Source organism: Xenopus laevis, chromosome 4L, assembly GCF_017654675.1.
Source record: "Xenopus laevis strain J_2021 chromosome 4L, Xenopus_laevis_v10.1, whole genome shotgun sequence".
Lineage (NCBI taxonomy): Eukaryota > Metazoa > Chordata > Amphibia > Anura > Pipidae > Xenopus > Xenopus laevis.
Genome location: NC_054377.1, coordinates 85,025,669 through 85,097,757, shown reverse-complemented (window position 1 = coordinate 85,097,757; position 72,089 = coordinate 85,025,669). Strand labels below are relative to the sequence as shown.

Genomic DNA, 72,089 nt, shown 5'->3' with positions numbered 1-72,089 from the left:
ATTAAAAGCAGAGCGAGCGCAGGAGCTTCAAAGATAGTTTCTTAGCAACGAAGAAGCTGCACGGGCTATTGGTGCTTGTAATTAATGAGGCGGGGCAGAGGGTTAGCTTGTAATTTATGAGGCAGGGGGAGCATAGTCATCGTAACAAGAGATTCTTGTGCGCATGAGCACGGCACGGCTGGAAACTATTGCGCATGCGTGTGCCCTATCCAGACGGTTTTCTGGACAGAAACAAGGGTATGCTTTTTAATACATGTTTTAACTTTTTAAAAAATAAATTGCAGCAAAAAGATTAAGGGCAAAACTAATGAGGGAATGCTTGCTGGTAAACATATATACTATTTATTGGCAACACTTAGAGCTTAAGTATTTTTTTGGCTTTCCTTCTCCTTTAAAGCAATACCAAAGGAAATATAGCCATACCTTACATTTTCTATATATGCCTGGCAGGTTGTATTAAAAGCAAGACATTCTAATATAATCAGAGTTGGATTGGCAACTTCTTGTTATTAGAAAACTTGAACAAATGCTTTGAATGGTATGCTGCTCTTCATAAAGTTTTGATCAGTGCTGTTATACTAGTCCTGCCTGCATCTAGGGTTGCCACCCTAGATTCCATACTCACAAGGGTCTAGCTGTGTCCTGCTAAAGGTGACTCCTTTCTTCCAATTCTAGGAAACTTTTCAGTTGGTCTTTTATTAATTATTTTTTTTATAGTTTTTTAATTATTTGCTGACCATTTCCAGCTTTCAAATTGGGGTCACTGACTCCACCAAAAAAACCAAAAACAAATGCTATGTAAGGCTACAAATTGTTATTTCTACTTTTAATTATTTTCTATTCATAGCATCCTCTATTAATATTCCAGTCTCTTATACAATTCAATGCATAGTTGCTTGGGTAATTTGGTCCCTATCTACCATATTGCAGAAATTGCAAACCAATTCCAAATTCTCTCAGAATATCACTCTCTACATTATACTTTAAGTTAACTCAAAGGTGAACAGCCCATTTAGAGTCAGAAAGCCCAGTGTTGCACTTCTTTCTAAAGGATATCTTAAAGGAACAGTAACACCAAAAAGATGAAAGTGTTTTAAAGTTTACTGTTGCCCAGCACTGGTAAAACTGATCTGTTTGCTTCAGAAACACTACTATAGTTCATATGAACAAGCTGCTGTGTAGCAATGATGGGAATTGAAAAATAGGCTATGTGGCACAGGTTAAATAGTGGATAACAGATAACATTATGTTCTACAGAGCTTATCTGCTATCTGCTGTGTAACCTAAGCTTTTTTCTCTTTTGAATGGCTGCTCCCATTGCTACACTGCAGTTTATAAACCATAGATTATTCAAGTCACACATCTATAAATCTTTAGAGGTAAATAATGAGATTTAGTCCTTTGGGAACATCATTTGCAATCAGAAAAGGTGCAAGGAAAACTTCTAATAATAAAAAATGAAAGATGATTTCAAATCTGTGGTTTAAACATGTTATTATCATCAACCCAAAGGATTTTCTGTGACATGGAAAGATAATTTTGATTATTACTTTCTGTCTGGATATTCGCCTGTTATGTTCCCTAACTGACTAAATCTGGCAAATTGCTGTCAATCAAGAATACATATCTGCTCCCAGTAGACTGTAAACTGACAGTATAATTTGTGGCTGCACATTTGTGTGTGTTACTGTAGTAGTGTTCCTGTTCTGTTCATCAGTACCCAGTGTTTGATGGTAACAGCAGAAAACTAAATGGCTAGGCTACTTTCCCTTAATTCCGAATCTGCAATTCACTTTTTTGTTTTTATTCACTAAATAGGTTATTTAATGACCCTAGATCTGAAGGTTCAGACTAAACAAAAAAGATTTAGCCAAATAACGAACAAAATCATATCACCCATGATTCAATGAATACAGATCCTGCAAATATTTCTGGAATTCCATCAAATCGCAAACGGAAATATTGATTGGGTGTATCCTTGCTTTATGATTGATTAAGTGTCAGACAAATATGAAACACATAAGGCTTGAGATGATTGTTTAATAAAGATTTTTCTATTTTTAAAAAATTGGTCTGATCTGTGTGTGGTTTTCAGTGTGCCCTAAACCTTCTTTTTGTTTCTGCATGTTTAGGCATGTTAATGTAGCATAGCCAGCTTGTATGATTGTCATAAGGATTAAGGAAACCCAATGTTAATGTGTTTTTATCCAATATCTAGCCACTATCACTTTAGTAACCATTCCATTTGAAGCAGTAGCAACACGTTGAACTAGGGCTTATTTAATAAAGACCAGGATCCAAGTGTAAGATTACTAATATACACAAAACCACCACCAGAATCTGTGGAATTTAAATGTGGAGCACCCTGCTCTATTTTAATTGTTATAAATGGTTCAGTCTTTATGTACCAAGCCTGCTTGTTATGTTTTTCATACTATACATTATGTTAATCTCTGTATGATTTTTGTATTTGCATAATTCTATATTACTTTGAATCGTCATCTTTCTCAAGTACATTTCTGAAATCTAATAAAAAATAAATAAAAGATTATACAATAAAAAGGGTGGGTAGAATTGAGCCCCCAACCTAACACTTGTATCTCTGTTAAAATCCTTTTAAGAGTCTTCCAGAGAGATGATCTTTTTTTTAAATATATATAGTCTTATTGATGTGCATATGGAGAAACAATATAAATGTAGGAGGAAAGAAAAGAAGAAAGAAAAACAAAGACACAGTATACAAAGTGTAATGTAATGTAATTAAATTGTGAATGAGATCTGAACTGGAAGATTAAAGATACTATACATACATAGTAACATAGTAGTAGTAGTAGTACATAGTTGTTAATTGTATTGTTGTGAACAATAAAGGATAAAAAAAAACTGAAATAACAAACTGCCTAACTGTTGTTGGAGGACATAATCAACAGAACATGCTGGGATCCATGGTGGCCAACCCTTTGAAATAAAGTTTTTTGGCACAAAGAATACCAACTTAGAAACAAAACAGTTAAGCATATTGCCCAAAATATATTAAAATTGGATGGTTAAATTCATATTCTAGTGGATTTAACACAGCTCATAAGATACACTGTCAATGCTTACAGTCATATAGTGTGAAAATCTTTTTCATATTCATAGGTGAGAGCCACCACAATAAATTGACTGAAATTGGACCTGAAACATTTTTGCAGAAACTCCTGCACATCTAAAGAATCAGGTTTATGGTGGAAGAATCTTAGATATTCTTGCAGAGGGAAATGTGGAACAATCGGCTTGACATGGGCAGAGACAAATACCTGCCGCTTTCCCCCAAACTGGCCTAGGAATAACCAACTCACTCACCATACATTTATTTTGTTGGAGTCTTTTTGGCCACAGCTTTATTGCACAAAACATAATTTAACAATATACAACACATATATCAATAACACTTATATTAACAATATTGTAAACATACAAATCTGAACAGTGATGTAACATTAACTTGTAATCCTCTGCAAGGCCCCTGGCAATGGACCCAATTAGGTGCATGCAATCGTATCAGCCACCAACCGCTTGTGCCTTCTAGCATGATGGGTACGCTGGATTGCATGCTACCACCAATACAACATACCCTCCCAGAGACCACCGCTCTTACAGAGGAACACCACCAACCAAGTTCCATTAACCAACTTGGGACTTGGTAAAAAAATCCAGCTTCTCAATTAACTCTCCCCATTGCCAGGGACCCACCACCGGCTGTGACAATGGGCTATTCTCTCTTATTACCTCTTGGTTAGTCAGCCCAATACTCACCATTCCACATCAATTTAACATGTGCCCCACTAACCCAGGCCACAAAGGGTTAATACAAGGGAGGGAGGGACTCATTTTCTTCTTCCAAAATCGATGCCCTCCTTAGCAGTTATTGCTATACATACCCTTAAAACTCCATCCCCCAGCTACGTCACAAAACCCATTACTAATCCCCTGCCAGGCACCTTTGTCCCGCCCCTGTCATGTACCCTTTTGCCAGTATGCTCTGTCCCGGGTTTCACTTTCTGGATGGTGGATCAAATATGACTAGCTCAGTGCACAGTAAACTTGAATGAACAGTGTGCAGATCCTCTTCTTGTATGTAGAAGAATTGTAGAAGAAATATCCACACATTATATTATTCATAACAATAAATAAGCTATTAATCAAAAGAGATTCAGCTAGGATAGGTTCTACTTATATTTCGATTTTTTTTAAATAGGACAATATTATTCACTACATCAATACATTCATTGACATTTGACACTCTGCTCTATACCATCATTTCTTAACTTCTGTCCTACTCCTTACCACTTCTTTATTGCAGATAATGCATTTTTCCTTCAAACAGCAGAAGCAGCTTTTACATCTCATCTCAGATGTTCTTTTAAAATAATACTTGAGCTTTAACTTGCACCATTTCATAAGAAAATTACAAATGTTTCATACTCAATTGATAAGGGTCTGATATTATAATATTTGTAATTACAATACCAAAGAGAAATAGCACGGCATCCTTCACATGCCAAGAAGAACATCTTTTTGATAATTACAGATGTAAATTGGCTAAGAGCCCTTTATTATCAAAAGTTCTTTCAAAGCCCACTTGCTCTCTTTTTCATAGTGCTTTAATGGCACTGGCAAGATGGGGCTAGTATAATCAAACTCGTACATAAGCAAAATAAAGTCTTTAGCTTACTAGGACCTCCATCCTGGTGATACATATCAGATTATAAATACAGAAGGACTAGTCTTCAAGTACACACACATACAGAGTTTGGGGAACACAGGGACAATCAAAGGCATATATGCATGCAAAGTTAGCAAAACTATCATGGCATTTGCGTGTTAAGCCTGAGTAAAGGTGGCCATACACGGATAGATCCGCTCGTTTGGCGATGTCGCCAAACGAGCGGATCTCCCTCCGATATGCCCACCTTGAGGTGGGCAATATCGGGCTGATCCGATCGTGGGCCCTAGGGCCCAACGATCGGATCCTATCGTTCGCCAAACGGGCGGTCGGATCGCGGGACCGCATCAACGAACAGATGCGGCCGCGATCCGACGGGATTTTTAATCCCATCCGATCGAGATCTGGCCGACTTTCGGCCAGATCTCGATCGGGGAAGCCCGTCGGGGGCCCCCATACACGGGCCAATAAGCTGCCGACACGGTCTGTCGGCAGCTTTTATCGGCCCGTGTATGGCCACCTTTAGGCAAAAACTGATCCAAATTCCCTTTTTCACAAACTCCATTAAAACATGTCTTTATCAGGGCTCCTAAAAGCTCAGTGGTGTAATTAGTAAAAGTCTGGGACAATATTAAGATACCAGGCACTGAGTCAATGCTAACACACTGCTGTAAATACTAGACTCCCACCTAAATCTAGGGGGGTTATTTATCAAAGTCCGAATTGATCTCAATATTTTCTGCTACAAACTCTGATCAAATCCGCTTGTGTTTTTTTATGCTTTAAATTTTCCATAAAATTTGCTTTGCGGGAAAAAAAATCAGATTTTCACGATTTTTCCGGATTTTTTCATATGATTTTCACAATTTTTTTCAGAATTTTCACCTGAAAACTTCAGGGTTATGCACGAAACCCAGCCCATATCAAAAAATAATTTCTCCCATTGACTTATATGCAACCTCAACAGGTCTGTGATGCTGGATTTTCAGATTCTGACTTTTCCATCCTCAGGGTTTAATAAATTCCAAAAAATTTTTTAATTTTTTTAAAAGTCTGATTTTATTTAAAAAAAATCACAAATTTTTCGTGACTTTTGTATTTAGAGTTTAATAAATAACCCCCTAGGTGTACTACCACTTATTACAAAATATATGTTATCAAGCTGTGATAAAAGGCCGACTGTGGTCTGAAACTTCAATGTTATCCAGGTTCTGCCATGTGTATTGAATAAAACCTTTTTATTCTTTGATAATTTGGTGCTATGCATCAAATCTTCTTTGACGTGTGTGGCCCTAGCAGTTGTTCACTTTGCAGTAACATCACATTAGTACATAGACAGAGATGCAGTTTAATTACCATAAGCATAAATACACTCTGATTACTGGAGATATGACTCCCTTAATAAAATGGCCAAAAGGACATTTTCCAAGTACACACTTAACCCATGTGCAGTGTCACTTTTAATGATGTGTGCAAGGAACACCAAATAAAGTAAAGCTAAGGAATATAATGGACAACGAATCATTTGTTGTTCTATCACTGGCTCAAATAAACAGGTAATGCTACAATTATTTCTACACAGCCCTCCAGTTGTCTTTCTAGGCTATTGCATTCCACACGGCACTAGCACATAGCAGAGAGCAAACATATTGGTCTGGGGGCATGAGATCAAGGTGATGCTCATAACCTCAGAAACATCAGGGAAGAATGGCGGTCCCAGGAATATGGAGGTCTCAACAAGGGCAATAAAGGGACCCCATCTTTTATCTTGTGAGGTCAAAGAAAGAGAGTATAATAGAGAAAGACCTTTCTAGAGACCTGAAGAGATCAGAACTCACAGTTTATAAGGATATAATTTACAAGATATTCATGGCTTTTGTGTATTATATATATACTAGACATTAAGCCCGTTAAATTAACGGGCGCTATAACATATGTAATCAAACATTTATAAAAACAGAATTGTTCTAAGTTGGCGAACGGTAACGTATTTACGTTTTTCAGACTATCACCCACAATGGTAAAACACACCACAGCGTAAGGGTGCATAGTTGCGCGTCTATCTACGTCGCTAGCGTAAATGTGCCAGAGACGGTCCGTGGGGCACATGCGTAGTAGCGCAATCCCACGGACACAGGGACTGGACGCAGAGATACTTCAACTTTATTATATAAGGATAAAGTTGAAGTGTCTCTGCGTCCAGTCCCTGTGTCCGTGGGATTGCGCTACTGTGCATGTGCCCCACGGGACGCAGAGACACTTCAACTTATAACGTCACAATCAGCCATTAGCTCCTCAGCTTCACGCCTCCCCTTCCATTTCCTGGTCACGTGGCTGCGCCGTCCAACGTACGGCACGTCCAATCAGGCTGATGATATCACGTGGTGCCGCCCCCGTCTCCCTCCCTTGCCCAACTGGCTGCTATATCCCGGCATCCCTTGCTCCCGCCTCTTTCTCTTTCCGGTAACCAAGATGTCTAAGAGAGGTGAGGGCTGAGCGCTTGTGACTTAAATCCGTCGTCATCTGCCGCTTTGTTCGCGTTGCTGATGGCTGAAATGATGTGAGGCCTCTTTCTGTTCCCCACTCTCTCCCCTCGTGACCATGTCCATATGAGCGATAGTGGGAAGTCTGGGAGCTGCGGGGAAACCTTAAATGTCCTGGGAATCTCTTGCTGATGTTCTGAGGGGAAGCCATGTTTTATCTACCGTCACATTTCTCTTACATTCATTGTCTCTGCTAATTCTCTGCTAATTCTGATCTAATTCTGATTCTCTCACTAATGGCAGACTGTGTGACTGGGCTACAGTGACTTTATATTGACTGGGTGTAGTTATATATATATATATATTTGTTATTGTGTGTAATGTGTGTGTGTATAATTATGTTTGTGTGTGTGTGTATACACACACACCAGCGGGCCCCGGGCCCCCCAGTGCGACCCTGCTCCAGGGCCCACCGCCCCCCTACTGCGCCGCACCGAGTTCGGCCGCCGCCATGCGCATGCGGCGCTTCTCGTGCGCATGCGCGAGCGGCGCTTCTCGTGCGCATGCGCGAGCGGCGCTTCTCGTGCGCATGCGCGAGCGGCGCTTCTCGTGCGCATGCGCGAGCGGCGCTTCTCGTGCGCATGCTCGAGCGGCGATGCGCATCGGTGAATTCTTTTTCTCCAAAATTTTTATATGTAGAGGGGGTCTGGCCCGGCACTGCAAGGGAGGGAGACAGGGGGGCGGCACCACGTGATGTCGTCAGCCTGATTGGACGTGTCGTACGTTGGACGGTGCAGCCAATGGAAGGGGAGGCGTGAAGCTGAGGAGCTGATTGTGACGTTATAATTTGAAGTGTCTCTGCGTCCTGTGGGGCACATGCGCAGTAGCGCAATCCCACGGACACAGGGACTGGACGCAGAGACACTTCAACTTTATTATATAGGATATATATATATATATATATATATATATATATATATATATATACTGTATGTATATATATATATATGTATATATATACATACACAGGAACAAAGGAGCACTACCCTTAACTGTAGACCAACTGTAACCAGGTGAAAAAAAAATATCAAAAGGAAAAAGTACCACACTCACAGGAGCTTGTTCCAAAAAAGGAAGTTACCTACAGAAGTTCCAATGTTTTGAGCACAAACTCTGCTCTTCCTCAGTGGAAAATCATTGGTTTGGTGAACCAAATGAAAGAAAATAAAGTTTATCTTAAAAAACCCTAGGTCCTAAGCATTCTGAATTATAATTGCATATCTTTAACATGTCTTTCAGACTCTCCCACAAATTCTGCAGAGAGTTTCCCAGTTTTCCTAATTTTCCGGGCTAGGTACTGAGTGTAGTAAATTGAAATGATGCGGATCACATCGGAGTTCACCCAGTTCAACTGTGCCTTCCCAGGCGCTGCCTTAGTGAGACGCCAGCCACTCCGTGCCGGTAAATCCCAAATGCAAATAGAAACTCCCGCATACTAGGCGCTGATCCAGGACACGATGTGAGGACACAGGCGTGTGTAGAAAAATCGGCTTTATTGAAACAAACACAACCCCGATTTTTCTTCACAACGCCCGTGTCCTCACATCGTGTCCTGGATCAGCGCCTAGTATGCGGGAGTTTCTATTTGCATTTAGGTACTAAATGTATCTAGAATTATAATCCGTTCCATTGTCAGAGGAAATTACTCAGTTTATTGATCATGTTTTTTTTTTAATTTACCAAGTGATTTGCACTGATATCCCCATGTTTTACTGTCAGGAGAGTTAAAAGAAGGGGTTAATCCCTTGGCAATTGAGATATCAAAAGGCAACTGATATTAATACTTTTACTATGTTGATACTAAGACTGATTGCCCTTTTTGGAGTCAGAAAGACTTTTTCCCCATTTGAAGCAAATTGAAGACAGCATTAATACCACTTCTACTTATATTCTCCTGCTACTTTCATATAACTACTACATTCATTTTTTTCCTTACTATTAATTCTTTTAATCCTTCACTGATATTCAAAGTGATAAAACAAAGCCAGACAATGGCAGACAGCATTGCTGTTACATTTCTGTTTAGCTTTAGCAGTTAAATTTTCTGTCCTAACAAGGAAAGTGGTTTTGTTATATTCCTGCCAGAGAAAACGGGCAATTTACTTATTATGAATTCCATGGGAACCACTGATACAATAAATCATAATAATACAAAACAAAACACTATTTTATATTAGCCCAGTGTACATTTATCTTTATTAAATATAGTTTTCCATAAATATGCATAGAGCCTGGATGAAGCTGAAGGTAATTTTCACTGCACCTTAGCATGGTAACTGGTAATTTTCTGCTTGCATTAGATAAGGGAGATCATAATGTTTTTAATGTGCTTTCCACTTAATTAGTTAACACCACGGAAGCAACAGAGTAGAAATAACAGAAAATATTTCATTATTAAATTGCTATCTGCTGTCTCTAAAATGCTTGTTATGTTTGCACATTGTGTTCAGATATTAAAAAAAAGAGCAAACATTATAAAGAACTATGTATCCATATTTAATGTTTTATGAGTGGTACTAATGTACTGATCATAAAAAGGTATTAATCTTAGTCCTATTTACCAATTAACTTTCCACTCTGGAACAATTTATTCCAGTGCTGGAGACAATTTTCCCAGGCTTTGGACAGGTGTTAGTGCTCAGTGCTGCTGCAGAGCAGCCCTGTACTTTTAGTAGGGATGCACCGAATCCACTAATTTGGATTCCTACAAACCCCCAAATCCTTTGTGAAAGATTCAGCCGAATACCTAAATAAATCCCATTTTGCATATGGACCAGGGACTGCAAGGGAAAGAGAGAGAATCCATGAGGATCCGGTCAAATCCTAATCCTGCTGTAAAAGGCAGAATCCTGGATTCAAGTATTCCTAACTGAAAGAACGTGTTCCAAGCTGTTGAGCAGACTCTGATGACGTGACACTTATCTGCATTGATAAAGATGTCAATTTATTAATACTTTCAAGCAGACCTGGATTTGTGGAAAGGTCAACAAGGCCCGCGCCTAGGGCGGCAGGCTTTTAGGGAGCTGCATGCTGTCCATCCACTCCCACATTGCCGAAACACCTGGGATGCACAAGAGATACAATAGTTTTTTACATTTACCGCGCGCCAATCCCCATTTTCCCAAATAAAAGAAAGGGGATGGGGGGCGATGAATATGAGCGGGCCTAGAGGTGCCTGCTATGTAAATCCGGGCCTGCTTTCATGAGAAATGGATTGTTTAACAGTTATTTAGGTCACAGTGCTGGGAAGCCTAAAAGTGATACTGACACTAAAAAACTACTTTTTAAAATATGAATGTACATGTAGGGGGTTATTTATCAAAGTCCGAATTTATCTCAATATTTTCTGCTACAAACTCCGATCAAATCCACTTGGGTTTTTTACGCTTATTTACTATTACAATTTCCCTAAAATTTGCTTTGCGGGGAAAAAAAATCAGATTTTTACTTTTTTCACGATTTTTCAGATTTTACCATCCGATTTTTACTTTTTTTTTTTTTGAATCTTCACCTGAAAACTCGGGCATTGCACGAAACCCAGCGCAAATCAAAAAATCATTGGGACTTCTCCCATTGACTTATATGCAACCTCGACAGGTCTTAGATGCCGGATTTTCAGATTCTGACTTTTCCATCCTCGGGGTTTAATAAATTCCGAAAAATTTGTGATTTTTTTTAAAAGTCAGATTTTATAAGAAAAAATCACACATTTTTTGTGATTTTTGCATTTGGAGTTTAGTAAATAACCCCCTAAAAGTCATCTATAGGTCATGTTAATCGTTTTTTGCTGAGAGGTTTGTTTTTGTAAGTTATTGTTAGTTGAAGTTCCTAAACCTGACACTTTTGCCAACCTGACTGTCCCATCTCAGTCTGTCAGTTAAAGTTTCCAATGTCCAGTTAAAGATTCCAATTTCTGGTGTCATATTTTAATTTACAGGTGTAATGTACAAATTACTACTGTGGGGTCAGTATGTATCGTATTTTTAATGTAACTCAAATAAATAATTTGTTTTAACGACTGAAAGGCCTTGGGACATATATCTTTTCATATAATTTTTTGTATACCATTGTGCTAAAGCCTTTCATGGAAACTAGTGTTGTCAACTAGCGTATTAAAGGAAGTGTCAGGCTCCTGCCAAAGTTGACATCTGAAAATTCTAAAATACAATGGCATTTGTATTTATGTGTAAAAAGGCAATCATTCACAAAACTCTTCTAAAAATAGTCTAAAAACCCAGTACAATTGAATATGGAGACACTTGTAAAGAAATTGTCCCTTTTAACCTTTTCTAAAAGCAAAATTCCAAATACTTAAAATGGTTTTCATGAAAAAAATAAATTGTTACCCTTCATATAACAAGGGGTTTGAGAAAAAAGGGATTTGTTTAAGAATAATCTGCAACCACTTATGTAAACTAGATTACTTTAAAGGAAAACTATACCCCCAAAATGAATAATTAAGCAACATAGTTTATATCATATTAAGTGGCATATTAAAGAATCTTACCAAACTGGAATATATATTTAAGTAAATATTGTCCTTTTACATCTCTTGTCTTGAACCCCCATTTCATGATGGTCTGTGTGCTGCCTCAGAGATCACCTGACCAGAAATACTACAACTCTAACTGTAACAGGAAGAAGTGTTAAAGCAAAAGACACAACTCTCTCTGTTAATTGGTTCATGTGACCTAAGAAGTATAGTTTGTTTGGTATGTTTGTGTGCACAGTGAATCATATGATCCCAGGGGGCTGCCCTTATTTTTTAAAATGGCAATTTTCTATTTATGATTACCCAATGGCACATACTACTAGAAAAGTATATTATTATGGAAATGGTTTGTTTACATGAAGCAGGGTTTTACACATGAACTGTTTTATGCAATATCTTTTTATAGAGACCTACATTGTTTGGGGGGTATAGTTTTCCTTTAATTAGATTTCTAAGCAAGGATTCCTGAAGAAAATAAATGAGCTCATGAACCTACAGATAAAAACATATCAACATAGTTGATCGTATATAAACATAGTTAGAGCACTGAGTAAGAATACTAGGAAGCAGTTCCCTGCTTGACTTACTTTCCCTGCCTTATTTATCATTGCAACCTACATCTTCTGCCTTCCATGCCTTCTTCATTGAGTTCAAAAAGGTGTCAACTCTTTGCAGTAGCAAAAGAGTCTGAAAATGCCATTCACGTATTTCCTTTTTTACTCGTTGCCCTGAGTAAATAGTTGCGGATCATGAGATCGCTAAAAGGGAGCATCAAAAGAGAGTAAGGACTAATTTATAATTAATACAGAATTAATAGTGAATGGAGGGCACACCAAATCTTTCAAAAAGTAATCCAAGGTGCAGAAACAAATGTTACCCCTACTTAAGGTTAATTTATAATTAATACCTGCCCATTTTGTAGCTAAAGGAAATACCTAAAGTCTCTGAATCAACCCAGCCTCTTCAAGTATAATACTTTTCATATTTTCTCAACTTGCAGCTTATTCATAAAATCATGCACATATTTGGGGCCGAGTTTGCCTGCTGAACCGGATGGACGCGTACTACTAGCGCTCCATCTGTAAGGAGGATGTTTTGAGGGAAAAATAGCATTCTGACTCCCCCAAAAGCCATACAAAACTACTGATTTGCTCCGTGTCAATGAGGGGGACCAGACAGGCACAAAAACAGCAGTAGAAGGCAGTTACCGCTTTCTTTACTCCACACACAGCCACAGTGACCGGCGCCATCTTGGATCCGCTGCGCAGCAAAAAGCCTGTATCGCCGACTGCTATGGCGAATAAATCTCCGGAGCATGCGCCTGCCACGGCGGCCCAAATAAAGGAAATGCTCCTGGACATGAAACACCCTCTGCAGAGTGATATCAAACAACTATCTGACGACCTCAGAAAAGAGATCAGAGACTTGGGAGATCGCACTGTGCACCTAGAGGAGAAAATGGGTGAGTTTGCTGATGCCCACAATGACTTAGCAGACTCCCAAAATAAAACACACACTGAACTTGAACGCTTGTCGGATAAAGTGACAGACCTAGAAGATAGGTCCCGTAGGAATAATCTACGGTTCAGGGGGATATCAGAAACTGTGCTCCCCAGAGATTTGGAAACCCATATCATTGAGTTACTTTGAGTGATACTGACAGATCTGCATGCACTGGAATTGGCTATTGATCGCATTCATAGGGTTCCAAAACCTAGAACAGCCCCTGATAATGTCCCCAGGGATGTCCTTGCCAGATTCGTGTTTTACCAGATGAAAGACAAACTGCTCTCCCTTGCTCACAAAAAAGAAAACTGGCTGAAGCAGTACCAGCACCTTGAAATCTATATGGACTTAGCTCCTGCCAGTCTGCTCAAACGCAAGGCCTTTGCGGAGATCACAAAAATCTTAAGGCAGAATGACATCCCCTACCGCTGGGGTTACCCAGTCAAGCTCATCATTCAGCGTAATGGGACACCTACTATACTGTCTACAGTGAACAACGCCAAAAAAGCCCTTGCCAGATCGGATCCACCTTCAGCTAATGCTAAAGATTCTGCTCCAGAGCGACACTCACCAACACACTCGCCAAAGAATCTTCAGAAGGATTGGCATAAAGTTTGACGCTTTCTCCCTAATTGTCCAATATTTTCCCATTCTCAGTTTGCTTCTCGACGTTGAGATGTCTCCTTATGACACAGACGACTCATCAACCTATTCACCCCCCAAGGCTCCAAAATTGGAACTGGAGTCGAGTAGTGGTTACCTGTTAAGAACCACAAGGACCTCGTTAAGCTCCAATGCTTTCAAAGGTGTATTCACCTGTTAACTGTTTGTTTTCTTTCAATTTTCTGATTGTTAGTACATGTCATATGTTTTTTTTAAGTTCTATATTGGCTAGCGCATGGCATATTGTCAGTTTTCTATCAGAATGTGACAGCCCTGTCAGGGGAAAGCATGCACACCTTCATCAGAAATGGTGCGGTTTTATTCGTTATATAGCAGGGGCTTAAACTCCCCTAATAAACAGAATCAACTACTACATGATGCCTACAAAGCGAAAGCCGATGTTCTATTTTGCCAGGAAACTCATTTATGTTTCTCAGCTCCTCCCAAATTTTTCAACAAACGATTCCCACATAACTATCGTGCCTATGCTAAAAATAAGACTAAAGGGGTTTCCATCCTTGTATCATCCAGAATACCGTTCCAGTTCAGAGGTGTGCATGCTGACCCCGCGGGTAGATATTTGATTTTGATATGTGTATTAGGGAACGTCACATACTCTTTGATCAACATATACGCCCCAAACGAACACCAAACCAACTTTCTGGCGAAAATTCTCCCAAAACTCCTTCACTATAAAGTTGGAAAATGTGTAATTGCTGGTGACTTCAATATAGTCTCAGACCCTAATGTTGATATTGTCAAAGGTCAGGGTGGCCCTATAATGCAGGCACAGAGAAACCACAGCAGAACGTTTAATTACCTCCTACATTCCCACGGCCTAATAGATGTGTGGAGAGTGAAAAATCCACTTGCCAGGGACTACACCTATTTCTCCCCTCGTTTCCGTACCCATACTAGAATAGATGCGTTCTTTGCTGACCCCCAAACCACTACACAAACTATGAATGCCTGGATAGGATTAAGAACTTGGTCAGACCATGCCACTATTGGTATAGAGATTCTTGACTCTAACTCCCCCAATGATAAATTACCATGGAGACTAAATGACAGTCTGCTCCTCAAAGATGAAAGTAAAGCTCACATTGAACAAGTTATTAAACAATATTTCACTTTTAACTCTAAAGGTGAAGTAGGCCCACAGACAGTATGGCTGGCACATAAAGCGGTTTTGCGGGGGGAGTTTATTTCCCTTGCTAAAAAGCATAGAACATCCAGAGACGACACTCAATTGCAACTAGAAACTAAATTAGCATCTCTTGAAAAACAAGCTATCCGTCAGAATAGTGCCTTACATTTCCAAGAAATAAAAGAAATTAGACAAAAACTAAACGACATCATCACGGCCAAAACAGCCTATCGGCTGAAATTACTTAAAAAGCTCTTTTACTCTAAGGGCAATAAAGCTCCATAGGCTTGCTAACAATTTTATGATCGAAGGATAATCCTTCGATCGATGGATTAAAATCCTTCAAATCGTTAGATTCAAAGGATTTAATCGTTTGATGGAATGATTATTCCTTCGATCGTTCGATCAAACGAATTGCGCAAAATCCTTTGACTTCGATATTCGAAGGATTTTAATTCGGCAGTCGAATATCGAGGGTTAATTAACCCTCGATATTCGACCCTTGATACATCTGCCCCTTAGTGTTAAACATTCAAACTTCACTTGTGCTGTGGACCGCATGTTTACAACTAATGGATGTGTCAAGTGACATTTATTTTTATTTGAAATCTGGTCAGGAGAAACAGTAATTAAGCATTTTTTTCTCTGAGAAAACAGTTGTGCAAGGTTGCTGATTGATTTTTGCCATCATAGGGTTACCTTTTGTGCATTTACAGACAGATTCTCTCTTTGTTATCTAGACAAAGTTGCATTGACTTTCATTGTCCCTCTAGCAGCAGTTCAAGGTTAAGCAGATATAAATGATTAAAAGCTATTGCCACTTTTGAGGTATGTATGTTGTTGAATTAATTCTGAACAAAAGAATAACATACTGTACAATGTTATACTGGGGCCCCATGGAGTCACCAGAGAACCTGATGCTATGGGCCCACAAAAAAGTTATGATTCAGAAACTTCACAATGCCAGATAAACACGTTATATAACAGCAGCATCTGTGTAGAAAAAGTGTTTTTAAAGAAGTAATAAAAGCTATATTCCAGTGGCCTCTACAGCACATTATTAACCAGGCAATGAACTGAGATAGGGCATTTCAGTAATAAGCATTCCATTTTTTGTCCATATAACATAGTAACATAGTAAGTTAGGTTGAAAAAAGACACACGTCCATCAAATTCAACCTTTTAAGTTTTTTTAACCTGCCTAACTGCCAGTTGATCCAGAGGAAGGCAAAAAAAACCATCTGAAGTCTCTCCAATTTGCTTCAGAGGGGAAAAAATTCTTCCTGATTCCAAAATGGCAATCGGACTAGTCCCTGGATAAACTTGTATTTTGAGCTATCTTCCATAACCCTGTATTCCCTCACTTGCTAAAAAGCCATCCAACCCCTTCTTAAAGCTATCTAATGTATCAGCCTGTACTCCTTCCGAATATTTAGGCGGAACCTCTTTTCTTCTAATCGGAATGGGTGACCTTGTGTCAGCTGGAAAGACCTACTGGTCAATAAAGCATAAGAGAGATTATTATACGATCCCCTTATATATTTATACATAGTTATCATATCACGCCTTAAGTGCCTCTTCTCAAGCGTGAACATCCCCAATTTGGCCAGTCTTTCCTTATAGCTAAGATTTTCAATACCTTTTCATTACCAGCTTAGTTGCCCTTCTCTGTACCCTCTCCAATACAATAATGTACTGAACGGCATATTCTATATTACCCGTGCTCTATAAATTGGAAAAATTACCCCCCTCTTCCAATAATTCTATGTCCCTTTTATTACAGCTCAAGGCCTTATTTGCCCTTGATGCTGCTTACTGGCATTGCTTGCTACAGCCAAGTTTATCATCTACAAGGACTCCAAGGTCCTTTTCCATAATGGATTTGCCTAGTGCAGTCCCATTATAAGGGTATAAGTGGTCTGGATATTTTTACATAACTTTCCATTTAAATACAAACAGTCATCCAGCACTTTGGTTATAGGAGCTTTCTTTTCAGGGGTGCACACCAGGCAATGTGTTCGCCTTCACATCTTTAAAACGAAATCCATAGTAAATTGCAGCACTCCCAGGTAGTAATAAAACCTACTTTATTACAATATTAAATCTGGAACAGCAATGTTTCAAACCTCCCAGTCCATTTTCAATACTTTGTCAGCTTGAAAAAGGACCGGGAGGTCCAAAACTTTGCTGTCCCAGATATAATATTGTAATAAAGGAGGTTTTATTACTACCTGGGAGTGCTGCAATTTACTATGGATAACTTTACATTTATCAACATTGAATCTCATTTACCACTTAGCTGCCCACATTGCCAGTTTATCAAGATCGTGTTACAAGGATGCTATATCCTGGATGGAATTTATTGGGCTGGATAGTTTTTGTCATCTACAAACACTGATACATTACTTACATTACAAAATCCTCCACCAAGTCATTAATGAACAAGTTAAATAAAAGTGGACCCAATACCGAGCCCTGAGGGACCCCACTAAGAACCTTACTCCAAGCAGAAAATGTTCCTTTAACAACCACCCAAACATTTTTGACGCCCAGCGTAAGCGTCATTTCGCCGCCTTCCAAATTTTCCCGAAACAAAACTGTCAAATTCGCCAATCCCTAACCATTATTATTAAGGGAGAAACACGCTGAACCCGCATCTTTTTACTATTGATATACTTAGCAACATTTTTTGGCGTTAGTCTTAGGGGAAGATTTACTTAACTCCGAATGCAAAAAAATTATTTAAAATCAGACTTTTAAAAAATCACGAAGGATGGAAAAGTCCAAATCTGAAAATCCGGCAGAGTTTTTGGGTGAAGATTTCAAAAAAATTTGTGAAAAACAGATTAAAAAATCTGAAAAATCATGAAAATCTGATTTTTCCCCCCACAAAATGTAGTAATAAATAAGCGTAAAAAACTGAGTGGATTTGATAGGATTTTGTAGCAGAAAATATTGAGATAAATTCGGAACTTTGTTAAATAACCCCCTGTGCCTCAGTTGCAATGCACTCTTCATTTTCCTTTTATGCCTTCCGGATTGCTGATTTACAACATTAATTATAGCATTTATATTTATTAAATGCAGCTTTTGTCCCAACAGACTTGTAGTTTTTAAATGCCTTTCTCTTCTTTCCTATTAACTTCTTTACTTCTATATTAAGCCACATTCTGTGTTTTAGCTGAAAACTGCCCCAATTAATACTCTGAAGGGCATCCCTCAAGGCACTAAAATTGGCTTTTCTGAAATTCATGTTTTTCGTTGCCCCAGTATATATTTGTTTTTTGCACCAGACATTAAATTATATAACATTATGGGCACTATTACCCAGGGGTTCAATAACTTGCAGAATTGTTATGTTTTGGGTCATTTGAGATCACTAGATCCAGAATAGCATTTTTTCTGGTTGACTCCTCAACAACCTGTGCCACAAAACTTGTTCCTGTTAACTGATCTAACAGTACTGTTGCTTCAGTCAATATCTGGGTAATTAAAATCCCCCATTATCATTTCTTTACACAAAACAGCAGCCTTTTCTATTTGCATTGGGAGCTTAGCCTCCTCTTCCTCACTTACTTTAGGGGGTCTATAGCATACGCCTACAATTAATTTGCTGGACTCATTACAATTGGTGAATTGTATGAAAATACAAATATAAAAAGCAGATATTGAATATAATAGTGCTATATAGAAATTTTAAGTAAAGTTAAAATTGGGATACTGATTTCAGAGTTAAACAACAGCAGCATAAACCTGCCACCTTATAAAAGTGACCTGTATATTGGATGCCTCATGCACAAGTTGCCAAGCAGGTTAAGTTTTCCATTCTAAAATTCTTATTCATTTCATGCATCATTGTCTTTGTAGCTTGACTCATAAATTATATATTTATATAGAATCTGGGACAAAAACATTTAAACCAACATTTATATGTTATGCAAAAACTTTCCGTATCTTTAACTAAATAAGAAGGCAAAGTTGAACATAGCCTAGAACTCAAACTTATATCTTTCTTGCATGTAATAAAGAATGGGTAGAGCAAAAGTACCTCTAATCTTTAGCAAATTTCATAGTGCTCTTATACTGTTTGTTCTTATTCCAAAACCTGTGAATAAATTATGTAAATCCCTGAAGATGCTTGTCTGCCCTTTGGCTAACACATTCATCTTTGACTTCATTCCGCTGTCTGAGTGACTGATCTCTTTTGCAGAACAGATGAGATTGAGCAAAACAGAGAAAATGCAAGGCCATATATATATATATATATATATATATATATATATTTATATATATATATATACACACATATACAAATAGACAAATACAAGAGGTCCTCTGTAGTCAACCCATTATCCATATATTGCAATATATTTAAGATGACCAACTACGTCAAAGTCATCCCATATCTGGCCAGTCCTACACTCAAATTGCATCTGATTCATTAAGAATTAAATTGCTTCATTATACATTTTGTACAGGAACTAAGTTTTACCTGCAACTTACTGAAGGTAAAACTTAATCCCTTTGTAAAATGTATAATGAAGCAATAGAATTCTTAATGAATCCAGATGAAAATTGAGCATAGGACTGGCCAGATATGGGATGACTTTGATGTAGTTGGCCAGCTTAAATATATTGCAATATATGGACAAACAATCCCTGTTTTGTTTAAAGGGTAAGGCATTTTTCGGTAGCAGTATGCACAAAATGTCTCTGTCTTAAATATATTGATAATGGGTTGAGTGCAGAGGACTCTTGTATTTGTCTATATGTATTTTGTGGTCATATATATATATGTTCTCCTTGATCCCCCTTAGAATGTTCCCTGTTCACAGAAGACCATATGAACATTTTTGTACAAGAGAAAGAGTCAAACTGCTGTCAAGTTCAATCCATATCTCTTCATTCCTTCTTTGTTCATCATCTTATTCATTTTAGTCTTCTCAGCATTTCCTCTGTATTATTCCTGATCTCTCTTGATTTACACAGTGGGTGTTTGGTACCTTGATGGGAAGAGAGAATGACTTAATAATCTAGCCATTATATCTCCCCATGGGTGTCTTGTAAAGGTTTTGCAGAGCACTGTCAAAGTGTAGCTTATTTACTGCAAATGCTCTTCTGACTTTTATTTTAATATTTTAGCAGTAAATGGATGATAGAAATGTTCTTCTTCAGGAGTACCTACTGTGGAAAATGACCCAGTTTTTGAAGAACCCCACTTAAGTAATGCTAAGCTTTTAAAGCAATTTAGTATATGTCAAGGTGTTTTAATAAATAAAAAAATCATTCAGCACAGAAGAATACAGAAAATTATTTCATAGTCAAAATACATCTCTTTTACTAGACATATTTTTTGTTGGGCGTAAACATCACCGTGTCGGTGTAGCTGCTTGATCCTAAATGAACTAGACATTGCAGGGAAATGTGCTGACTTGATGAAGGTGGATCGAAAAAAAAGAAGATCACTCTCTGCCAGTGCAGTGGCAGTTTGGTCCAAGTTGAGGGCTCCCACAATCTGCATCCAAATACATCCCTAATGTAGTACAATTTACTAGCAAAGATTACAGGATTCATCCTTTTTCAGCAGGATTCGGATTCGGCCAAATACCAGTGTCTGGCCGACCCGAATCCTTAAAATCGTGTGACCTTTCATCCCAAAACAAGGAAGTAAAAACCTTTTTAGCTGTGCACATGGCTCTCTTTTCCCCCCTCCCCCTCCCTTATTTGCATATGCAAATTAGGGTTCGGTATTCAGCCAATATTTCACTAAGAATTCGGGGATCAGGCAAATCCAAAATAGTGGATTTCATGCATTCCAGAGTGGTCTGTGTGTTGATATCGTAGTGGTGGGGACTCTTAAAGGGGACCCGTCACCAAAAAAAAACCATTCCAAATCCTATTTTATCTCATTAGTCAAGTAAAATGAACTTTAATTACTCTATATAAATTATTTGAATCTTGTTTCCTTCAGTCTGGGAATTCATAATTATAACAAACAGGAAGCAGCCATTTTGTGGACAGTTTTATTAAGGCAAGTCTTGCATCATCTCAGAATCTTGTTTGTGCACCAGAATGGGGGACCTGATGTCCATTTCCTTGCGCTGGCTACACAATTAAACGGTAAAGAGAATGGGGGAAGGTGTTGGGAGCAGTGACATCTAGGAAGTGCTGAATGGAAAGTGAAAGTAATTGTCTGCCCCGCCTCTATGCCACTGGCATAGAGGAGGGGCAGACAATATTTGATTGACAGCTGAGATTTTTAAATGAGCTTACAACAGCTATGAATGCTTTAATAAAAAATTTAAATTGGATTTCATGTTTAATTTGAAAAGGACTTTTATTATGCAGATTTTTGTGTCTGGATGACAGGTCCACTTTAAGAGTTATACTCCATGGCTCCTGTAGTCCATCTTTCTTTGAAAACCATCTAAGCTAGATGCCATTCATCCCTTGTTTATCATGGGAATTTGATCTGATTCAACTCTGCTTATCCTGAGTTTTTTTCTGATGGTTTCATCTACTGGACTAAGGGTTCCATCAGAATTTTACTTTCACTCAAGGATTCCTTTCCAGAATGGCCTTGCTTATTTATCTAAACACCCTCATAATTGAAAAGGGCATTTTTAAATGGGTGCAATTTAATTACATTACTGTGAAATGGATTTTTATTAAAAATAGTATATTTATTATTATTTAATGATCAACCTAATACATACAATTGTCATTCAATGAAACAGGGATTACGAGTTTAATTTATGAGAACATCAAATGTAATAGCAAATAGTAAGATATAATTGTTTTTGTGAATATGTATAATTACATCTCTTAGTATTGTCATCTATTTTATCTTTAAAGGATAAGTAACCCTTAAAAATAAGCGAATGTAAAATTGATGAGGGTGCTATTCTAAGTTTTTTTGCAGTGTACATTAATTATTTATTTATTTTTAATTCCAAGATATTAAAGGATATATGTCCTGTTAACATAAATGAATTTTGACTATGAAGATTTTCATTCATCCAGGTCATGGTATATATAGTATAAGTAAATCTAAAACAACTGGACAATCTAAAACAACTGGACTTGCTGCGTAATCATTAAATTCAATGATTACTCAGCAAGTCCAGTTGTTTTAGATTTACCTATACTAGCTATCAATGATTTTTTCTTACAACAGCGCCACCTGCTGGTCATTTTCCTGACCATTCTGACCACCAAGTAGTCAAGGACATTTTCAGGAAAAAGAAAGAGGCTGCTCTGATGTTCTTCTGCTTAGGAAAGAATTGAGAAAGGTTTTTAATTTTTTTCTTAAACAGAAGAACATCAGAGCAGCCTCTTTCTTTTTCCTGACAACTTCCTTGACTACTTGGTGGTCAGACTGGTGGGGAAATGACCAGCAGGTGGCGATGTTGTAACAAATTTCCTTCTTATTAACAGTACATGTATCCTTTAATATCTTGGAATTAAAAAAAAAATGAATGTACATTGCAAAAGTGCTTAGAATAGCCCCCTCATCAATTTTACATTCACTTATTTTTAAGGTTTCTTTATCCTTTAAAAAGTTCTTGACAGTATAATATCATAGAAATAACGGCAGCTACTATTCCACCATGCTTTTGCCGGGTCATGGGCAAAACAATCAATCATGCTTGAAGTAAACAGTCAGTAGAAAAAATACATATAATGTAATAGAATCCTGTAAGAAAATTCACCCAGAGATTAAAAATAAAAAAGACTACTGCACAACCAGCACGATGCAGCTGTGAGAAGTGTTACTAAACTGGAATTGCCGCACTGTTAGCAATAAAAAAAGAAAGCTTAGTGGTAGCCCTAAGATTGGGTTCAGAGTTTGTGTGTCTTTACTCTGAAAATGGAGATCTGGAACTATTCCCAGAGATCTGAGTTACATTTTCACAGGCAATAGCTTAAACAGTATTAGAAACCACTTTAGCATAATAAAGAGTTGAAACAATCCCAAAAGAGATTGCTGGTAATACTCCAAATTTAATAATGCTGAACTGCATCTGAAACTGGTGAATCCTGATCTGAATCCTGGTTCAGTAAATCCTTACTTAAGATTCTATGGCAAAGCCAAATTGCTTCACCAAAGTAATAGTGGCTATAGTTCATGGGGAATATTATGTTATACAAAACAGTAGAGGGGTTATCTCAGGGCTTTACTGATTTTTTTTTCTTATTGAAATACATTTCACTGAGTTTAGCACTAAGGAGACAAGTCAGTGAAAGCCTAGCAGCTTTTAAGAGTTTTCAGTATACAGGACATAAGCCAATCAGCTCTGTACATTACATTCTTCCTGAACACTCATGAAAGCAGGACTCATTAGAGACAAATCCATAACCATTATAAAATGTGTGAACTTCACTGATAATAACAGGCGCTTGCTGCATTTAGGAACAAGATGAAAACGGAGGCAACTTCAAACACATAAACACCATTTAACTGCCACTGCATAAGGATCTTCATTTGGCTTTGTCAGTTTTTTTCACACCCCAATAGGTAGAGATTGAGGATACGCTGACTCCTCACTCTATTAGGGACCAGGTAGAAAATGGAAAATGTATGGTTTGCATACAAAGCAAATATACGAGGATCAGAATATTTTACAGCATTAATACTTTACTGCTACAACACTGAATACTGGCCAATTCCTGAGGCAAGTTTGGTTTAGAAAACAGTGGGAACATAGAATTTTGGGAAAAAAATATGAAACAAAATTGTCCCCAATTTGAATTTGCAAATAGTGACAAATGGAAATTTATCAGGTTTCAGATTTGTCACCTTTTTGTCTGGGAGGGGGGCATGGCAGTGATGTTTTATAGACAGGCTATTGACATCAGGAGGCGTGCAGGCTTGGATTTTGGGCTTGGGTGCCCCTGGAACTGCTGGGTCCTAGTGCCCGGAGTCCAAGCTCACCTGCCCCCTGCATGCATGTAGAGGAGTACGCGTCCCCACTGCTCCTTAGGTTGCGGCTGGGCAGCATGCCGCCGCTAAAAACTTGCTACCCTAAGCCCGGGCCTTTGTGGCCTCATCGCAAATCTGGACCTGAAGGCGTGATTATAATAAAGCCACCAGCACTTTACAGTGCTGTTTGGATTTCCTGATTTGTAAATCTGGACTGCCAGTTTTTACCCAGACTAGGCTGTGCAAGTCAAAACCACACAGGTGGCAACCCTACAGGTTGACTGGCAAATAGGAGTCTATGTGCTGGGTCATTCATAATCCTGTGACCCACATTTGTTAATTCATACATGATTCTGTGTACAGCTCAATATATCAGTGTTATGTAGATCTGTGTTTTATGAGAATAAATTATGGTAATAATGGAAACAATGGAATACAGCAAACTAGTGTATCTGACTTTCTATTGCGAGGGTTTAAGAATTAAGGGTTATACTACCGGTCTAACAGGGGGCATTTGATCACTAAGGTAAGTAAATTAAACTTTGAATGAATGAATGAATGAACTTCAGAACAAGAATTGCAATATCTTAATGTCTCTGTGACACCATAGAGACTAATGAATAATGAATAGGTTTAAAGTGTTACTGGCCATGAAACATCAATACAGCAGCATTTAGCAAATACTTATGATTTTTACAGATACAAGTTAGGCCTATTTAATAAAGCTGGGCAAATTTGTTCTTGTGCAGTTACCAGGGGCAAACAATCACATCTATCTATGTTTTATTATTCTACCTACAACTGAAAGAACTAAACTAAACTGATTGATTGCTGTGGGTTATGGCCCAGGTGCAAATGTGCCCAGTATTAGTAAATAAGCCTGAGTTCTATTGCTCTAACATAGCCTTGTGTTTTCCGTATAATTCAGCAGCTCAGGAACACTTTCAATTTTTTTTCACACCCTCCAAATTGATTTGATCACCTCTTCACCCGAATCCCGTGGGCAAAGTCAGACTTGTTTACTTTTAGTAAAACACTTCTAGCTTCAAATCTGAAAGGTCTTAAAATATTCTCTGCAAAGACCAAGTGCAGTGCCTTTTTGTTTAGCGTAATGTTACTTTCTTGTGCAGCTTAAATACTTTTTATTTTGAGGCATGAACAATGTCTCTTCTGCAAGTTATTTTTGTCCTGCTACGACACATTTTTGTCCTGCCATTTGTCATTTTCAGATCTTATTAGTTATAATGAACAATTGTCCAAATGGAAACATTTATTTTGCTGACATTTATGCACCTCCTAAACAACACTGCCTAAAATGGATTAAACGGAAATGCAGTCATTCATTGTGTGTACCTGACTCGTTAAATAGACCATCAGGCAAATAAAACCATGGAATCCTTCAAAGCAGGATTACTTGAGTTTTACATGATATATACCAATTTCTAAGCTATAGAAAATCTATTTATTTTGAGATTTTTTTTTGTACAAATATGCCAATATACCAAAAACAAATTCATTTGCCTGTGTTTGCTCTGGATACTTTTATTTTTGATGTGTTGGTTTACCCATTACATATAATATATTTTTGCACAAATGCATAACTTAAATGCTAAAGGAAGTACAACATGTAGCACATAGCAGGAGTGTACTTTTACTATGTACATATTTGTGTACAATGTATATGAAAGGAGGAAGCTCTCTTTTCCACTGCTGCTATGTAACTGCAGGTGCTGCAGGGGAACTGTTTTTCCCTGGGGCTGAGTCAGTAATAATTTAGGATTAAATAGCAGTTCTATACTCAACCCTTCAGTTAGTGGGGTACTAATTCATGGGTGGAATTAGGACAGTATGGGACAGATTTATCAAAATGTGAGATGAGAGCTCACCACAGAAAAACTCATCCAAGTGTCATCAATGGGTGAGAGTTCACCATTTAATAAATACTCTTCTAAAAATCCCTTAGGAATGAATAGAAAGTGGATGAGTTTTTCTGTTGTGATCTCTCATCTCACATCCTGATAAATTTGCCCCTAGGGGACTATTTATTAAACCTTGATTTTATAGGGATAAAAGTTTAGTTTTTTGTGGAAAACCCCCCAGATTTTTAGAGATTTATTAAACCCCAAAGCTGCTAAAAAACTGATTCTAAAAATACTCAAAATCTCAAACCTGTTGAGGTCATGTAGAAGATGACAGATGTCCCTGAAGTTGTTTTTTGACATTGTGATTTGTGCTGGATAATCCAAAAAAAGTCTGGGGTTTCATCCGATTATCCTGAAACAATTTGAATTTATGGAGCGTCAATCATACAATATGCTTTGATGCTCGATTTTGTTGTGTCGTTATGTCGCTTCAACTTTTCCGAGAAAATTATTAAAACATTAGTTCAATTCTTGGAAGGGAGTTAGGTTGACTTTGTTTTAATAAAAAAAGGAGAAGAATTCAAATTTTTAGTAAATTAGTCCTTTACATTCTAATATATACAAATAGACGCTGCATTCTACCAATAGATGGAGTATGTAATCACAGCTAACTGCAGTGAAAACTCCCTGTTAATATATTTGCTTCAAATATCCTAGATGTCATTGAAACAAGCCATCACACCATCTCATCACTCTCCTTTAGAAAAACTACATGTGTCAAGTGCTTTTTGCCCTATTTTATTATGCTAGTAGCAGAGATGGGAGGTCTCTTACTGCTCATTCAGGACTCCAGCAGCCAAATTTCTCATCTATGGGGATGTAATGCCTGTGATTCTTTTTCCTCTGCACTTGTACTTCTTTACAGGTATGGGATCCATTATCCGGAAATCTGTTGTCCTGAAAGATCTGAATTATGGTACGGTCATCTCCAGGGCCGCCATTAGAAATCATGGGGCGCCGTTTAACAAAACCCACACTGGTGCCCAAGCCCCACCCCAGATCCCGCCCACCCGATATCATAGTTAAAAGACCACACAGACATCAGCGCTAAAAAAGTAACCTCCCCACACACAAGTTATAAAAATCTATTGATGGTCAGGGCCCCCCTTACAAGTTAAAAAAATTGGGGCCCCAAAGAATATTTTTTTAAAAAAAACCTTGGTGCCAGGGCCCCCCTTACAAGTTTAGTTATTTGGCTTTTTATTCAGCAGCTCTCCAGTTTGCAGTTTCAGCAATCTGGTTGCTAGTGTTTATAGCAACCATACATTGATTTGAACAAGAGACTGAAATATGAATAGGAGAGGCCCTGAATAGAAAGATGAGTAATAAAAAGTAGCAATAACAATTTGCATTTGCAACAGTTTTATAGCAATAACAATAAATGTGTAGTCTTACAGAGCATTTTTTTTTTGATTGGGTCAACGACCTCCATTTAAAAGCTAGACAGAATCAGACAAAGTAGGCAAATAATTAAAAAAAAAAAAAAAATGAAAGCCAATTGAAAAGTTGCTTAGAAAAACACTACTGATTTAAATTGGGGGGGGGGGGGTTAAAGGGTAGATTACAAGAAGGCTTTATTACTCCTTATAATTCTGAAAATTAATGTGATAGGTCTTTTTATTATGATTTTAAATTATTATGGGATGCTTTACTCTTAAACTTTTGGAACAGTGATTGAAGCATACAACAGATAGAGATAGAGACTGAAGCCAATGACAGAAATACAGAATTGAACACATAATAACTATGACAGACATACAGTAGCAGCTGAACATTAAAGGTTTTCCAATGTATTAATTTTCCTTTAATCAACAAACTTAAGGCATCTGAACATGCACTGAACTATAGCAAGTAGATAAGTAGAGTACAATGGCTCTCAAGATGATGCAATATCATTTTGTTTGCTCTCATTATTAATACTTATATTTTATTTTATCTTTCCTTCTTAGCACTATTTTCATCCTAGAACATTTGCTTTTAGCTGTAATCAATGCGGCATTAAGATTCTCTCAATCGCATAAAGAATGGTTTCAATGAGTTGGATTTCTATTAATTTTAAGTATCGGAAAAACATATAATATACACCTTAATCAGCTCGCGAGGGATCACTCTCCTTAGTCATTCTGGAAGGTGAAGTTTTCAATGATCATCATGATCAAGTGCTATTGTAAAACATGGTCTATTTCATTTCATTAAAATTATTTTAGGCATGTAATATTCATAAAACAACATGTTTATTCATATCTGGGTAGATTCTATGTCTGTCATTTTACATGTGATCAGCTAATTAGCAACAAATAATATTTTTCATCACTGAGACAATATATAAGACAACTGATGTTGGACTGATCATGGATTTTGCTGGTACAGGTATAGGATCCCTTATCCGGAAACCCGATATCCAGAAAGCTCCGAATTACGGAATGGCTGTCTCCCATAGACTCTATTTTATCCAAATAATCCAAATTTTTACAAATGATTTCCTTCTCTGTAATAATAAAACAGTACCTTGTACTTGAGCCAAACTAAGATATAATTAACCCTTATTGGAACCAAAACCAGCCTTTTGGGTTTATTTAATGTTTAAATTATTTCTAGTAGACTTAAGGCATGAAGACCCAAATTACATAAAGATCCGTTATCCGGAAAACCCCAGGTCCCGAGCATTCTGGATAACAGGTCCCATACCTGTATAATATTTAATGAAAGATTTTATGATATAAATGCTTTGAATGATTAAACAAAGACTATGGATCTACAAACATTTTTGATTCCAGATTGTGGTCCTAGTGACCATAATAGCATATCTAACTGAACAGTTCAAATATAGGCTTTGACCCATTGAACCATCTCTCTTGATTTATTACATTACAACCTTAACTTTAAGAGCTTTTTTTACTTCAATTTACACCATGAATTCTACTCTTTTCATGTAGGAGAATGCAATTACCCTCTATAGACAAACAATCCATATCTCAACACTGTCTGAGCTTAGGACAGTTTGCAGCTAAAAAGGCTAGAAGTTCCCACTGAAAATTTCAGATGAAATAAACAAGCAGTACCTCTTATCACTAATGCAAATATTACGTAAGTTTGTCAATGAATGTACTACACATATGACAACTGCTCAACTAATGTGCTACCACAGAGGTGTTTTTCAGCAAGTTGTCATTTGCCCAGCAGGTACTTCTTTCCTAGATGTGAAATCATTAAGAAAAATCTAATATTAAGGGGGTATTTACTAAAACTCCAATTTATCTCATTTTTTTATTATAACAAAGTCAACCTAATTTCCATCCAAGAATGTAATTCATTTATCAAGAAATCAGCTCAGGAAATTATTTTTCGAGTTTGACGCCCACATCACTCCATTTTTTTTACTTTTTCAGATTATTGTACAGAAATCAGCGCAGGTCAAGAAACATCTTTGGAGACATCTGCCATTGACTTCTACATGACCTCAACAGGTTTGAGATGGAGTATTTACAGGGTTTTTAGCAGCTTTGGGGTATAATAAATTGCTAAAAATTTGAGTATCCCCTCCTTAAAAACTTGACCAGAAATTGAGGTTTAATAAATAGTAGAGATGCACGAATCCAGGATTCTGCCTTTTTCATCAGGATTCGGTCGATCCTTGTGCCTAGCCAAACTGAATCAGAATCCTAATTTGCATATGTACATTAGGGATAGGAAGGGAAATCACTTGACTTTTTGTCACAAAACAAAGAAGTAAAAAATGTTTTTCCACTTTTTCCTTTCCCGCCCCCTAATTTGCATATGCAAATTAAGATTCAATTCGCTATTTGACTAAATCTTTCATGAAGGATTCAGGGATTCTGCTGAATCCCAAATAGTGGATTTGGTGCATCCCTAATAAATAGGCCCCTAAGTATACTTCTCCATGCACTTAGAATAGAGAAAGAAAGAAACAACTCATGCTATATTCTGCCTGCTAACCTATTCCCTAAAATTCTTGTTGATTAAGTATTATGGATTTTTAGACCTGATGCAAACTGTACGGGTTGGCAGTCCTTCTATGGCAGTTTCTTCTGCCAATATTTCTGTTCACTTCATGAGACTTGGCAACTGAAATGTAAAGTTATGTTTTTTTCCAAAGTGATGGCACTGTTTAACAAGATATGCTAGCTGGTATTCTTCAGGGAAAAAACAGCACAGTGAACACATTACAAAACACATAACAATTTGCACTTGCATTGTAATTCTGCTACTCGGATCCTCCTGCTCTCTAATAAGGGGGAACCTATTCAACCCCAGGTAAAATTTTTATTGTGGTTGCCTGTTAAGCAAAGGATAGCTTATACAATCCTTTTTCTAAAATTCAAAGCCCTTCACTCTTCTGCATTACATTTCTCTCTTCTCAGAGTCACTGTCTTTTCACACCATCCACATCAACTGTCACCTTTTGTCCTAAACCTTTCTATCTCGCTGCTCGTTACCTCTGGAATTCCATTCCAGAATTCTTCATTAAGGAGGGCTCTCTCAATCTCTTCATTACAATGTTAATCTAGTCCTGGCACAAAAGGGACAATATGCCTGTATGTTCTCTACCCACTTAGGGGCAAATTCATCAAGGGTCGAATACCGAGGGTAAATTAACCCTCGATATTCGACTGGGAATGAAAATCCTTCGACTTCGAATATCGAAGCCGAAGGATTTTGCGCAAATACTGCGATCGAACGATCGAAGGAATAATCGTTCGATCGAACGATTAAATCCTTCAAATCGAAAGATTCAAAGGATTTTAATCCAACGATCGAAGGAATATCCTTCGACCAAAAAAACTTAGCCAAGCCATTGGGGACCTTTCCCATAGGCTAACATTGGGTTAGGTAGCTTTTAGGTGGCGAACTAGGGGGTCGAAGTTTTTTCTTAAAGAGACAGTACTTCCACTATCGAATGGTCGAATAGTCGAACGATGTTTAGTTCGAATCATTCGATTCGAAGTCGTAGTCGAAGGTCGAAGTAGCCCATTCGATGGTCGAAGTAGCCAAAAAAACACTTCGAAATTCTACGTTTTTTTTACTTCGAATCCTTCACTCGAAGTTAATGAATTGGCCCCTTAGACTGCAAGCTCTACGGAACATGGGACCTCCTTCCTACTGTCCCTTTTACCACATGACACTTAACCTCTGTGTGCTATAAATATATATTTATTGTATTTATTATGTTACTTGTCATGCCTATGTTTACTTTTATACATTTTAAGATTGTACAGCACTGCATCAGTGCTTTATAAATAAAGTTATACATACTAACATACAAATGACCACTATAGTGGTGACACGTGGACCTCAAAATGCTCAAGTGATCAGATGTCTCATTGTCAACACTACAAGTGCTTCAGGCAACTCATTGCTAATAGATTATTAAGGGAAGGGTTAAGAAGCATTTTAACTTTTGACCGACACCCAGTGGCAATCAGAATTCCATTAGTGATATTAAGCTTAGTGCAAACAGGGCACAGGTAGATATAATTGAAAGATGATTCTAAACCTCCAATTCATAATAAAAAACATTGTGGTAATTAACTATTCATGACACAGTATGCAAGTGCCAGAAATTTGCACATTGCACGGTGCCTTACCTGTTGTTGGATATTCTCTATTTTGGGGTGCCATGCTAGTGACTTGAGGCAGCCTGATCTTTAAAAATAGGGCATACCTGTATTTATTAACAAAATAAATTAAAAAATATAACATAAAAAGGAACTAAGATTGATGAAGGAGAAAGGGGGAGGAAAAGGTACAATGGAAGGGAGAGGAAAGTGTATAACTAACAAAGTATTTACAAATGCTCTTTATAAATACATGGTGGAGACCATTCTAACAAGCATACTACCCTTTTCCCATAACAGTCACACCCAAAAGACAGTCCCATCTGATAAGGTCAATTTTTGCTGTTTTTGGAGATGATTCATATCTTCTAAGACATAAGAGGGAGTAAAATCAAGCTAAGATGCACTGAAGAACTCAAGCCAAGAGACATGTGTGGGGCAAGGCACGTAGGTGCACATACAGCCCTTAGTGCTCTAGCACTTGTTCCCCGGGTATCATGAATGATCCTATTGTTTCCTCCAGATACTTCACTTACCTCCCACACTCCAAAAGACATAAATGCAGGTAACTGGCCCCTGATATCATTGACCATAGTGTATGTAATTAGATTGTAAATTCCACTGGGACTGTGATTGATGTGAATAATATATAATCTTTGTACAGCTCTGTGAAATAATAATGTATTTATAATATCATAAATAAATAAATAAAGTTATTTCAGCAGTAGTGTAATCCTGTTGGAATAAAGAACAGAAACACGCAGACGTGTATCAAGACTTACAAGTTACAGATTCAACTTTGGATCATGGAACATATATTTTCTTGTCCTTGATATTGTATTTCAGTAGTGCTTTTCATGCACAGGCATACATACTAAGGAAAACAAACCTTTTCTCCGCAAACACAACATTTCCAATGAAGCCTCACAGAGGAGGAAGATCCACATTCCACAAGAAAATTTATATTATATAAAAACAGAAGAGCAAAAGGATTTTGACACACATATCATTAAGGAATCAGTCATACTCTTGTTATATTTCTATATCATAAAACCAAGCACATCAAATTCAAACGCTATGGAAACTAAGGAAATAGAATCAGTATCCAGCATTTGCCATCCAATAAGTATGATATTGAGAAAATCCATTCCAAGCTTTCTATGCTTCTATTTTTATATGAATTCATATATTTTTTAAATCTCATCTGGTTCCCATGCACAATTTAATATCCACTCTGCAGCTCAGATAATGGATTGAGGTTGATCTCATGGGCTCAGTATGTCTAAAACATGTTATCACAAGCTCTGCAAGCATCAATATTTTTTCTGTCTCCTACCACTATTATTTTTTAGTCTGTAAGGTCTGTTTAGCAGTGACTGATTTGGAAACAAAGAATGAGCTATGGTATGCATGCATTGATACTTGATGCCTTTACCTATTTACAAAGGATTTAGATAGGACTACTGAGAAAGGCAGTAGTTTCTTTCTATTCTCAATCAATCTAATGTTTAATGTTTTGTTTATTTATAACTATAACTTTTTTTGTATTCTTGATTTAAATTGTTATTGTTAAAGCCTGTTCTATTTGCTTTTGATAAGAATGGAATACTTTGGCCATGTGAAACGTGATAAAGAGGCTGAAGGAGGTGGTGAGAGCATTAATTCTTTGAATGTAAGGACACTAGTTGAATTAGGGACAAGGGGTAGAACAGGATGAGATTGAAATTAAGAGAGGCCGGGGGAGGTCCAGGAATGGTATAAGGAGGCTAGGGATGGAAAAAATGTTGAGGTAGGCTAAGGGGAGATGTAGGCCCAGGTATGTGAAGTGCTGCTTTTCAATCATAGATGGGAACAATTGCTTTATCTGGGAAAGTTTATTGGTAGGCTGAGATACGTTAAGTACACTGGATTTTAGGTAATTTATCTTTAAATTGCTCCTAATGGTGGTTATTTGCAGCATGATGTTGGAGGTTTGTGTAGATTACTTTGAAGTTCAATTGTCTTTCATCTGAGTTGCCTATTTAATTAACTTCATAGTATAGCTTTAAGTGCTTCCCACAGCGTCGGACTGGGCCGGCGGAACACCGGGAAAAAAGTGTCAGCATCCTGCATGCAACTTATAGTTATATATTTAACGTTTTAATTAGTTTACATTGTAATAGATAATAAATTCAATAAATCACAACATATCTTTAGCTGCATGCATGTCATAGACTGATAGCTGTATATCGTTTCATAAAGATCATCTTGTATATCTAGTCATTTCTCATGACCACTTGGTTAAATCTATATCAGCTCTGCTGACTAGCAGCTGGAAGTAAGGAAGAAAGAGGGGACATCTCGAGGAAAGAGAGAAAAAAAAATTGGGGGGGGGAGGGGAAGAGGTGTCTGTTTTGATGTTTTTTGAGCAGCTCAAAAAAAAATACTGGCTCTCTTCTATAAGGAGAATTTTTTTTGCCGCAAGTAACTATTAAAATGATCTTTCAAATGCAAGCAGTATTGAACTAACCATTGTTGTGTAATATATGTCTCTCTGGACCACTAAATGTGAAAAAAAGTAAAGAGAGACCTGGAGCATTCCCATCTGAGAATTGTATTGCACTCTATTATTATCCCTTGATAAAGATGCCCCACTGTTTTTCATTTTGATGGTTAGAAATACAAGTAGGAAACTCTTATAATTTCCTTTTTATATAATCTGCTGTAACTAACACATGCTGGCTTTTGTACCCGGAACACAAGAATTTTAAATCACTGTTTCCAACAGGTTTTCAGCAACAAACATCCTTAGAGCTAATAGTCATTCAGCTTTATCCCTTTGTTAAAATCAATGCATTGTGTAAAGTTTCAAGTTTATACCCAGTGGCATAAAATGGTAGCTTGTGGTGGAACAAAGCCCAATTAGCTCCAAACACTGGCTTGCAGCTCACTTTGCTTGTATATTTATACTAGGACCTGATTCAAAGACACAAAATCTGAACAAAGACACAAAATCAAAGCTTGCTGTACAGCCAATAGCATAATGCCTGCCATATCTAATGAAAGGAGTCTAATCTATGTGCTCAAATGGACATAGAAATAGAAGTAGGTATGACCCTTGAGTTTCCAAAGTTATGGGAAATTAGAACTTTGAAAGGGCTGCTGAAAAAAATTGCTAAAAATTCTATACATGCTCAATATGCATGATAAATTATCTACAGAAAACTAGGGAAAATAGAACCTCTATAATTTAACAGAACAGAAAAATTGTATAAGTGTATAAATCCCAAATGTGTTATAATGTGATATATAAACCATTATGTGTTATAATATATATGTGAACATATGAAGAGAAAAAACTCCCTGCAGTTCTCAGCTACTGGATGAAAAGAGATAAGAGATCATCCTCAGATTATAAACAAATCTTGGCCACCCCTGTGCCATAGGATATACTGTACACCATCAATATCTTACCATCCAAAGGTCCTGAATACCCTTTGCGAAATGAAAGGGTACTGGGTGGCAGTGCCTCCACCTAGAGGAATCTGGGGAAACACCTACTGGAGGCCCCATTAGGAAACAATATTTACACACACAAGTGCTGCAAATAATATAGAACGTTATATAAGAAAGAAAAAGCAAAATGCAATTATACAGTGCAATATAAATTCTGCCCTGCAGTACCCATGTGGTCTTTCAACTCCTAGCACAGTCTGTACCCAGGACACAGTCCCACATTCTTCTCCTGGTGGACACACAGTCACAGTCCCAAGAGCTCTTTACCCCAGGTAGTGCTACCTGTCCCCTATACCTCTCCTTTGGATAGAGGCAGTAGCTCCCACATAGCAGGCACACAATCGACAACTGTCCTAACTCAGGGGACAATCTTTCATTTGCATTCCCAATTATATTGCAACATACAGGGCCGCTTTAATAATACAAGTAAAGGGGCATCTGCCCAGGGCACACTGTTTTTGGGGGCCCACTACCAGCTTTATGATTTTTTTTACTTTATTTATTTATTTGCAATCCCGTGTCCCTTAGAAAATATAGCCGTCTCATGGGTAATTGAAGAGTTGGGAAACAGCTGCGGCTTTAGGACCCGGCGGTTCCGTCGCTTAGTAAAGATGGCTGCCTTGGGAGGACTGGAAGAGGATGAAGCACTGCTGCTGTTCCCATCGGAAACAGCAGAAGCTTAAGGGCCTGGAAGTTCAGCGTTAGTACTTGCAGCCCTGCCCCTGCCACTTACCCAGTTGCAGTGTGTCAGTGCTCCCTCCTCCCCTCCCTCAGTTCACTGCCTTATCTCTCCATCCCCTGGCACTCAGCGAGCCTGCAACCGGTATGTATTCTGTTATGTTGAAATCCCACTGCCTGGAGCTGCTGGCAGCCTATCACGATGTCATTGAGGATCAGAACTCCATTCACTCGTAACTGGGGTGCAGAGGATGGGGGTCACAAATTTTGGCATGCTGCGCGCAAGGGGTTTGCGGCCCACTGAAAATGACCCTGGCAACATATCTTGAAGGAACAGGACCATACTAATCTTAAGGATACAAAGACATTTTTTGACATGTTTTTGTTAAAATCCCTAACAATTATTCTTGACATGTTTCAAATGGTTTGTTTGAGAAAACGTATAACTCCTTTCTTTTGTCACATATGTCCTATAATATTTAGAATATTAACTATAGAAATCCTGAATTTGCCTCCAGGACAGCTGCTTAAAATCAATGATAGAGAAATACAGCATTTGAAGTTTTATTTCTGCACATATGTGTGTTACTGGTCTTCTGATGCATAAATCCATATGTCCACCATGGTTTTATAGACAATGTATTGTATCACTGCTTCACCAGCAGCAAGGAAGTAGATATTAACCCTTGCAGAGCAAGACCAGAACTAGGGGAAAACAAGAGAGGCACATGCCTATGGCATAATGTGCAGTAGGTGAACTGTGCAGGCTGTGCAAGTGTGGATGTCCACATCAATAAGTAAACAATATTCAGTAAAAAAAAAAAATCAAGCATCCTATTACTATTTTTTCTTTCAATGTCAACATCACTGCAGGGACAAAGATCATGGAGCCAGATGTAAACAGATAAACTGGGATTCTATTTGGAGGATTATTTTGCTGCAGCCATTGCCTAGGCAGAGTCGGAGAAAGTTTGTATTAAACAATACAAAAACTATAAAATCAACATTAGATTACATGACAACACAGAACCCAGTGCAGTCTGCCTATTCTGATTATTAATCAGTCTTGCTGTATTGGCTTTTGGCAGATATTATTTGACTTCTGCTGTTTTTATAATTTATGATGATCCCTAAGCAGCCCAGACCACACTGAGCATGTGCACAGTCTTGGTCTTGCAAAGATGTTACAAGATGGTGACCCCCTGTAGCCAACTTTGAAAGCATAAATCATGTATTTTATTAGTGGCTTGTGGTGCAGTATGTTCATGTTTATATTTAGTATACAAAATACAGCATTTCTAGCCTTATTCTATTTTAGACTTTACTTCCCTTTTAACCTTTAAAACAATAGTGGCACAAGTCTTTTTAGATAATATACTTTTAGATACAGTAAGCTTCACAAGATAATCGTGGTCCTTCAAACAGCATAAAAACAAAAGAAAAAGTATGGAAAAATTAAAAAACAGATGTGTGGTTTCTGCAATGGGATGTAGTTCGTATGAATGCTGTTATAAAAATGCCAGAATAAATATTGGCAATACGGGAATGTGTAGTCACACAATCATCAAGTGTATATTAAACTTTCTTTCTCTCTGTGTCAAAGAATACGTGTGACACAGTTCTGTAATGAAAACCTCCTGAGCTCCATAGCAAAGTCTTTTTGTGCCTCTCCTCAAATATTTCAGAATAGGATTACAGTTAGTTTTCTGCTTGACCCAATGGCAGGCACAAAGTATGACGTCTCTATTGTTACGTCATAACAAAACTCACTATTTTTTATATCAAATATTGTTCTTGCAGCAATAACAACCCAATATTCTTTACAGGATAAAAAATGGTACTTTCAGTATTCATTCAGCTGCATCATGTGCTATGCATTAGAGTCTCATTAGCGAAACTACTTTAATTACTTAAAGTCCACGGAAAAGATTATTCTAATAGAAAGTCATGCTACTTTATGAACCAGCTTGGTCTTGTGAACATTATGGGAAGCAGTCATTTATCTGCAATTAACAATGAATAGGTTCTTCTAGTTTGTGAGTGAACACAGAAGGTTGACAAGGCAATAGTTCTGTACATTTCCCAGTCATTTGTATGAAAACTGTTCCACCTTCAGTTACAAGGTGTTCTGTTCCTAGAATTCATTATACATCCAATGGCTTTAGATACTTAATTATGTCGTTTTCTGCATGATAAATAATAAAGCATTGCAATTGAAAAAAATATAATTTCCTAAAAATACAGGGGCAATCCTATTAAGATTTGCATATATTTATAGATTTCTTGGAGAATAATCATAGGATCCCTGATAGAGGCATGGGGAATAGCTTGCTTAAAACACTGCCATTCAGTTGGCAAAAATTGAGGAAGGTATTTTCTGGATGTGCTTACATGTACCAAACATGGGAATGAAATAAGAGTGAGTGAGTAAAAGCAATAAATGAGTGATGGGAGGCTTGATAAGAAAAACATAATGTTACAATGTGGTTTAGACATAAACATTATTATGGACTAAAGTAGATAACACATATGGTAGAACAGGGTATGAGTGGTTGAGGATATCTTTATTTAAAGCAACTGGTTTCAGGAAAGAGAATATACTTTCAGGCAAAAGGGTACAGCCCATACAGAAGATTGCAATTAAACATCCTGTCCAAATGGGCCTTTCATACAGCTGGTATGTCCTGGAGAAGTTTCCTGCTCTTACTCATAGATACAGTATCAATAGCTCCCTCACATTGGATGCAGAAGGCTTGCTTCCATTGGTTTTAATTACAGGATGTTCAGTCTGCAGGAAGTTGTCCCTGATTGGTTGGTCATTATAGAAATAGATATGATGTTATATGTTGTGAGCCAAAGGGAGAAGCAGCAAGATGCATAAAAGAGATTGTGTGTGTTTGTCTGAATCAGTATGTGATAATAATAATAATGGGTATTTACAAATATAGTGCTGTGAACATAGTATAAATTTTGGATGCAAATCATCATGCTTTTTCCCCAGAATCCAGCTCGGAATTGTGGGCACATGATAAGTTTCAATCAGTGAAATTTTACATAATGCCCATAAATAGATGTAATGACATTGAGGGGCAGATTTGCATAGGGTCGAATATCGAGGGTTAATTAATATCGAAGTCGAAGGATTTAGCGTAAATAGTTTGACCGAATGATCGAACGGAAAATCATTTTAATCCATCAATCGAACGATTTTTCTTCGACCTAAAAATAGTTAGAAAGCCTATGGGGACCTTCCCCATAGGCTAACATTGCACCTCGGTAGGTTTTAGGTGGCGAAGTAGGGGGTTGAAGTTTTTTTTAAAGAGACAGTACTTCGACTATCGAATGGTCGAATAGTCAAACGATTTTTAGTTCGAATCGTTCGTTTCGAAGTCGTAGTCGAAGGTCGAAGTAGCCAATTCGATGGTCGAAGTAGCCAAAAAAAACATTCGAAATTCGAAGTTTTTTTTATTCTATTCCTTCACTCGAACTAAGTAAATGGGCCCCTGAGTGTTTTTGTGAATTGCATAAAAGTTGCAGGCAACATTTTGCAAAGTGGGGCAGGCATTACTTCTGGCAGACTGGATCAATAGTTTCAGCTTTGGCCAAAACTTACATGCATAATGCATAAATTAACCCTATAATCTCTCTGTCTCTTTATGTATTCTTAAAATTTAAAGGTATAATTTACAGAATGAGCATGAAAATTTCGCTGTTCACTAGATAAAGCTAATTCATGTTTCTGCTTTTTTTCAAGGCAAAAAAATCAAGGTTTATTATAGAATCATGTTTCCAAATAGAGTGCTGAGAAGCTCCTGAAGCACCCATTTATTTTTCTTTTCAAACAATCATAGCATCTTGTGTGGCCTGCTTCAGATTTCTGCAATTGCATCTGCAGCATCCTCCCTTTTATCTGTGACAGTTCCACCTGTGGTATATTTGCTTCCAAATACCGCTGCTCCTTCTGTGGCCTATTCTCTTCATCTTAGGCTCCACTGCTAGACTTCTGTCCTCACTTTAGTCCACCTTATGCTTCACATTACTGCAACTCTACCAGCAGTGTCTTTATCTCTAACATAGTGGTGGGATTATAGGTCCTTATTTATACCATTAAACTAACAGCCTAAAATAATGAAAAGGGTGTTTTTAAATAGTTTAGATTTATATTTTTGAGTTAATAAAACTTATGTTTTATTATTATCTATTCCCAAATAGATATTACTGTCTTAATTTTCTTCTTCTTCCTTTCCTACAGCTCCATGACCTGAAAAAATACTTTACCTATCAGAAGTTTATATTATATTCTTTTCTTAAATAGATAATTCATTATTTTACTTCTGGAGATACAGTTTAGAACCAGTGTTTAATTTTTATTGATATAAGCAGTTTCATTGTGTTTGCTGATGTGGCCAAAGCACATGCTTATCCTGTGCCCAAATACAACTGTTGCTTAGAACATACACCCCCCTTATTTTATGATTAGTCATTGAGAGCTATATGATGAGATTACCACTGCAAAGATAATTCCTTGCCAAAACAGTCACAACAAAAGGTGAAGAGATGGGTTGTTTATACAGAGCTCGTTATCTCTAATTACACTAACTCGTATAATAAATGGTAAAGCAAAATCATTCTCGGTTACTATTTTATAATAACAATATGTATTTTTTTTTTTAAATAATAGGCAGAATGCATTTTCAGTATGTGTTTTATTTATTTTGCTCATTCTGGAAACCGGTGAATACTGCCCCTTTAATAAGAATTTAAAAGAATTATAATTTGCAACTCTGAAATAGGTTATCCTGCAAAAAGGAACATTATTTATCTGTGTGTAATCCACATTGTGCCAATTCATTTTTGCTATAAATAATAACCTGTAAATAAATGGTAGAAGCATGCTATTTTGGAAAAATATATGTGCCCCCTTTAACTGACCACAACTTTCATAATACTGTAAATTGAATCAGTTTCTACCAGTTTCCCTCTCACCAGTATGGATCATCCATACACAGGTCTCCAACTGTCAAGAGAAAATGGAGTTATATGACCCATATAAAGTCTATCTCGATCCCTCCACCTACACCATAATAACCTTTCTTGCAGTGAATAATTGATGCAATATTACTAGAGAAGACTGGTGCCTTAAACCTAAGGCAGCAGTAGAGTTCTTCTGAGTTTCAAGGTCTAATGTCCCTTTAGCACATGCTCTGCTGCATGTACATTTAATACAAAACCTTTAATTTGCATCCCTATGCTGCCTCTTCTTTGTGCATTGTATTATCATTCAAACTTTTTTCAGTAATTTATGCAAAACAGCAAAGCTGTTCAAGTGAAAAACCATGAAAATTGTAATTACGATTATTCCTATTCCCTAAGTGCTGATAAGACAAGCGTTGTCCTGAAAATTTGATAAATAAACAGATCCCTATGCTCCTATTAGCATTATCTTTTGTTATTACTCTCAAGCAATTAATTCCATTGAGCTGATAAGTAGTTAGAGAGTTACAAATATGAATACAGCGACCTCAAGCCTCCCATTGCTCGGCAGCCGTAGAAGTCACTGGAGTCTAAGTGCCATAAAGAGGATAGAAAAATTTACAAATGAGAGAGACGTATTGTATATGAAAAATGTTGCATACCATTCTCCTTTGCATAAACACGGATCTTTGAATTTCTTAATTCTTTAATGTTATTTTGTGTTTCTACAAAATGTTTAAATTTAAGATTAACTGTAGAATTAGAGATATAGGTGTATATATATATATATATATATATATATATATATATATATATATATAAAGAATGTAAATATAATACAGTCATATGAAAAAGTTTGGGAACCCCTTTTAATTCTTTGGAGTTTTGTTTATCATTGGCTGAGCTTTCAAAGTAGCAACTTCCTTTTAATATATAACATGCCTTATTGAAACAGTAGTATTTCAACAGTGACATAACGTTTATTGGATTAACAGAAAATATGCAATATGCATCATAACAAAATTAGATATGAATTTGGGCACACCAACAGAGATATTACATCAATACTTAGTTGAGCCTCCTTTTGCAAATATAATAAACTGTAGACGCCTCCTATAGCCTTTGATGAGTGTTTGGATTCTGGATGGTGGTATTTTTGACCATTTGTCCATATAAAATCTCTCCAGTTCAGTTAATTTGATGGCTGCCGAGCATGGACAGCCTGCATCAACTCATCCCATAGATTTTCCATGATATTCAAGTCGGGGGACTGTGATGGCCATTCCAGAATATTGTACTTCTCCCTCTGCATAAATGTCTTTGTAGATTTCGAAGTGTTTTTAGGGTCATTGTCTTGTTGGAATATCCAACCCCTTCAACTTTGTGACTGATGCTTGAACATTATCCTGAAGAATTTGTTGATATTGTGTTAAATTCATCCGACCCTCGACTTTAACAAGGGCCCCAGTCACTGAACTAGCCACACAGCCCCACAGCATGATGGAACCTCCACCAAATTTGACAGTAGGTAGCAGATGTTTTTCTTGGAATGTGGTGTTCTTCTTCCTCCAGGCAAATTGGTTTTGTAATGACCAAATAACTAAATTTTTATCTCATCAGTCCAAAGCACTTTGTTCCAAAATGACTGTGGCTTGTCTAAATGAGCTTTTGTATACAACAAGCGATTCTTTTTGTGGCCTGAGTGCAGAAAGGGCTTCTTTCTCATCAACCTGCCATACTGAGGTTCTTTGTGCAAATTTGGTGTTGCCAGTAATCAGTATTAAGCAGTTACATGCATTCAAATTAGCAAAATTACAAGGTTACCCAAATTTTTGTACAACCAGTTTTTCACATTCGATTTAATTTCATACAACTGAATTCTGCTTCACTAAAAATCATTGTTCAGAAAACACCCCAGTACTTAGATGTTCCTGGGAAATGAAAGATATACCACTGTTATCTTTTTTGTTGAAAGTGGAGTGAATTATTATGCAGGCTGACAGGGGTTCCCAAACTTTTTCATGTGACTGTATCTTTTTAGATAATATATATCAGAGGCCTTGTTTTTAAACTATTTGTAAAATCTATTCTATGTTTATCAATATGTGCATGGACGTATGTACAGTATGTGTATACAGTATATAAACTGCATTTTACCTGTAAGGTATTCGGGAAAGTATTTTACATATATAACTAAGATATAATTAATCATTATTGAAAGCAAAACTAGCCTATTGGATTTCTTTAATAGGGATGCACCGAATCCCATTTGGCCAGGATTCTGACTTTTTCAGTGGAATCCGGATTCAGGCGATTCCTCATGCCTGGCCGAACTGAATTCAAATCCTAATTTGCATAGGCAAATTAGTTGCAGAAAGGGAAATCACATAAGATTTTATCACAAAACAAGGAAGTAAGAAATGTTCTACTTTTCCCCTCCTGTCCCTAAGCTCTCAAGGATACCATGCACACAAACTATGCTATGCATTGCCAGATAGAAACAAAACAAAATTTGCACATTCTGCAGAAAAATGCACATCATGCAGTGTAGGAATATGTTTAGTAAGGGTTCAAGTCTTAGGTATATTGTCATAGAAAATGTGTATAATGTCTAAACAGGCCAACCATATATTCATAATATTGTAGAAGACTGCCTGCTGCAGCAGCGTAAGCTAAATTTTATTTAATTTGATCATAATTTGATTAGCAAAGCTTAATGTTGTCAGACCTGTCACCTCTTGCAACTTGGTCATTTCTCATTCCTTATTATCCCAGCAAACAGCTGACTGAGCTTTAAACCTATTTTCCTTTGTCTTTCTCTACCCCTATCTATCTGCACATCACAACACTTCACAGTTGTGCCCAACCGACGGCTGACAGATGACATCCCTTTGGAGCAGCATATCATGAGTGTACATGTGCCTAGTTTCACATGATTGCACAAGTAACGCATCTTGACTAACAATATTTGAATCTGAGGAGGACAGGCATTATTAAAGATTGTGCACCAGTATGACAGCTCAGAATTAAATTGGTATCCTCACTGGGAAGGATATTGTCACACACTGTACAGTGCACTTACCTAATAAATAAAGATGAGCCCACAGCATGTTTCAAATTATATAGTGTAAGTCAAGATAATACAGGTATGAACCAGCCCAGAATACAGCACATAACAACAAATTGAATGAAAGCAAGAAAATCACACAGCAATGAAGAATTTCCCATTTATTCACATTTTGCTGCATCTGTTTATATTTTATTTAAATAACAAATACAACAAACATTGGGTTATTTTAACAAATGGCAGCCATTTTTTATGCAGTAAAACATTCTGCATGACACATAAGGATTCATTAGCAATTATAATTCACCTATGATCACCTATCCATTTTTTTGGCCTGGTGGTAAGCATAATTAAGATCTCAGTTGAGTGGAGTTATTTGTACTGTTTGACCTTTAAACAGTACAAATAACTCCACTCAACTGAGATCTTAATTATGCTTACTACCATAGTTCAGTACTTACTATAGTTCAGTGTTGCATAACTAGGTTTAAATAAGAGACTAAATGGAAACATTTACAGTAGGATAGTTTTATAAGAAAATTATAACTGTGATACAATTATATCTGCTGTTTATTCGTCAAGATTCCCCATTTATAGATCTCCGCCACATCAATTTAGTGGCAGAGCTAAAGCTTAAGAAAGAAGTAACTTAGAAAGGCTGCACATTATTTTTTCAAACTCTGTACAAGTCCAAGGCAACCACAGCCCTTTAGTAGTAAACATCTGTGCCTCTGAAGATGCCACTGTAGCTCCCCAAGTCCCCTCTTCTTTTCTAATTCACAAAATATGCTTCTGCTGTCAGTTACTGAACTTAGGGACCAACTCATACTATATGGCAGCCCAGAAAACAGTGCATTCTACATCAGAATTTAATTATCAACCCTGTAGCATCAGGTTATATGACAAATTTTCTGCTTGATGGTTTGTGATGCTCTCTTAGCTTAGTTTCTCAAAAGCTGCCCAGAGCACACTGAGCATGTGCGTGCCACTGACACTCCGAACAAAATTCATGATAGGGAGCTCCTAACATACTAACATAGTAAGTTACGTTGCAAAAAGACACTCCATCAAGTTCAAACTTTTATGTTTATATATAACCTGCCTAATTGATAGTTGATCCAGACGAAGGCAAAGAAAAACCCTCCTGAAGCCTCTCCAATTTGCCTTAGAGGGGGGGAAAATAATCCTTCCTGACTCCAAGGTGGAGTCCCAGTCCCTGAATCAACTTGTACTTTGATGAGCCATCCAACACTTGTGTCTTCTCAGCACACCTAGCATGTGCATGCCACTGACGCTTGGGAACCATGTTGGGGAGCTTCTGTGCAGAACTTTGAAGGTCTGAATCATTACTGTTATAGAGATTCTAAGGGTTTAGCTTTCTTTTAATGCTTGCAAAGTTCAGGGCACCCTAATGCATTTTCTCCCCCAATACTCCCACTTCGTTTTGAATGATATAAAACCCAGGGTGCCTTTCAGAGAATGCCTCCTGTTCTGTATGCATTACTGCTGAACTAGGAGTGCAAAGAATTGTGCCTCAGCGATTGGGGTAAGTTGCAAAGATTTGCACCGATAATTTATACTTTTCACCTTTTTTCATTTTTTGGTAAATAAGGCTATTTATTGTTTATGTTATATATTAAATAACATGACTTTGGTTTACACTGCCCAGGTACATTGTGATTTATCTGATCTAAGGAACTCATGTCTCAGACCTCTCCTTTTATAAGATTTACACTGATCTTTGCACCCTTTCATCTACTGCAGACTGTATCTTCTTAGTTCTGTAATGTCTATTCTACACAGGCATGAAGGCAAGAAATGCTTGGCATTAAGGTGTGTAATCTATTCTGTAAGATATAACTTCTGTAATGAAGACGTTTACAGTGTGTTTGGTAATTTCAGAGCTTTAATTTGACATGAAAGAGATAGCCAAAGGTCTTGTTTATGATCTCTTTAGTTTACAAAAACCTATGTTGTAAACCATGGCAGGATAATGTTTTCCTTTACTTCTTTGTACCATGCACATGTACATGACAGAATCTGATGGTGGTAAACAAACAGGCCTTTCTCCCTCGCCATAAACAGAATGGACTAGATTAGAAAAGTGTTCCCTCTAAAGATATTTCATTTAATTTTATTGTAATTTTTATTATTATTGTAATTATTATTATTGTAATTATTATTATTATTATTATTATTATTATTATTATTATTATTATTATTATTATTATTATTATTATTAATAATTCATTAGTAATAATAATCATTGTAAATCATTTTATTTATAATGATTTTATTAATAATATTGTATCAAACACACAAGCTTTTACCCTTAATCAATATTTCACTGCAAGTACACATAGGACTGCAATATTACATGGCATGCTCTGCTATCTTATTTATTGTGGGCTGATTACACTTCTTTAGCACATCATATATTCATAGTGGATGTTCAGGGTATTTGAAATAATGCTAATGTTAAAATAATTTCCTCTTATGATATGTATTTAAGATTCCAGAGATCCTTTGTTTCTTAAGGCCAGTACAACCTGGATGTAGTTCTTTAGACATTACAGTATCTGTCCTTTGCAGAAGTAAATGCAAAATCACTCTGGAGAAAAGAATAGGAATGTGCTTCTCATTTGGGTGGAGATTGTGAGTTGTCCAGATTGATATCTATCACAGTGTGTTGTCACTGCTGAAGCAGAAGTTGGTTGTGGTGCACAAGGCTTTTGTTGTGACATTGTTTATACTTGTTCATTGTCAGCATGGGGGCAGAGAATTGGAAAACAAAAAATCATTTACAAAAAAAAAAAATACAAATGAAAAATGAATACCAGCTGAAAGATTGCTTAGAACATGCCCATCTCTAACCTTATTTTTTAGGTAAACTTTTGATTTTCAGACAAGAAAATAACGAATTGAGGTATTGATTTTCCCTGCATGAAAAAAATCGACATTTCCCAAAAATTCACATAAATTTTTGTACTATACTTCAGTTGGCACATTAAAGAAAAAAAAATGCCAAAACAATAGAATTCTATTTGTATTTGCTAGACATTAATTTAAAAGTATGCATATATCCATGTCAGCTCAGTAACCATAGTAACCTTAATTACACATAATAATGAGAGAATAATTGCCCTTTAAATCAGGGTCAGATATAGATATAAGCACTGCATTGCATTGACTTGGATGGAGAATGTGTCTACATGCTGTGAAATCTGAAGGCAAAACAAATTGCAGGGCATTAAGAAGATGCACACACGGCATAAAATGATTTACACTGGGGCAAGTGGTTACAAGTAAGCCTGGTGCATACACTGGGTTAGAAAAAAACTGCACAAAAGAATGCCTTTGTGTACCCCGGTTGCAAATGATACATACAGGAATAACATGATTCAATAGAAGTGCATAGCATAAGCAATTTTATGTCAGAAAATGAAAGGAGTTCTATTGCAGAAGCAATTTACTGAGCAAAACAGACAATTACTGAGTAAAGGTCATACTGTTTACCAGACAAGGATGAGAAAAACAGGAACATATGAGGAGACAACTGTATATATACCATATTTTTTGCTGTTCCACAAAATGGACAATATTGAATATTATTCTGAATCATATAAAAATATACAGTACACAATATTGCACATGTAAGGGGGATTACATGTGCCTGGAACTCCCTAAAAGCTAAACACAAACAAGGGCCTGTTTAATGGTGTATGATAGTTATAAAGTAAATGCAAAGATTCACACAGTTGCCAGTGATCAGATCTTATCCCAATTAGCACACAGCTGATGGGTCCAATCTCGCTGACCTTTGTGTCTGCATACAGTGTGCGCCCACCAGAACGATCATCCAGCTCACCACTCAGGGGTTGTCATTTTGGCACCATAAACAGGTCAGTAACTTCTACTTGATCAGATGTGGATGAATCACCAGACAATACAGGCCTGTGTACAGTGAACCACATTTGCAATATGACCTCTTTTTAACAGATAGCATTTTAAGAGTCTGTTCTGCTGGCTCTAAGCTTTACACTAGTTCTTGGTAGTATGTCATGGAAAAGAAAAGGTGATATTTACAGTACATGACCCTGTTGCACAAGTTCAAGAGCACAAAAGGGCTGCTTGTGCAGAGAGCACTTCTGCTGTGCTCTAGAAACAACACAGTAGATAAGTCAGCACTCACCAACAAGTTAGTGTGTCAATCAGGTGCACGTCTCAGGCAGCCACTTCCAGCCGAAATTTTGCAACTTTTATATATAGACAGCACCATCCAAAGTATTTTTCTTAAAAAGCCTTTATTTGAAGGGATTCATCTCAGACAGAAATACAGCTCAGCAACGTTTCAGGCTTACACCAGCCTTTCCTCAAGCTACTGATTGCACAAGTGAACACATTTTATACAATTTGGTATAGTGCCATCTATTGGCTACTTAGTACTTAAATACAAACAGGTGAAGTACCATCTAATACATCAGTCACAATGTTACAAAGTGTTGTTATATACATTTCAACATCTTATAATTGTTCTCTTCCTTAATGTGGTGGAAGCATGTCCATGCTTCCTACACCAGTCCAGTATTTTAATGACTGAAAAATATAAAAACAATTTAAAATCTATTAAAAAGGAGTTTACTGAAAGATTTTGTGTAATTCATATTCCCTATTTAAACCTGACGGTGAAAGGGTCCCCAATGATCTTATCCATCTCACCTCTTTTTTTAACAACTCTTTAACTCTATCTCCTCGACGGTGCATCTTAGGGACTCCATCTACAACTTGAAATTTTAATTGGTGTATACCGTGTCCCTTTTCCAAAAAGTGACATGCAACTGCCTGCTCCTGCTTCTTTGTCCTAATGGCTGATTTATGTTCACGTATGCGTTCCTTCACCATACGGGTGGTTTGCCCCACATATTGAAGACCACATGGGCATTTAATCACATAAATGACAAAGGAGGAGTAGCAGGTAAAGTGGCCCTTGATTTTAATGGGGGTGCCCTTATGTGAATGAAGGATAACATCAACCCGCTGACAATTTGAGCAACAGTTACATGTCAAACACGGAAAAGTCCCCTGTTTCTCTGGTCTAAACAGTTGTTGTATCTTGCCGCTACTGCCTATGTCAAATTTGACCAAAAAAAAAGAACCCAGGGTTTTATTTCTCATATAAGACATCATAGGTGGTATTTGAAACTCCTGAACCCCAGGTATACCATCCTTAAGTAATCCCCAATGTTTATGCAAAATTTTCGAAATATGTGGACTCACCGAATTATATTTGGACACAAAAGCCAAGCTTTTTCCTTCGTTTAACCTATGTCTATCTTTTTGGCCCCTATCAGGAGCTTCTATCTGGGATCGTTGTTCTCTTAATAGATTTTAAATTGTTTTTATATTTTTCAGACATTAAAATACTGGACTGGTGTAGGAAGCAGGTAGATGGAGTCCCTAAGATGCACCGTCGAGGTGATAGAGTTAAAGAGTTCTTAAAAAAAGAGGTGAGATGGATAAGATTATTGGGGACCCTTTCACCGTCAGGTTTAAATAGGGAATCTTTCGGTAAATTCCTTTTTAAAAGATTTTAAATTGTTTTTATATTTTTCAGACATTAAAATACTGGACTGGTGTAGGAAGCATGGACATGCTTCCACCACATTAAGGAAGAGAACAATTATAAGATGTTGAAATGTATATAACGACACTTTGTAACATTGTGACTGATGTATTATATGGTACTTCACCTGTTTGTATTTAAGTGCTAAGTAGCCAATAGATGGCGCTATACCAAATTGTATAAAATGTGTTCACTTATGTGCAATCAGTAGCTTGAGGAAAGGCTGGTGTAAGCCTGAAACTTTGCTGAACTGTATTCTTGTCTGAGATGAAGCCCTTCAAATAAAGGCTTTGAAGACACCTGTCTGCTTTTGTCTTTTGCTACTAGAGCTATCATATCCCAGAAGCTGGCCATTATTCTGCTCCCCTACACAGAAACAAGGGGCCAGTTTTAAAAAACATAATTTAGGTGGAATGTTCTGCGGATTTATCATCTGTAGCAAGCAAGTCTTTTTAATGAAAATGCAAAATATGCAAAACATGCTCAAAATGTTCTCTAGAAGGATCCAGATTCCCAATAGCTGGCCACAATTTCATTACATCCTCCTAGTCAACCAAACCACCAATGCTCCACAGCACACAATGTTATAGCTTCTGGTTAGCTCTGATGCTGATGAAGATGGCAAGGTAAATGAACAGTAAGAATGTCATTTTACTCATAATTGAGGGGTTTCCAAAAAAATCTACAAATCTAGAAGTCCAGAGAAATAAAGCAATATATGTTAATTGCAGCTGAATATCACACTTTGTACAAAGTGATATTTATAGTAAATATAAGACAGGACCTTGGCTATGCAAAAGAGGACTATTTATTCTAGAACAGATGCGGGCAATGTTCTACAGTACACACTGTCTGTGCACACAGGACATGAGTAGAAAAATAGAACTGTCTTGTGTACTAATTTAGTAATTATAATCTAGCGATAATAAATATAGTGATGTTAAAAACATCCATTCACAATCAAGAAATATTTTAGGATTATGAAAAAGACACATTTTAAACAACTGGTAATTATTATATTAACAAATTCTGTTTCACATGTATTTACAGCACAAGACCACAGAAGAAAAACATTTAATGATGTTTACAAAAATTGGTTGAATAGCCCACCCAATTTCTATTGCAGAGACTCATAGTTTCCAGCAGTTTCCATGCTGTTTAGATAAAGAGACCTTCCATTCTATTTAACCACCACTGGCATAACAGAAAATCTGGTTTAACAATGCCATTCATCAACAACATGGGTCACTGGCAAGAGCCACATCCTTCTACTGCTTACTTAGAAAACATCATGGGGTAAACATATAAGCAACATGTGAAATACTGTTTTTGAATAGTAAAAAAGTGATACAATTATTCATAGTTTCTGGATAATGTGTCCCATACCTGTACACAGTTTTGCTTGCGTTCCAGCTTATTTTGAACAGCTTTCTCCCTGTGGGTGCATAGTTACAGTAGAACCCCCATTTTACGTTTTTCAGGGGACCAGAAAAAAATTATATAAAATCCAGGAAAATGTAAAATCAGGGAAATGTATTGTGCACAATATATAGGAGGGACCACAAAACAACAATGTAAAATGAGGGAAAACTTAAAATCAGTGGATGTAAAATGTGGGTTCTACTGTATCTGCTTAAAGAAGGAATAAGAATTCTTAACATTCTATTCTAATTCATAATGCCCTAATTAGAGTTAGCTTGGTGAAAACTACCACTCATATATTCTGAAAATAATTAACAGTAACATAGTAAGTTCGATTGAAAAAACCCATGTCTATGGAATTCAAAATTTTCTATCTATATAAAACCTGCCTAACTGCTAGTTGATCCAAAGGAAAGCAAAAAAAAACCCTCTGAAGCCCCTCCAATTTGCCTCAGAGGGGGAAAATCCTTCCTTATTCCAAGATAGTTTTCTAATCTTTTTTTCCATGTGTTTGTTAGCAAAACCATGTAGAGTTCTGAGGTTTAAACCATTTGGAACATTTTTATAGCTAATTCTCTCCAAATACTTTCCTCTCGGTAGAGCAAGAATGTACTTTATTTTGTAGTCCTCAAAAATGAATATGCACGCACTCCTGCAGCCGTGACAATTGAGGTAAAAAGTGTAGCTTTATTTCTTCATGTTAAAAGCAGCGTCCTAACGCGTTTCGTATCAAAAGATACGTAATCATAGGCATATGTGCCTATGATTACGTATCTTTTGATACGAAACGCGTTAGGACGCTGCTTTTAACATGAAGAAATAAAGCTACACTTTTTACCTCAATTGTCACGGCTGCAGGAGTGCGTGCATATTCATTATTGAGGATTGGTTTCGCCTAAGCTACAGGTTCGGGGCACGGCACCCGGGCCATCAGACATACGTGGTGAGTGCCAAGCTAAGCTGTATATTTGAAGTAGAATCGCTTTCGTTGCAAGTGAAGGGCCTGGGGTTTGGACACCCAGGCCATCCTGTTCCATGCGGTGAGGATTACCTCGATTACTCGATTTGTCTAAATTGGTTAAAGTGATTAGGAGTAGCAAGCACACAAATTTATTGTCAAGTTGGTCCACTAGAGATTAGAAGCCAGCAATTCGTTCTTTATTTTGTAGTAGCTAATTTATCAGTTTGGCAATGAAAAAGCAACTGTGTATTTCAGCATTTAAAGGCTAAGTCGTGTTTTTCTAGTTAAGTAATCACATTTACGCGATCACAGAGCACAAACAATTCACTAAGTAAATGCCAAGATCATGGCAGCTTGGGAGAAGAGCAAGTTAGAGATCATGAATAAAAGAACAGAAAAGCCTACACGTCCTAGGTGCTGATATTTACTTTAGTGACTCAAATAGTGAATAAGAAAAAGAAGATAAAAAAGAACACATCAGTATAGCGAGTAGGGAGTGATATTTAATAAAAGATGATAACAAGTTGCTATACTACTACCATACAGAATTAGCATGGTGTGGGAATACAATGGCATGATGTGTGGTTATTCAACTGAAATAATGTTTTTGTGTTGTCACTCTGCAACTGGCTGAATTATGAATAACATGAGGTATATAAAAAGTAACTTGAATGAATAAGAACTTTAGATTATTGTGAGACAATTATCCACATAATACTCTCTAAATGACCCCCTAACATAATTCATATGTATGCTATTTTTGTATTATTTTTCTTTTTAGTCCCCATAGCCTAATCACTCCATTCTGGAACAGAAGATTTGTAGACACATTTGATTAATAATTAAATAAAAAACTTTTGGTCCCTCCTGCTTTTGTTTAGTTATTTCCCCCATGTAATTGAATTGTATAGCAAAACATTCTATTTTTGGACATCTGCTGAGAGAAGAAGCAGATATCTACAGTAACAGATATCTACAGTAACAGATATCTACAACATGACCCAAAAAAGGATTCTTTTGTTAAAAACACTGCATCAGCCCCAGACCCTTGACCAGGAAATCAGAAACCCATAAAGATACAAAATGATGGTGGCCACTCAAAGGATCAACAAAGGCCAAATAAAAGAAATAAAAAAGAAAATCCTTTATGTAAGGAACTCTTTGTAGCCTTACACATTTCGTACTCAAAAAGCACTTAACCATAGGCCTATGATTACGTGCTTTTGGACCATGAATTGTGTAAGGCTACAGAGATTATTTTTTTACTACATTTGAGTGGCCTTTGAGTGCCCATCACCATTTTGCATCTTTGTTGTGCTATTTAATTGACATGTCTGTAAAATTTAGATTTAATCAAGTTGTGAGTCTATAGTAACATCATATTTATAACAGATCCATTCTAATTACAGAATGAACAGCTTCTTTAAAAAAAATGCACCTTTCCCTGATGGAATTTGATCTTGGCACTGCACACAGAATAGAGGCAAAGGCTGGGGATGCAGGGGCATCTGTTGGCACCACTTTGCCTACAAGTCTTTCAGAACACTTATGCCAAGGGCACAAAGGGATTCAAGGTTCTAGGAAGCTATGTTCTTACTTTAAACATTATTCCTACCAGCACTGCACTCTTGCTTTGAACCAAATTGCATTTAGCAAGGACTAGATGCCAGTGCCTCTGAGTAGTGAGAGGCCTGCAGTGCGTTGGGCAATGAATCTTGGGTAGGGATGTAGCGAACAGTTCGCCTGCGAACTTGTTCGCGCGAACTTCGACCGTTCGCGTCCGCCTAATGTTCGCGAACGTTTGGGAACGTTCGCAATTTGAGTTCGCGACCATTCGACCGCTAAAATCGAACGATTTCCATTCGTTCGAACGATTTCCATTCGTTCGAACGATTAAAATCCCTCGACCGTTCGATTCGAATGAAAATCCTTCGATCGAACGATGAAAATCCTTCAAACGTTCGAATCGAACGAAAAATCCTTCGAACGTTCGAATCGAACGATTTTGCGGGTGTTCGAAGCTCGCGAACGGTTCGCGAACCGTTCGCATTTTTTGCCGGTGTTCGCGAACGGCGTTCGCGAACACCAAAACGGCGGTTCGCTACATCCCTAATCTTGGGGGATTATGCAGAATTATTAAATTAAAGGGAATTAGTCACATCAGAACAATAGAATCTTTTGCTCCATCTCAGCAATTGCCATCAAAGCTAGAGTAACTTGCTTGCATCAAAAGTCATTTGCTTGAGATTTTTTGTTAACCCTTAAGAAAGTTTACTCACTGTAATAACGTTTAACTGAGTCTTTAATTATCCTATAAGAGGAATGTAATTGACAGGAATAGTTCCATAACAAAGGCAGACTAAATCCCTCATTTTAATAGAATTACTAACCAGACAGCACAAACAAAGCTATTAAAACAATTAAATTATGATGCGTTCGTTAAATAGGAACAATTTTTCCCATGCAACCTTGGGCATAAATATAGTTATTTACGAGAAAATGAATTCATTGTCATGCAGGTGCATGTGTACATGGGCCTACATGTCTGATTGGCATCCCAATTTTCTTTTTCTCATGAATATCTGTGCCACTCTACAAGGCAGATCATTCTTTATAGGGATATGCAAGTTCTGACATGCACTAGAACCGTTTTTGGGCTGATGAATGCCTCTACTGGTGCAGTTACTTGTTTCACTTTAATGAAAAGAAGATGACACTGGCCCTAAAAAGCATATTCTGCCTACAATTGCTGGCCATACCTGGAAGCTTTGGTAGATCTGCTCTAATCAAATATATAACAATGTAATTAATGCCATTCTGCAAAAATATCCTGCCAATTGGTTATTGAGGTATGGGACCTGTTATCCATAATGCACAGGACCTTGGGTTTTCCTGATAATGGGTCTTTTTCGGTAATTTGGATCTTCATACCTTAAGTTTGCTGCAAAATAATTTATACATTAAATAAACCCAATAGGCTGGCTTTGCCTTCAATAAGGATTAATTATAATTTAGTTTGGATCAAGTACAAGGTACTGTTTTATTATTACAGAGAAAAAAGAAATCACATATAAAAATGTGGATTATTTGGATAAAAGGTCTGCGGGAGACGTCCTTCCAGTAATTTAGAGCTTTCTGGATAATGGCTTTCCAGATAATGAATCCCATACCTATAGTACATTATATATTATTTCATCCATTAAATGTTAGCTCTTCTCTGTTGCTGTGCTATATATTGATATATATTATATAAATATATACACATTATATATGTGAAAGGTACACTGTCTGTTTATATTGATTATTTTAAACCAATGGCCCATTTAAGCCATTCAGCTGCTCAGAGCAAATACTTACAGTATGACTCACGTATTCAAATTATAATTACAGTTAAATCATTTGAAAGTGATCTTTTTTTGTGAAAGTAATCTTTTGCATAGAATATAATGTGTTTTTTAGCATTAAATAGGTTTAATTAGACTATTATTTTGCCATTCATTCAAAGGTTTCAATGACATTCTATTATAAATCTTTTTTGATTGTACTCACACAAGTATTGAATGTCTTTTATGTGTAAGTCCGGGAAATGGGTTAATGAAAGTGTAGAGAGTACAAAAAACATAAATGGTACTTTTCTGCTAAGCACTATTACCCATGATTTTAGAATGTTAATTCTTCTTTGTCTAAAGACATATATCACCCTATTGTCCAATCCTGTATTATTTAGAAAAAAGAACAATATTTATATGTTATCTGCTCCTAGTGAATTGCAGGCTAATGACTGCAGCTTGAACCTATAAGGAAAGTGGAGGCTTGTAAGTGGGACATGGTCATGGCCAACCTTCAGTTCAGTAGTGTGCATTTCAACTCCAATCATTGATCACTTATAGACACAACGCATATAGGTAGCCCTGTATTCTTCTGCTCTATCCCAGGTTTTGGTTTGGTTGATCTCAGGTCTCAGTAACCCTAGGAACCTGAAAGTAATTAAAATCATTGAAAAACACCAACACATTTAAAACATTGCACAAGTTCTTGGAATACAACCTTAACATGAAAGAATATGATGAGAATATTCACATATTAAAACTGCTCCCAAACATTCCAGATAATAGCTCCTATATACCTGAGCATAAAACAGACGCCATGATCCCTTATTTATACAGTGCCAACATGTTAGGTAGTGCTTAAAAGAGAACTACCCCTTGGAGCTTGTAATCTAACATCCCTACCTTCATAATACACACACAACAGGGGCAACTCATCAGGTGCCAATAAGGACTCTTGTATAATTTTGTAAATTGCACCAGGAAAACTTAGTAATGGGTACTAGTTTAGGGAATGATGGAATAGGTAAATACAACTGGTCTTTGTTTTTAAGCTCTTGTGTGTGATGAGCATTTAAATAAAGGTTCTATTCATGCAGAGCCCCCAGAAAAAAAAAGAAAACATTACAGTAACTGGGATGTGCTTTGCTGCCTGGCAACTGTACACCAAGGATTTTTCTTCACTCTGCAGATTCCACGTGTTGCCATTTGCACTATAAATCACGGAATAGAGTTATCTGGCACTTCTGCTCTGTTTGTGGAAGCAGAACATAACCTCTCACAGTCCTGGAATTACACAAACAAGACCATCAAGAGGAAAGCGCCTGCAAAGCAATGAAACAAAGCAAGTGAATTAAACATGGAAAGGCTTTTACCATTTCATCTGCAACTCTTTTTATTTTAAAGAATAAGCATCTTCACTCTGATTCAACATGCAGCATTACAATATGGGTGTTTCTCTGTAAAATAAATAGAAGGGCATTTTTCTATTAACGCTGCAGCTGAGCTTCTACTCTTTAATCCATTTAAATTTCCTCATACCTGTTGATGGCTCTCGAAGAAGAAATACTTGACGAGATGCTGAACCTGTCCTGGGGGACTATAAACAGCAGCATGTTGGGGGATGTATACAGGACCAATGAATCCCTGGTGAACCGGACTGAGACTGGAACCCCACCATTCTTGACTGATGCCTGGCTTGTGCCTCTTTTCTTTGCCCTGATCATGTTGGTTGGGCTGATTGGAAACTCTCTTGTTATTTATGTCATCTCCAAACACAGACAGATGAGGACTGCCACAAACTTTTATATAGGTAAGAAAAAGCAATTGGACATTGGGTATACCAAACACGGGTGCTCAGACTATAGGAGCTTAAAGTTGTATATTTTATATATTACCAGACAGTTAAATATTTCAGATCAGGAAGTAATATAGTGAATAAAGTACCCCCTTTTGTAAAATATAAGGATATTATAAGTTACCTCGGAGTTTCATGACCATATAAAAACACGAGGCCGAAGGCCGAGTGTTTTTATACAGGTCAGGAAACTCCGAGGTAACTTCTAGTTTGACATAAGCATATCATTGTACTGAGATATTATTTACGGGGGTTATAAAGGCTCATTAACAAACACAAATGTAAGTCATATGTGTAAACATGCCTACAAAGTTGCTTGCATTTAGACAATATTAAACAAATGTAATATTTGCCTTTATACATTATACCTGCACCTTGTGCCAAAAGGATGTCTGCTTTGCTGTTTCTGAATAAGATGTAAGGTGCAAAGTACATAGTGCAAAGACACAAGAGAGTCCATATCCTACAAATGCAAATAACTTTCCACTATTAAATTGCCTTTTTAGCACGCTGAGAATGTGTCAATTTGCATCCCTGTTGCCATCAGCCAAACTTGAATGTAACTCATGCACAATTTACCAACTAACCCCCATTTGTAATATAAGGTACTAAGTTTGCCCAGGAACAGTAACCAATAGAAGCCAATATGATATTTGCTTTTAAACAGATAACCACTATATGCTATCTGCTGATTGGTTGCTATAGGTTACTGGACCTGGACAAATTTAGTGCATTTTATGACATAATACCAAAAGATTGTAATATGTTTCAAAATTGGTATTTTCAGATGCCTCTTGCTAGAATTTTGAAAACTGAAAACCCTGCATTGTGGTTTTTAAAAAAATGGCGATTTGCATGCATTTTTGCTCTTTGCACATGGGTCTGGAAATTGTCCTAAATTTTCCTTATCTTCTCATCTATTATAGAATTCTTTTTAGTTTGCAAAAAAACTGTGTTTGTTCTCATAGGACATCAAATCATGGGTAACGTGCATCCGAGCAGTTTTGGATTGATAAGTGACTCTACCAAGCAGTTTCCTTTAAAGTAAATTGGGGACAACAGAGCAGTTTTGGGTGACATGAGCCTTATGATTTAAACTAACATTGTGCTGCTGTATGCAGCTATAACAATTGTAAAATTGCTAACATAAAACTCATAAGTATATAACTCATAGCAATATCCAATAACTTCAAATCTATATCAGCCCCTTCCTTTGACCAGCACAGCACATAAAGCTGCAATAATCCAATAACATTTGTGATAAATGCAGGTGTTTTGTTCTTTCTTCTCCAGTAAGTACAATTTGCTGTAATACCTGTGTCTGCACAATGGGCTTCTAATAATGTAATAATGTCAGCTTGCAAGATAAGACTACTGTCCAATTTTTCCCTCAGCTATATTATCACCATGTTTTCCTGGAAATACAGCTTGTATGTTAATATGTACTGTACATGCGAGTGTATGTGCTATCACACACAATTGGTACATACAATACTTTGGAATTAGTGGGGAGAAGCTAGTCAGTAATAGGAGCTGTGTGTGTGTTATTACAGCTGCAGTTAGTTGGTAATGTTAGTTTATGTGCACAATACAGGTATGGGACCAGTTATTTCGAATGCTTGTAACGTGGGTTTTTCTGGATAAGGGGGTCCTTCTATAAGACTACTAAAAGATCATTTTAAAATAAATTAAACAAAATAGGATTCAATAAGGATTAATTGTATCTTAATTCTGTTTTATTATTACAGAGGAAAAGGAAATCAATGTCAAAATTTTTAATTATTTGATTAAACTGGAGTCTATGGGAGATGACATCCCATAATTTGGAGCATTCTATATAATGGGTTTCCAGATAATGGATCCTATACCTGTATGTACAGCACAGACTTAGTTAAGTGGTGCTAGTGGTACAATTAAGTGGTATTTACTTACATACTGTAAATAGACACCAGTCCTCTCTGGATTTGAAATGGAACTCTAAATCTAAATATATGGACAGATATTTTAATCATTCACATACCCCAGTGAAGTTTGCATTCTAATTTCCCCAGAGCACATTTTCATCTGGAGCCAGCTTTACCTACTTGTATGTCCTTGGGGTGAAACTGATGCACCCTACAGCAAGCCAAATGAACGCAATACTACAGCTTATTAAAGGATCACATCACCTCCAACTCAATGTGACTGACATAACTTTCTCTGTTCCCAGGAACCTACAGCAATGTTAGATCGTCGGCATGTCCACATAGTGCTCATTGTGAACATAGTAATCATATACACCTGCATTAACATTATCAGTGGCCAGGACAAGCAGGAGACAGAGACAGGCCACAGCAGTCTAGTTTTAAATGGAGATGAGTACAGAGAGGAAGCCAGGGCATGTGTATTTACAAAATACATGTTGTGATACAGCTTCACAGCTTTTTTTAGCATCACATACTGAATTGACCCAGATCTTTAAAACATGATATTAATTTTACATTTCAAAATAATTCTTTGCTTCCTGTCCTCAACACAGAACAAATAAACACTCAGTTCAACCATTGTGCATTTATGTTGTTCTCACATGTGGATGCAAAACAATATCGACACAGCAGGGCACTCAAAATTAAGAGACAAAAGAGAGAGAAGGAGAATCATTTTTGGTTTCATCTTTATATGCCACAACAAAATTGCCAGCTTAATATTTTAGGTGAGTTTCTTAAAATTGCCAGTAGATGGAGATATATTCTAAAGAACAAATACTCCATAAGGTTCAGTGTCAAGATTAGTGTTAGGACTTTCTCAGCTTCCTTATCCTTGCTGGTGGAACTAAAATATATGGCATGCGTTGTTCTTAGTTTTATTTCCCCAGACATAAGAGCGATTCTGGTTATACTATCTGTTTATACTTTTGGATACTTATAATGCAAAGTGGATTTTTGGACACACTCAGTCAGCAGAGCAGTTATCTGTGGGAGAAATGGGGAGCTTGGAGAGGGCTTCTAGTTGTGCTGGTGGTGGATTGAAGACAGGCTGTGGACTAGTTATTACAAATGTAGCAGCAAATACAGTGCCACAAAAATGTTGAATACGGACCCGTCCTTGGCTGGTATAGCTTTCAGCAGCAATTACATTTACAAACACCCTAACACTTGGTTGAATTGAAGAAGCCGCTTGGATGACTGGTAATACATTTTCAAGATTTTCAGAAAGTCCAGCTGCTTTACACATAATTCTTATATATAGGCAGTGGTGCCCACTACACTGGGTAATGATAGGTAGCTTGCTTTGAGATTGGATATCATGTTCCAGAAGTGTGTATAGCACAATCTTTTGTATACAGTAGATTAATGAGGGGCTTTGTTTAAACTAATGGCTTGTTATAATCTAGACCAGTAACAGCAATGATACAAGCATGGTGTTTTGTATTGAGGCAAAACTGAGAGGTCTGGACTGAGTTTTGCTCTTCCCTTGTGTTATATGAGAGGCATTAAGGGACCACATTCCTGTTTATCTGAACAATATACATTGTGTGATTTTTCAACAAATATACCGGCATATAATCTGTACAAATTGGGTTTTCCAGCATAAATGAAACAACATTACAAAATATACTGCATTAAATCAATACTGAAATGAAATGATTCTGCCCCACAGGTAAAAGGTCTTTGAACGAGCAGGAATGACTTGTTAGCCAAAAATCAGCTATCAGGAGAAATGTTTCATATTACTCATCTTATTTGAATGGTATGGTGGTGCAGAAGTATATAGCTAATAAAAATAAAAAGTTTTCAAAAAATAGCCCTCTATAGGTCACAGCATGTATATGAGTAACAATTAGTGATTTCTAACCTCAGCCCACTGTAACCTCCCACCACTATTGACAGTGTTTGTGCATAGAAGATTCAGGCTGCTCTTTCTGGCTTGAGGTTTATCAGCCTTAATGTATGTGGTCAATGTCCCTCTCCTTGTTCCTTTTACAGTCCTATTCAGATCATCCTCTTTAATAGTAAAGGGGTTCACCATCCAACACTTTTTTCAGTTCAGTTGGTTTCAGACAGTTCACCAGAAATAAAGATTTTTTCCAAATACTTTCTGTTTTCTATGTGTGACCATTTTAATATAAGTGTAAGTCTAGTTTTTCACCTTTCTAAAGCTGCTCTGGGAGGAGGGGTCACCAACCCTCCAAACTGTTCTAAATGATACATTAGTTGATATACTTCTAATATTTGTCTCTGCTGAGCAGAATCCCTGAGTTTCATTACAGGCAGCTGTTAGAATTGATACAATAGTTACTAATACTCCAGAGATGCTGCTAAGAAATGTATCAACTAAATGCTGTAAAATTGTAATAGTTTAGCACCTGAATTACTGAGCTGCCAGACTGAAGCACCAGAGACAGGAACCTTAAACTTTAAATTTAGATTTTGGTAAAAAAATGGAAAGTTGTTGAAAAAAAGTCTTTATTTCTTTAGAACAATCTGAAAACAACTCAACTGAAAAAGTGTTTGGAAGGCAAACAACCCCTTTAGGGTGGTGGCAGACGTGGCTACTCGGGGAGATTAGTCGCACATCGACAAATAGCCTCTTCTTCAAGCGACTAGTCTTCCCTAAATGCCTTCCTGCCGGCTAGAATGTAAATCACCAGTGGGATGGCACTCGGATCGCTTCGGCTTTCCAAAGTCGCTGGAAGTTTCCGCGTGAGGCATTAGAAATATAAAGAGATCCAAGTGCCATCCCGCCGGCAATTTACATTCTAGTTGGTGGGAAGACATTTAGGGGAGATAAGTCGCCTGAAGAAGAGGTTATTTGTCGCTCGGCGACTAATCTCCCTGTGTAGCCACGTCTGCCACCACCCTAAAGGGGTTGTTCGACCTTCCAAACACATTTTCAGTTGAGTTGTTTTCAGATTGTTCTCCAGAAATAAATACTTTACTCAACATCATTTTAATAAAAATGTCCCCTGCATCTTATTTAGAGCAGTTTGCACTTAAAAGGGGATGTAAACCCTTAATGAAACAAAATTAATTTGTAGCCAACTTTCCAGTACAGACTCATTAAAATGTTTATTGTCATGAAAGTTATATATAACGTATTCATTTTATTAAAATTCATATCAGTTTATCAATCCTTTCCTGCATTCCTGGATCTGACTTTTAAAACAATATAGCAGGTCATTTCACCAACAGTCAATACTGCTTACAGTCCCTTGTATCCTTGTTCCCTGGTCTGTTAATCAGCTGGCTTCAAAAGTCAGAACCACTGATGAAGAAAATAGCAAGATTCAGATAGCTGCTTACAACAGCAATTACAATTACAAATACCTTTATAGCCACTGAACACTTAAATGAATAAATGACAACCATTTTACAAATACTGCCCCTTTTACATTTGGCCCTCAACTTCATCACCTTTAAAAGGAGGTAAAAAAAAAAAAAAGCAGTGAGGCTGCAATTCTTTCATTCATTTCATTCCTGTTCATTTTCCATACAGTTATTATAATCAGTGCCTGATTATTGGGGTAAATTAGACCCTAGCAATCAAAAAGATGCTGAAATTCCAAATTTGTGAGCTGCTGAACAAAAAGCTAAATAGTTAAAAAAACACAAATAAAAATAATATAAAAAATTAAGAGCAAATCCAAACTGTTTAAGAGCATACCTGTCTACATCATACTAATGTTTAGAATGTAAGCCTTTTTGGCAGTGCTCTCTATACATCTTGTATAGGTTCTTGGTTGTTTTTGAATGTAAACCTGTATGGTCAATGTATACGAAGTAAACACAATAGTTTAACCAGTATCTACTACATTTAAAAAATGTCCTATATGAGCTTACCGCTATCACTATTGGGCCCAGGTGCACACGCCCCCTTCAGTAACGGGAGTCAAACACCAGGACAATTTCAAAAGAGGCTGGCAGAAGCCTAGACCCACAAAGTAGTAATGACGGAGTCAGGTTGTAAAATAGTTAAAAAAGCTTACATTGTATTGTCCATTATTAAGAAAACAAGCCTGACGCATTTCGTGCCTATGAGTAAGTATCCTTGGAAGACACAAAATGCATCAGGCCTGTTTTAATTATGGACAATAAAATCTAAGCTTTTTTAACTATTTTACAACCTGACTCCGGCATTACTACTTCGTGAGTCTAGGCTTGTGCCAGCCTCTTTTGAAATTTTACAGTAATGCCAGTCAGCAGCATCAAGGGCAAATAAGGTCTTGAGCTGTATTAAAAGGGGCATAGAGTCATGGGAGAAGGGGTCATTCTTCCACTGTATAGAGCACTTGTAAGGCCCCATCTAGAATATACCGTACAGTTTTGGTCTCCATCACTCAAACAGGACATTATTGTATTAGAGAGGGTACAGAGAAGGGCAACTAAGCTGGTAAAAGGTATGAAAAACCTTAGCTATAAGGAAAGACTGGCCAAATTGGGGATGTTCACACTGGAGAAGAGGCGCTTAAGGGGCGATATGATAACTATGTATAAATATATAAGGGGATTATATAATAATCTCTCTAATGCTTTATTTACCAGTAGGTCTTTCCATCTGACACAAGGTCACCCATTCCGATTAGAAGAAAAGAGGTTCCACCTAAATATTCGGAGAGAACTGTGAAGATGTGGAATTCTCTCCCTGAATCAGTTGTACAGGCTGATACATTAGATAGCTTTAAGAAGGGGTTGGATGGCTTTTTAGCAAGTGAGGGAATACAGGGTTATGGAAGATAGATCATAGTACAAGTTGATCCAGGGACTAGTCCGATTGCCATTTTGGAGTCAGGAAGGAATTTTTTCCCCCTCTGAGGCAATTGGATAGCCTTCAGATGGAGTTTTTTTTTTGCCATCCTCTGGATCAACTAGCAGGCAGATTAAAAAAAAAAACTAAAAGGTTGAACTTGATGGACGTGTGTCTTTTTTCAACCTTACTTACTATGTTACTATGTATACACCCAGTTAATGTACAGTTATAATAATAATGGTAAGTCCAATCCAAAAGTCCTATTCTAACTATGACCAGAAGATGGTGGTATATTTTAAAGGAGGGATTCAATATTTATTTTTTTACTTCTCTTTAAGACTGATAGAAATATTTGGTTGAGCTGTAAATATATAATACTGAAGTTCCACTGAAACAGATATGAGCCAAGGTAATCCAGAGTGCCCCATGTATCTAAAGTTTGTACGGTTTATTTGCCAAATGAATGCCCTTTTAGGTGACAGAATGTATGCTACAATCATTCATGTTTGGTTCATAGCATGGTTCCTTATGTCTTTGCATCTCTGTGCCCCCAGCAAACTTGGCATCCACTGATATCATGTTCCTTGTGTGCTGTGTGCCTTTTACTGCAACGCTCTATCCTCTTCCCAGTTGGATATTTGGAGACTTCATGTGCAAGTTTGTGGCCTATTTACAGCAGGTAACTCATGTTATATTCTGAAATAAAGGAAGTACTACATAATATAGAACAGATTGTCATCATGTGATACATTTCTTTACCACAACTAGTTTACATGTTGATTGGCTTCCATGATTATAATACCAGCCAGCCATGGCTTGGTTATGAGTGCATTTTTGTCTGGAATAAATACATCTTTATTTTCTATGCTTGTGAAGCAGAGTATAATGAGAGGGCTATTTTGGAGTCATTTTACAAAGAAATCCTTTTAAATTCAAGGCTTCTTTGCCATGGTAACAATCCATTTTTTAAAGAAAAAAAATTGTATTCTTATAGAGCATGGTGTGCCTCTATGAATTCGGAATATACTTATGTAAGTAAAAAAAATACTGAAAAGTTCTTTTGTTAGTTTGCACATTTAAAAAAGAAATAAATGAAAAGAAAAATACATTTTTCCACAATTTTCTACTTACAAACGACTTAGTTACCAAGCTGTATGAAAAGAAGAGTTGTTCTGATATTATTGTAATTGAGTTTTGAGCTAAAAACGGATAGAACAAATGTTGGACCATTTACTCATAGCAAGAATTGCGCATACATCTGGCTTGAGGTATAATTTTTATATCAATTTAATAATGGCACCATTACATCTCCAGTCTTAAAAAGGGAAACAATTTTCATTGCATAATACCATAATATTAGATAGTTACAATCCAAAGTGAATAAGGTTAAAGCAAAAATGTATTAGAGACTCTGTTTCACTAGTTACTTTAATTATTTCCTTTATTTCTACATCTAGGTAACAGTGCAAGCCACTTGTATCACCCTGACAGCAATGAGTGCCGACCGATGCTATGCCACACTATACCCACTGAGATCTCTGCGTCATCGCACCCCAAAAGTAGCCATGCTTGTTAGCATCTGCATATGGATAGGTACAAACATACACATGTAAATAAAAAAATGTCTTAATAGATAAAGGTAAACTAAAGTAAATATAGAAATTGTGCTTGCATGAATTTTATATAGTTTTCAAATATTCAAAAAACTTGAACCCAGATTTTCAACAAAAAATTTAATTTTTCAGATTGCTATACGTAGCACTGTGTTTTATATTGTTCTCCCCATACCATAGCAGCTTTGTCCTGCGTTCCTCAATAGCAGGGTTGTCATTTTCTGGCACCGGGCCCCTCAGCAAAATGAACTATCCTCCTGGTGGTGCTTGCACCTTGGGGTCTTCTCCCGCTAGTTCCCCCACTACTCAATAGATTTACTTTAAGACTAACTTCTGTACACAGCACACTGAGCATATACAGTATATCTCCTGCTTTATCCAGGAAACAGTCTGTACAAAAATGTATTTGGATCAAACCACTTCTGGGAAATTAGCATTGCTTGTAACTATCACTCGTAGGCCTTCTAACAGTGGTAACTTGTGTATTAGCTATATTTCTTCTTTCATCCTAAGAGTTGTAGGATATCTTATTCCTTAAAAAGACAAAAATCAGTTCTGCCATGCTTTATGACTTTAATTCAATATATTATATTAACACTGGATAAGTCACAGAGTCTCTAAAAGGGTTGGTAAGTGTAACACAATTATATTGTGCAGAGTGATATAAAAAATGTGATTGTAGGCACATCAACCATTAAGTAGACTAAAAATATGTTTAAGATGGACAGTGCTTTGCATGAAAAAATCAGTAGAGGACCAGAAAGTGTGTGTCTACTCATTTAGCACCTACATATAAGTTCAAAGGTCCTATTTCATATGGGGAAGGTTTTCTTTCTATAATTCTGTAGAGAGCCATTTAAAGGAGTTGTACTTTGAGTATGATGTAGAATTGGAATATGAAACAAGTGTTTGATATTCTGGGATTTCAGTTTATCTGGCATTAAAAGCTTTTTACTACCAACAAGTTTAGCCATGGCTATGCAGAAGCTAATATAATATATATAATATATTATATTATAATATAATATATACATTGCTTCTGAACCAAAAACCCATTTATTTTATTACATTTTTTTATTAAAGTCCGAATGGAAAAACTTGAAAAATTTAAATCTAGTATAGGTCAATCTAAAAAAACAAAAAAAACAACTGGACTTGCTGAGTAATCAATGAAGACGTTTCACTACTCATCTGAGCAGCTTCTTCAGAAGAAGCTGCTCGGATGAGTAGTGAAACGTCTTCATTGATTATTTAGCAAGTCCAGTTGTTTTTAGATTGCCCTATACTAGATATACCATGACCTGGATGAATGAAAATCTTCATAGTCATATTGAAAATTTTAAGTTTTTTTTTCACTAGAAACAAAGCAATAAGTTTTAGGGGCAGATTCACTAAGGGTCGAATTTCGAAGTTAAAAATACTTCGAAATTCGACCCTCGAATTGAAATCCTTCGACTTCGAATATCGAAGTCGAAGGATTTAGCGCTAAACGTTCGTTCGATCGATCGAACGATTAAATCCTTCGAATCGAACGATTCGAAGGATTTTAATCCAACGATCGAAGGAAAATCCTTCGATCAAAAAAAGGTTAGCAAACCTATGGGGACCTTCCCCATAGGCTAACATTGACTTCGGTAGGTTTTACCTGCCGAAGTAGGGGGTCGAAGTTTTTTTTAAAGGGCAAGTACTTCGACTATCGAATGGTCGAATAGTCGAACGATTTTTCGTTCGATTCGTTCGATTTCGTTCGAATTCGAACGAATTTAACCAATTCGATGGTCGAAGTACCAAAAAAATACTTCGAAATTCGAAGTATTTTTCATTCGAATCCTTCACTCGAGCTTAGTGAATCTGCCCCTTAGAGTTTTTTTTATGGTTTATTATACCCCAAGGCTGCTAAAAGTCTAATCTGAAAATACTCCATCTCCAAGCTGTCCAGGTCCTATAGAAGTTAATGGCAAAGTTCCCATTTCAGCCTAAAATCTGCATTCTAACATTCATTCATGAAAATTTGAGCGATTCTGGATTTTTTTCCAAACAGATTTTATCGAGTTTTTTCAGTGATAAATAAGGTAAATCATGGATTCTAGTTTGGTCAGTTTTTCAGATTAGTCTGCACAAATGACGCAGTAGATTCTTTATGTACAATACCCAAATTTTGTATCTCAGGTAATTTAATAAATATTTTTTGCATGGGTCATTTAAGTTATAGACTTTGACTAGTTTCCTGATGACCGTTTGTTAAAACAGGTATTTTGGATGCATTATCTTCATGTAGTTTTACCTTGTTGAACCAATTAGAAGAGATTATTTTCTTTTTTTATTAAGCTAACTGAGTGATTTAAACACATTAAAAACCATTATTTATATACATACCTCTGATTCTATTTCAGATAGATAAAAAAAAATTGGAGGGGTAAATAACTGATAAACTCAAAAAAAATGTGAATGCATAAACTTAGTAGAAGAGACTAGGAAACTAGAAGAAATTACAATACAAAATAATTTAACTCAGTATAGATTAATAAGGAAACCATGGCTAGAGAACTTTAAACTAAAGTGATATGGGATAGCTAAGGTGAATATGGATTAGTTGGAGTACAATAAGCCAGATTTATCATTAACGACTTTAGGGCTACAAAAATTAAAATTATAGAAAGGACATGTTGTAAACGTACTTACATACATATCCCCTTTGCCTTCCTCTCCCTATTTTGCTTTCTGTATCCCTTTTATTATTTTCTCCGCCCTCCCTTTTTATGTATTTTTTTTTTTAAAACAATAAAGAAAGATTTATAAAAAAAAAAAATACATTATTTATCTTAAATATAAATAGAATGAGCATTCCATGTCTTTACTTAACAGGATCACTACTTCTGTCCACACCCATCATACCTTATCAAAAGATCCAAAAGGGTTACTGGTATGGGCCAAGGACTTACTGCATAGAGCAATTCCCATCAGATATTATGAAGAAGGTCTGCATCTTGTACCAGTTCCTAGCTGTTTACTTGCTGCCCTTATTGACCATATGTCTGTGTTACTCATTGATGCTGAAAAGGGTTGGTCGGCCAGTGGTGGAGCCAACTGACAACAATTACCAGGTAAGCTATTCCTCTTTCTTTTAAGTCATAGTCATTATTAGCCATTGATCACTTTGCTTAGGAATATGTCTATGAATAGTTTCATTTATCCAGGTTATGATATATAATATCTAGTAGAGAAATTGGACATTTAGGGGGCTATTTATTAAACTCCGGCTTTTTGGAGCAAAACCTGAATTTAGTTTTTTCTTTTAAACTCGAATTTTTCGAGATTTGTAAAAGCCCGATGAAGCTCCATCTCAGACCTACAAAGGTTGTATATAAGTCAATGGCAGAGGTCCCTATCCTATTTGGAAGTTTCTGTGGTCTGCACTGGAATTAACCAGAAAATCCAACCTTTTCCAGCGATTCGGGAAAAACCTCCAAAAAAAAAAAATCATACAATTCAGGGTTTCACTCGATTTTATCATGTTTTTACCCGAACCGATTAAATCGAGCTTTTTTTTAATAACAAATAAGGTCAAATCGGGTATTAGAGTTTGATCATGGTTTTTTTATTTAAAAAAATTGATAGATTTGGATTTTAGTAAATAACCCTCCCCGAATTGTTTTTCACCAATCATCTAAGTGGCTTCTTCAGTTCAACTAAAGCGGTAGGGAATTCCCTGGTATTGTTACACAGTTTTTTACAATTATAATTGAAATGACCAAATTTAACCCAATTGTTTATACAGGAAATGTAAAGTATAGCTTTTTCCCCCTCAGTTTGTCATTATAGTCTGGACTTTTATCTTTGCTCTTCTTTACTAGCATGTATCATCCAAGAGACTTCCATACATAGTTGTGTGAATTTAGTTCTTGTTACTAATAATAAAGCCCATTGTGTCTTTGCTTGCAGAAACATCTCAGACTTTATTTCATTTGTTCCATCCACATTCCTGTTTTTGAGTTTCATATAATTTGCTTACATGATACAGTGCATTGCAAGGCAAAGGAATACATTTTTTGAACAAAATACTTGTCTGTATGTAGAAATGTTAAATATTCTATACATAAACTGTGCCATAGATCATAAAATCTACAGCTCTGATATACAATTTACAGAGTGCCAGAAACATAAAGCAGCAGATCAATGTGGAATCAAAGTCGTAATAAAAAAAATGCTGACTTGCAAAGGGTTTGAGCACGGTCAGCACTGCGTGTACATGTTTTGAAAGAACATGACATTTTAGTTACAGGTATATGAGGGTAATACCATCATACCATAACACAGGTATGGGATCCGTTATCCGGGAACCAATTAACCAGAAAGCTCAGAATAGCAGGAAGGCCATCTCCCATAGACCCAATTTTTGCCAAATAATGCAATTTCTTTTAAAAATTATTTCCTTTTTCTCTGTAATAATAAAGTAGTAACTTGTACTTGAAAGAAACTAAGATATACTTAGGGGGTTATATATCAAAGGTCGTGTTTGTGAACTTTATGAGGCTTTTTTCTACCTCGAATAAACTCACAGCTCAAATGTTTTCTAATTTATGAAAAAACTTGAATGCAAAAAACTCGAAGCACTGAATTTGGGGTGAAAAACATGAATACTCAAATCAATCAAGTTTTTGGCGGAAAAAAACTTGAATAGATTGAATTGTGAGCAAAACCCACCGAAAAAAACAGAACATCATGAAAGCCTTTAACATATTCAAAAGCTTTAAGGGACCTCAACAGGTTTTAGTTGAAGTATTTTCGGATTCGTGCTATTTGCAGTTTCGGGGTATAATAAATCAAAAATTGGAAAATTCCAGCCCTCTGTACCACAGAAGTTGGACAGCACTGTTAATGTTTAAAATATTTTTAGTAGACTTATGGTACAGGGAGATTCCTTACCTGGAAGATCACAGGTCCCAAGCATTTTGGATAACAGGTCCCATACCTTTAGTATGTCTCTGTGTGTTGGAAGTACAGGTATGTATGTCTCTGTGTGTTGGAACCACAGGTCCCAAGCATTGTGGATAACATGTCCCATACCTTTAATATGTCTCTGTGTGTTGGAAGCTATTTTGGCCAGATCAGATGCAGTATTGTATGTTATACTTTACAGTTGCAGTACTTTATACTCTATATTCCTGCCAACAACTACTAATATTAAGGGGATATCAAAGAAAGTATTAGTAACTTTTTTGATTTACTGGTTTTGTTATTTGATGTAGAATCTAATGTAAGACTCATTTGGGGGAATGTAATATGCTTTGTTAGCGCAAAAAGTTCACAAGGACCATTGTAAACGTTAGAGACCATGTGTCCTTTGTGACCAATTACAGACCTCAACGACTTCCCTGCTAAGTTTGCAACCAAATGTTTTATGTGAGCACTCGCAGAGTATGTAATAAAATTTCACAAATGCAAAGCGCATTTTGCAACAAAATATCTAACAAAACTCCACAGCAGGTGTTAAGACCAACTTTTTCTTTGCGTTGTAAAATTCACCCGCAAATGATTTTACATTGCGAGCTGCGCTAAACATTTTCAAAAACACCATTTTAAACATAATTTGTGATTTTTAATTATATTCCCACATTCTCTTTCATTTTCTTGTTTTACACCAACTTCTTCTGCTTCTTAATGCCAGGTCCAGCTGCTATCAGAAAGAACTATTGCTATGAGAAGCAAAATCTCCAAGATGGTTATAGTGATCGTTCTGCTTTTCACTATCTGCTGGGGTCCCATTCAGCTCTTCAGCCTATTTCAAGGATTTTACCCAGGCTTTCAAGCCAACTATGCAACCTACAAAATCAAAACGTGGGCCAATTGCATGTCTTATGCAAACTCTTCTATCAATCCCATAGTCTATGGCTTTATGGGAGCAAGCTTCAGAAAGTCTTTCAGGAAAGCATTTCCTTTTATGTTTCGAAACAAAGTAAGGGATGCAAGTATTACTTCTGCAACTGCAAATAATGAGATGAAGTTTGTTGCCATGGAGTCGACCAATAATGAGCTTAAGTAGAACTATCAGATTTTTGGATTCTTTACATGCACTTAATAAATCAAGATGGATGCTTTCGAGTGACTTGGTTAAATTGAAGAGAATAACTTATATTATAGCAAGCAGTCTGGAATTGAAATCTATGGATTCTGGCAAATGCCAGAGGAGCTGCTGTATGATGCCATAGCCAGTTACTGTTCATTGGGCCTGTGGGGGCTGTTTGGGCTTATTTTGAATCTCAGTCTGGACCTTATAGCATACTCATTTCAAATGATTTCTGGAGAAAATCTTTTTTTCCTTTCAGTATTTTTATATGATGAGAACATGAGTGCATGAAGAATATGTACATGTAACAAATTTGGAAGAGGAAAGACATACAATTTTTAGAACTTACAATTAAATGAACACACACATTTTCTTGGAAAAAAACCCTTCACATTAAGATATATATATATATATATATATATATATATATATATATATATATATATATATATACATTTCATTGCATTTTATGTTTAGATTTTACTGTAGCAGGTACATATGAGTATAGGCCAGATCTTGAGTATTTTCTGTAATCTTGGCAATCTAACATCAGTTTCCAATTAAATGGATAGTGCTTTATTGAAGAACAAGAGGAAGCGAGACCAAGCATAAGTAACTGCAAGTGCTTTTATTTACAAAATAAGTTTCTTGTTAAGACAACCCCTTCCAGCATTCTCTTTTTCTTTAATAAGGCTCTATTGACGTGTGTCAGGGCAGGATGCGAAAGGAAGAGCCTGAACTGCATGACTAGTTGGCTGTGGAATTGCATTAGAGTGGTTCCCAGTAAAATCAAAGAATG

General features: G+C 36.8%; 1 protein-coding gene across 1 annotated transcript; it reads left to right on the top strand.

The window, feature by feature from the left end:
• Positions 1 to 56,142: 56,142 nt before the first annotated feature.
• LOC108713653 (G-protein coupled receptor 54) lies at positions 56,143 to 71,693 on the top strand. Its single transcript, XM_018257176.2, has 5 exons — positions 56,143 to 56,839; positions 64,165 to 64,289; positions 65,068 to 65,203; positions 68,089 to 68,327; positions 70,892 to 71,693. Exons 1-5 carry the CDS (start codon positions 56,575 to 56,577, stop codon positions 71,264 to 71,266), a joined length of 1,140 nt encoding a protein of 379 aa, XP_018112665.1. The 5' UTR covers positions 56,143 to 56,574; the 3' UTR covers positions 71,267 to 71,693.
• The last annotated feature ends 396 nt before the right edge of the window (positions 71,694 to 72,089 follow it).

Coding starts and splice junctions, on each gene's coding strand:
- LOC108713653 (XM_018257176.2), top strand. CDS start 56,575: ATGGCTCTCGAAGAAGAAATACTTGACGAGATGCTGAACCTGTCCTGG. Junction 65,204..68,088: donor TAGCATCTGCATATGGATAG/GTACAAACATAC, acceptor TTTACTTAACAG/GATCACTACTTCTGTCCACA. Junction 68,328..70,891: donor CAACTGACAACAATTACCAG/GTAAGCTATTCC, acceptor TCTTAATGCCAG/GTCCAGCTGCTATCAGAAAG.